Genomic DNA, 72,089 nt, shown 5'->3' with positions numbered 1-72,089 from the left:
GGATATAACTCGCAATACCAATTTCGCCACCCTTGAGGTGGTGTGAAGAAAAAAAAAATCTGTTTTTAGAAGCGGTTTGCATAACAGAGCTATGCAAATTGCAGTTTCTGTTAAAAACAAAATGCGAGTTGAAGGCTTTTATAACAAACCGATCTGATTGACAGAGCCGGAGTGAAACCACTTCTATAAAGGCCTATTAGACAAGGATTGAGTGTGCGAGAATGGCTTACAGAATGGCAAAGCATGTCAATTCACTTCTAAAGGGCACTTTAGAAGCGGATTGCCACACTACGAGAATAGCCCCCCTGGCTACAAAGCTATGGCCGTTTGATGTAATATAGTAATAGATAGCATAGAATAATGCAGATTAATAAAATAGATGATTGGCTTTGTGTCCTTGAAGTCTTAAAAGTATGTGAGGGTGAATCTGTATGTAGTGGACTCACTTTTGTTTGATACCAGGATTCTGCTTCAGTTCTGCTGCTGTTAGCAATGGCCTCATATTGAGCTTTCACCTCAGCAATGATGCCGTCCAGATCCAGGTCTCGGCTGTTATCCATGGAAACAACGACTGAGGTGTCAGAGATCTGAGACTGAAGCTGAGATATTTCCTGCAGGATAATGAAAAACAGTTTGCTTTTTCATCAACAGGGGCTTCATCATATATTTCACTTTATTAATAAATATGATACAATACACTATACACAATAACTTCAAAGATTAAAATATAGTTAGATCACACAGAAAGAAAATATCAGGTATACAAATAGTGCAAACATTTTTTGTTATAGCATTCTATAAGAGGAACTGATTGAGCATCTGGCAACTGTAGATTCCTAAATATTCCGACAGAGTTTCTCCTGTTTACATTCTGTGATTTTATTCAATAAATTGTACAGTAATACTAGAAAGGTACTAAACAAAACATTTTATAATATTGCAGACCAGCGCTTCTAGATATTTTAGAAAATAGAGACAAAATATGTTTGTTCTTTACCATGTCAAACACAGCTCGCAAGAAGTTGATCTCATCAGTCAAGGAGTCCACCTTTGTTTGCAGTTCAGTTTTATTCATAAAAGCAGCATCAACATCCTGAAAGGAGGTTCAAAATACATTAGTTTATGTTGTCTTGTTCACAGGAAAGGCAACAGTGCACCTGACTTCAATGTACATATTTATTACATGTTTGCTTGTAACTAGAGATGGGCACATTTTTTGGCAGATTTGGATCCACATCGTATCGGCCAGTTCCTTTGGTCTGCGAATTTCAGCAGATCAATCTCAAAAAGGGCAATTTGAGTTTTGTGGATTTCTTATGATTATTTCCAATACACTCCGCGGATTCCGCAAGCCATTGATGAATTTGTAGAATCCGATCCACGGATTCAGCAATACTTTGGCAGATTTTTAAGAATGCGTCAAAAACAAGTTGCTGAATCCGCCGATTGGATGCTACAAAAAAATCCGCAGGTTTTATCCGATGGCGGTTCTTGATGCATCCGTGTGGATTAAAACCAAATCCGTTTGCTGATTTTACACTGTGAAACAAATTTTTGGGGAGGGAGAAAATGCGAGAAAATCAGCAAAACGGATTTGTCCAGATTCTCCCATCTCTACTTGTAACATTGTTACACCATGTGCATAAATTACCTTCTTTAGTGTGACAAATTCATTCTCTGCAGCTGTACGCTTGTGGAGCTCCTCTTCATACCTATGAAATTAGATATTAATAAGATTCATTGCAAATTGGAATTTGTTTATATTTTGGTTGAGCAGAGACTTGAAAGATGAGATTTAGAATAATATTTAGAATAATTGAAAGAACAGCATACTATAATAATCCTAAGTGACATACTTTCTCTTGAATTCTTCTACTAGATCCTCCATATTCTTCCTGTCTCCATCGATGCGTGCTTTCTCACTTCCCAGGCAATCAAGCTGTCTCCTCAGGTTGTTGATGAAAACTTCAAAGAGAGGTTCAATGTGAGATTTAGCAATTTTTTGTTCTTGCAATAAAGCCCACTTGGTCTCAAGCATCTTATTCTGTTGCTCCAAAAATCGCACCTAAACCAAGAGAATAAAAAAAGATTACATCGTAACAAACTATTGTAATAAACATTATTTTGTCCAGATTTTTCTATTTTAAGAGATATTATCAAAAAAAATGTTTTTTAATCATTAACGCAATGATAATTTTCATGGGTACTTTAATTGGGTACTTTTTTCAGATATAATAATTTTTTGACATCTAACATTGCACAGTACTTTTTATAATAAAAGGACTTAATGTCTTAGGATAAAATGTTGCTTATATTTCTCCTTAGAGAGATTAATATCAAAATACTATTATTGTAAAGTTTTTTTTTGCTCTTACAACACTTGGTACTAAGTTTTAGAACTTGGTTATTAAGATTTTTTTATGAACCTTAAAAAAGTGTTTTCCCTCTCCACAAATATATAAAGTTCAGCCTATGCATCTTACCTTGTCAATAAAGGAGGCAAATTTGTTATTTAGAGTCTTTATTTGCTCTTTCTCCTCTTTCCTTATTCTCTGGATATTAGAATCAATCTCCAAGTTTAGTGGGGCCAAGAGACTTTGGTTGACAGTGACAGCTGTGATGCCTCCAGGACAAAATCCTCCCGTAAAATCATGCCCAGCTCCACCGATGCCAGATCCAATACCAGATCCTCTATGTCCACTTATTCCTGGTCGACAACTTCCAACTGAAATCTTACTTCCTCTTGAACCAACGTTAAAAGCACTTCTACTACTAAAGTTTGGTTGTACATTGTGGCTGACACCAACCCCCCTTCTTGAAGAGACAGAGCTTACACTGTATCTGCTCACATTCTTGGGTAAACTTGCTGAAGATGAGCTAAAATTTTTGAACCCTGAGCAACTGCGACTGGATTGGTGAGACATGGTGCTTAGTTAAGAGCAAGATAATTAGAGGACACAATTATGATGGAGCAGACTGCAGAGCAAGCTCAAGTACTGTTAGTCCCTCTGAATTCAAAGCAGAAACGTTCTCCTTTTATATTGAGAGAAATGGGATTGGCAATAGTAATGAAAAAAGACCCGGTCATTGCTTTTTATGAGCTTAAAGTGCAGGCATTGCAATTCATTCTTCCTACGGTACTTTCACAGAAACCAGTACAGCAACACACCCACAAAGTTACAAAATGTTAGATGTATTTGCAGCTGGTTATTTTCCCACTAATAAAACAACATCTTAAATTTTTAGTATAGGTTATGAGGAATAATTAAAAAGATCATTTAAACATTTCATCATTCTGCTAATCATAAATTATGAAATGTGTTAGCTCGCTATATAATTTTCAAGTTTTCTGTTTTGCTTCCATAGTTTTATATTCAGTTGCTAAACACTCTATAAAACTCCTTTTATATTTAGGTGCTGATTTGGATTTTATTTTACTACTCTTTGGCTCTTTTTATTGGAGATATCATCTTCACTTTTGAGGGAATATTAGTTATCTCATATTGTTAAGTAGAAACCGGAGAGGATATGAATAGGGGGCAGTTGAAGTGTGTTGATAAAAGAATAATAATAGGTTATTGTACAAAGTCCTTGCCTTTTAATTTTTTCTGCACGGGGCACAGGAAGTTTGTGACTATCCAACGATCACACTGAATAAGAATTAATATCCGAGGATGGAACATGCAAATTGGTATAATACAAAAAACTCTACAATCCAAAAAGTGTAGTGTGAACACTTGGAGGATAATCCATAAAGCAGTGAAATTTTTATTAAATAACAGGATTAAATTAATTTACAGAACATTTATATGTAAATAGGCACTCACATATTTAAAACTGAGAAAGCATTTTGAAGACTGCTTCATCAGTCCAGAGCAATGGCATAACTATTGCCCGGGATTCCAGGGCACGTCCTGGGGTCCCCATCTCGGGAGGGTCCCGAAGGGAGCCAGGACTCTCCTCCTGACTCAATGAATTGCCTGAAGTGGTTACAGAGGCCCTGCGTTCTACCCCACAGAAATAAAACTAATTGCCAAGAGAGAGAGAGTGGGGCCTCGGAAACAGAGCAGCCCTCCTTCATCCACGTCTCAGCGTCATGTGACACAGTGTCGTCATTTGACACAGTGTCGTCATGGCGATGCAATGTCAAATGGCGACACATTGCCATAACTATGTGTCGACACCTAATGTAGCAGCATCATGACGTCATGATGTCACGACATTGCCTGGGGGCCCCTTATGGTGTAGTTATGCCACTGGTCCAGAGAGCACCAATTGTCCATTTGCCAGGTAACATTTGATGAATCTACTCCATACTTTCCCATGGACTGGAGTAGACACAGTTTATAAAATGCAAGCTAGGTTACAGTGTTCTTTTGCTATCTCTATGTCCTCCCCCTCTCTGTGTTGCCCACTCTTTCTCTTACCCCCCAATCTCTCTCTCTCTCTCTCTTTCCCCTACTTCTTTGTTCTCCCCAATCTCTCTCTCTCTCTCTTTCTCCCCTCTCCCTCATCTCCCCACTTTCTATCTTCCCACCTCTCTATGGGCTCTATGCACAAAGCGCCGAAAAGTTTTTTATCGGCAAAAAATGCCTTTGGTATGCAGTAAGCGCCGATAATTTGGCCAAATCGGCATTTTTTGTCCCCGATAAAAAATTATCGGCATGCGGCTGCCGATAAGCCACTTTTCGGCACCTTTCGGCACTTTTTTAAATCGGCTGTATTCTTGAAGCCCCAATCCTGTTTCGGTGCTGATCGGAGCTGATCAGCAGTCCCGAAAAACCATTTTTTCGGCAAATCGTCCCGCCAACTCAAAGTTGCCGGGTCGGTACGGAGAAGCATCGGCAAGGGCGACACTTAGAAAAATTCTGTCCTTTTTCCTGTCTGTGATTGATGCCGGGATTCTCCGGAGCTGATACCAGCACCAGAGCCCCCCGGCATGCATCCGATACCGCTACGGTTATGAAGGGGTTAGTCGTCCCGCTAACCACCCCCAAGCCCTAAACAACCCCCGTTGGGGCTAATACCCCCTTCACCCACACCCGCTACCCACAATAACTAAAAAATCACACAACAGCCCCACACTAAATAAATAAATATATCTAAATTAATAAATAAATAATAAAAATTAAATAAATATATATAAATAGTACCCCAACAACCCCTATAACCCCTAACATACACATATATGCACATCAATGATACTATAGGCCGGCGGGGGCCCTCGGGTGTTACCCGCAGGCCTGCAGTTCCAACTATGTGCCCCCCCCAAATTAATGTCAAAAAACATACATACTTCTAAATAAATAACCCCCCCCCCCCCTGAACACATACAGTAGCTTAATGGGCACAATTACTATTATCCACAAATGGTTAATAGTGAATGTGCCCATTTTAAATACATAAACATCAATCAATACATTACATACATATAGCACTCACCCATGTCCGGCTGCCACGATGAAGGCCATCCTCATCTTCATCCTGCCCATGCCCCTCCGGTGCTGCAAAACAGACACATGAATGAAAACATTCAATGTAATGTCCCCTAACCCCTTAATCACCATAGTGGTTAATAACCGCTGCAGTCATTAAGGGGTTAACCCACCCTCACCCACCACTCTGGAGGACTACATACCCTTCCACACTAACCCCCCACCACGTGAGGCCTAACCACCCTCACCCACTACCCAGCCGGGAGGCCTACCCACATACCCTTGGGGCCAATACCCCATTCCCCACCCCCAGTACCCACAATAAAAACAATACACTGCCCCACAATAAGCATCATTCTATTTATTAAATACATTACCCACCCCCTGTGCCCCCCCATAAATACATGATTTATCCTTTTACATACAGGGTTCATACCCCAGCCCCACGCGAGTCCCCGGCGGGCTGGCGGGGCACCCGACAGACCTACAGGGTACCAGCAATTTGATTCACACAGGTTCTGGATGCCTGTTGGTGGGTCCCGCCAAGCGCCATGGCCCCCAGGTGGTCTCCTTGGGTCACCGTGGGCCACAATTGGGTCCCCACGGTAGGCCCGCGGATGTCTTGGAGCCCCGGTTCGGACCCACAGGTGTCTGCGGGGCCTCGGTGGTTCTCACGGGGGTCTAGGCAACTCACGGGTGCTCACTATGGGTCCACGGTGCCCCCACGGATGTGGGACCACCGCTTCATCCCCGCAGGTGTCACCCATGGAACCACCAGCCTGGTACCCGTGAGATACCCGAGGAGACCGCAGGTGGTCTCCAGAGGTCTCACGCAGAACCAAGAAACCAACCCTGAATGTAAAAAAAATAAACCTGGCCTATACATTCAATACATCACTCCCCCCCCCCCCAACAACTACAGAACAATAATGTGCAAAATAACTATTATCCAGATAGAGATAATATTTTATTTGCCCATTAGTAAACACATTAACTAGCATATTAAAATAAATAAAGTACTACTGACCTCATCAATAAGAAGCCCCCGTCGCCAGCAACATCCTTGTCTTTCGTTGCCCACAAAATACATAGCCAATATAAAGCCAATACATTGCAATTACATTCAGATATCAATTAACCCCTTAAATACCTTATCAGATAATAACCGCAAAGGTAATTAAGGGGTTAAGCCACACTGGCCCGATACCCTACCCTTCACCCATTCATTTGTGCAGTGGCTTCATCATGCAACTATATATATATATATATACAGATATATATATATATATATATATATATATATATATATATATATATATATATATATATACAGATATATATATATATATATATATATATATATATATATATATATATATATATATATATATATATATATATATATATATATATATATATATATATATATATATATAGAATCCAATGCACAGCCGGCACACCATATGCAAGTAAATAAGTTTTGGTGCTTATCCCATAAAGCAATAACAGACCATACGATGCACCACCTTGAGAAAGGTCCCACTGGGGGACCGAAACGTCGGTTTTTGTGTCTTCTATCAAATATAGAACATTTTTGATTTACTTACCTGTGTGCTGTCCCTTGATGTCGTGTTGCAACCGGGATCGTATGGTCTATATATATATATATATTATTTTTTGCCTTGACAGAGCATTTGGGTCTTTCTGCTTTACTCTATTTGTTTATTTTGGTAGGATATTTTAGAGTGCTATTTAAGGGGATTGTCTTTGTACTTTTTCTTTGTGTGTTTTATATATTTGAATCTCTCCCCCAGCACCATCAGGTTACCCTTATTTATTTTCTTCTGCCTTTTTGGGTTTATATACTTTTCATGTACCCAATCAGTCAGTGTGACTTTGGGGTCTGATTTAACTACCTATATATATTGTAGAGCAACATACTTTTTTGTGTGTTTGATATATATATATATATATATATATATATATATATATATATATATATATATATATATATATATATATATATATATACACACACACACACACATGATGAACAATATACAAATAAATGTAGAAGGATTATCAAAAACATGCTGTACTACAAATACCACTTCTCCATACAGACACACTACAATAAAATCAATTTCCTTTAATAATCCAATCTGATCTTCCAATCAAAATCCTCAAATGCCAATCAAAAACCTCAAATGACAAATCAAAACATTGCATTTACATTGTATATATGATGTATACAATCTATGCACCATATACATTCTGCAAATGAATGTTAACAATAACATATTCCAAACATATACCATGTGACAGAGGCTGGGGGGAGAACGGATGTGATGTCATTGAAAGCCTGTCACATGGTACTAGAGCCAATCAGAGTAGGGATAGACTTCCCGTGACCATGTGACAGGCTTTCAATGACGTCACAGCCGTTCTCCCCCAAGCCTCTATCACATGGTATAATAGAGCCAATCAGAGTTGGGATGGAGTTCCCATGCTCTGATTGGCTACCGTACCATGTGAGGACGGCCATGTTTCTTTTAATGACGTCATCTTAAAGGCAATTGAAGCAAAGCCATTCTTGATTGGTTGTGCTTTCATTGCCTTTAAGTGACGTCATCATTTTATTTTTTTCTCGGCCAAAACACATGGTTTTCACGGCCCAATCAGGGCCGTGGGAACATGACGAAAATGTGACGTCATAGGCCTTTAAAAGCCTATGTTGTCTCATTTTGAAGCAAGACGCCGAGGAGGAAGGACCTCCTACAGAAGAAGAAGGCCAGGGCATGGTCGTAGAAGACAAGAAGACCCCGGAAGAGAGCCGCAGATAGAAGAAAGAAGAATACAGATAAAGATTGATTACAAATAGAAGACCCGTGGATTGTTTTGGATTTTTATTTTAATGTTTATTATTTTATGGTTTGTTATTTTATGGGTTCCTGTGCCTGGTGGATTGGTTCGAGAGTAAGCTGTTCAACTGGAGTCGGTGAGTGGATCAAGTAATGGTAAGTGAACTAAAGAAATGTATTTTATTTAACTTGTTAATTTTTTAAAAAGCTTTTTTAACATGTGTATTTATTTATTTTTGGTATATCATTTCTTGCCACTGTATGTATGTATGTATGTATGTATGTATGTATGTATGTCTAGATCGATATATACATACAGGGTAAGAAATTATGTTGTTTTAAAAGCTTGATTTGCTGTGTTTTAAATTATTTTGGCTATGCTGTTATGCATAAATGTGTGTATAATGTATTTTAAAATTAAATAGATGTAATTGTTGCTATTGTATGGTGTACTTTAGGTCAGGGTGAGGCTTGCTTTTGTATATTGTATTCTTGTTGGTACTTATATTTTTTCACAGGATAACTTGTTCTGTTCAACGCTTGAATTAGTTAATTGTTTAATTGTTAGGGATGGAATGTAAATTGTTTAGGGATGTAATTAATGAATGCTAATTGATTTATGTTGACTGGATTGGTTTAAATAGTATACTTGTTTGGATGTATTGGTATTTTGTTTGGAATATGTTATTGTTAACATTCATTTGCAGAATGTATATGGTGAATAGATTGTATGCATCAAATATACAATGTAAATGCAATGTTTTGATTGGCATTTGAGGTTTTTGATTGGCATTTGAGGATTTTGATTGGAAGATCAGATTGGATTATTAAAGGAAATTGATTTTATTGTAGTGTGTCTGTATGGAGAAGTGGTATTTGTAGTACAGCATGTTTTTGATAACCCTTCTACATTTAGTTGTATATTGGTTCATCATGTGTGTATATTGTTTTAAACGCCTGTGACGGAAGACGCGCTTAATAACACATTTATATTTCGTGGGTCCTGATTGAGCAGAACAGGTTGAGCAAAATAAACTGAGATTTATTCCCTTTATAGGCAAACTCACGACAACTGCAGAATAAACTTAATAATTACACTCACGGGTAGAGAAACAGAGGATAATGTCCAGAAAGGTGCAAAACACCAGGAGATTGTCTTTTAATATGTAGTCCTTTTGCAAGGGCACAAATTGCCAGCCCCAATCCTTCTGTGAATGTGCAAAGTCTTTTCTGGTTTTTGGGATTCGGTCTGGATACCCAGGGCTAACGCAATCCTGAAGCAGGGCTAGTTTCCTTGTTGCGATGTTTTTTAACCCCTTGCGTTCTGGAATCGTAGCCGCTGTACTTAGGTCTTATCTGGGTATGCACCTTAACCCTGGCTGTGCTCAAAGCTGTGACCATGCAGCAAGCTTAAGTCTATAGGGAACCATGTTAAAAATGGTTTTTGAGGCAAAACGTGACACTGTGTGCTCATTTGCATGTCATTTCCCAGAATCCCTTGCTACAGTGGAAGTGCTGTATGCTGGGTGATAATGAGGAAAGGCGGGGTTGCAGACCTGCCTAAGACATGCAGATGAGCATACAGTTGTATTTGCATATTTGCTTTCCTGTGGAGGGTTTTTGTCACTTTTTTTACTCACCATAACTTAACTCAGTATTATGGTATAGCCTATCCCATAGCCTCTTTGCATACCCAGTTAAAATCAACCCCACACTGATGAGACCCAATAAGGTCGAAACAGCTGTCTGTGGGTGGTTTTCTGGGTATGCACCTTAACCCTGGCTGTGCTCAAAGCTGTGACCATGCAGCAAGCTTAAGCCTATAGGGAACCATGTTAAAAATGGTTTTTGATGTATTTTCTCAAACCAGGGGGAGCATGTAGGGAAAAAACAACAAAGAAAAAAACACACTATGTGCAGACAATAGTGTTCAAGGGTGGAATAATATGATGCTTGGCCCCTATGTGCTGCCTACTCACAGAATGTCAGTAGGATAAATACAGTGGCGGGATATGTGGAGTCTGGTGGGTCTCACTGGACATGAGCAGGAAGCAGCTAGGACTGGGATATCAGTTGCAGATGTACATGGAAAGATAAAGACAGACCTCCATGGTGCAGAACAATGGTATAAGGATAAACTTTATGAAGTGATAAAAATGTGCACTCACAATGTTTAAAATCAATACAAGCGTTTTGTCACTATAAGGGTGGTTGCCGCAGCTCACCGCACCGCCGACGTCCCGGATAGGCTTTTCCACAGGCTCCTCGTGGCTTCCTCTACACCGTATCAGTGTGGGGATCTCCTCCAGTGGTGTCTCCGACGCGACACGTCACTTCCGGTGGGCACGATCAGCTCCGTCGCGTCACTTCCGGTTCGGCAGCAGATAGACAGCTCGCAGCACAAATCCTCTCACTTCCTGGGCGGGTCCACTCTACGCGTTTCGCCAATGACGAAGCCATCCATTTCATTGGCGAAACGCGTAGAGTGGACCCGCCCAGGAAGTGAGAGGATTGGTGCTGCGAGCTGTCTATCTGCTGCCGAGCCGGAAGTGATGCGACGGAGCTGATCGTGCCCACCAGAAGTGAGCAGGCGGCCATTTTAGAACAGACACAGTTGACCGTGGAAGAGCTCATAAGAGAGGGGCGAGAGGCAGCAGAGACCCTCCTCCTCGATGACAACCTTGGGCAAACCATGGATCTGGTAGTCCAGCTGTGCGAGGAGATCAGCAAGACCACCCACGCCAGCGAGAATGGTAACTAGTATCACTGCATGTCTGTCCAACCCTTTATCCCCAAACTAATGGCGTCTTTTAACATTTTCTCCATTAACGTAAGGAGAATAGGAGAGCGGATGAGACGTGCCAGAGTACTAACATTCCTTTCTTTAAAGAAATGTGATGTGTATATGCTACAGGAATGTGCCTTACCTTTTTCTCGGTCCTACAGGCACCTGAGCGGGCAGTGGTCTCACGGCCCCTCCTACTGGTCTGGGGGGAACAGGTGCAGGAACGCGGGTGTAGCCATTTTGATCCGGGGGGGATGTTTCACTGTTGATTCTGTCCATGAACTCGTCTGCGGCAGACTACTGGTCGTAGACGGTTCATGGGCAGGGGAGCCGATTAGGCTCATCAATGTGTACGCCGCCCCCCGGAGAAATGAGCGCTTGGAACTTTTCCAGCACCTTCGCCCTTGGATCGCAACCTCCAGGGCAGTGGTGATGGGTGGGGATTTCAACTGCACGATTGAGGTGGGGGGGCGCGTGCCCCGCAGCAAATCAGCAAAGATAGATGTGACGTCCAGGCTACTCACGGCGATGAATGGGGAGGCATCCCTGAAGGATGCAGTGGGATCTATGGGAGCAGGTGCCGCAAACTACTCTTGGTGCCACCCAAATGGTTCCGTGCGTTCTCGGATTGACTTCCTGTTCACCACCAAGCAGGTACAGCACAGACAGCACTCCATGGTCGCAGTACATTTCTCTGACCACAGAGCCATTCATCTCCAGGGGCGCCTGGGAGGAGGTTTCCCCCCAGGGCCAGGATCCTGGAAGCTGAACTGCGCACTGCTGGAAAGGGAGGAGATCATGGAGGAGCTGAAAACAGCATACACAGCATGGAAAGAAGAAAAGGCCTGTTTCCCCAGCACTGCAGAGTGGTGGGAATTCACGAAGATAAGGATCCGCTGCTTCCTGCAGGCAAAGGGCAGACGCCTGGCGTGTGAGAGGAAGGGGGAGTTCGAGGGCCTGCAGCGCAAGCTGCAGTCCATGCATGACCTCAAACGCTGCGGATGGAACGTGGATGATGACCTGGAGTAAACCAAGGAGAGCCTACAAAAGCACTTTGAGGAGGAATCCAGACGAATCATCTTTCGTTCCAAGGTGGAGAACCTTGAGAGGGGGGAGAAATGCAATGCCTTCTTCTTCAAGAAACTCCACTCTGCCCACACACCCCTGAGGGAGCTGCGAGACAAAGATGGCAACGTGCAGCAGGGGAAGGAGGAAGTCATGGGAGTCGTGAAAGATTTCTATGAAGACCTCTACTCCCCAAAAGCATCAGACCGAGACCAGACTGACAAATTCCTGTCAGGGATTACAAACACCATCGACCCGGCAGGAAAAGCAGCCATGAACGCCCCCCTGACGCTGGAGGAGCTCCACGCTGCAACCAAATCCTTTAAGACGGGTAGGACGCCGGGTGGAGATGGTATCCCAGCTGAGTTATACACGAAGCTGTGGGACCTGATCGGCCCGGACCTGTCCGAGCTTTACAGGGAAATGGAAGCAGAAGGTAGGATGCCCCCAACACTGAGGGAAGGAATGCTGACGCTCTTGTACAAATGGAAGGGGGAGAGGTGCGACCTCAAGAACTGGCGTCCCATCTCGCTCCTGAACGCGGACTACAAGATCCTAGCAAAAGTCCTAGCGGCAAGACTGAAGAAGGTCATCAGCCAGATCATCCACGCAGACCAGACGTGCGGCATCCCCGGACGCAGGATCGCAGACAGCCTCGCCCTAATCAGAGACCCAGTCCACTACATCAAAGACCGTCGTGTACACGCGGCCCTGGTCACCCTTGATCAGGAGAAGGCCTTTGACCGTGTCTCCCATGATTTCATGGGCAGGGTGCTGCGTAAGTATGGGATGGGGGAGATGTTCTGTTCTTATGTTAACCTGATGTACCTTACAGGGGTACTGGTGTAACTCGGGAAGCAGGTGTCCCTGGTCCACAAAGCAATGCGGTTCAGCTCAGGGGCCCCCCTGCTCACAGTACACTATTATTTAAAATACTTTCATGCTGCTTCGTTACAGTAGCACATAGCCGCAAAGGTAAGGAACGAGTGTTTATTTATATATGTGTTTTACTCATAGTGTAGATGTGCAGAGGGTCTCCGGAGCTGAACCGCTTTGGTTTTAGGTCCGGGGACCCCCTGCTCCCCGAGATACAGGCCCCTTTATGGGGTGCCGGTATCCATCTGCTTTGTTTACATTCCGCAGTCACGTGATCAGGACCTTTAAATGCAGAGGGATACCGGCACCTCATAAAGGGGCCTGTATCTCGGGAAGCAGGGGGTCCCCGGACCTGAAACAAATGCGGTTCAGCTCCGGAGACCCCCTGCACATGTACACTATCAGTAAAAGATGTTTTGATATGTTTTTATTTTGCCGATTTTTGCGCAGAGAGACCGGCGGGTCTCTCTCTGCTGCAAACACATATCGGCTGGGGACGGCCTATCGGCAGGTTATCGGGAGCCAGGTTTATTTATCGCTGGCTCATCGGCGTTTGCTGTCGCAGAGATTCGGCAGGGATCGGCATGGATTCGGCCCTTACTGAATACCGCGAGGGCAAATCGCCAAAATCATGCCTATCGGCAACACTTGCCGAAAAGATTTTTTCGGCGCTTAGTGCATGAGGCCCTATGTCTCTGTTTCCCCTCTCTCTTCCCTCCTTTCTTTCTATCCCCCTTCTTTCTATTGTGCCCCTCTCTGTGTGCCCCTCTTTCTTTGCTGACAACACCACTCCTGCTCACACTCACTCTCTCTCTCTCTCTCTCTCTCAATCTCTCTCACACTCCATCTTTCTCTCTCCCCTCTCTATCTTTCCTTCCCCACTTTGTCTATTCCCCACTCTCTCTCTTTTCCCCCTCTCTCCACTTTTACCCTCTCTCTCTGTTCCCCTCTCTGTTCTCCTCTCGATGTATCTTTCCTCCCCATCTCCCTCTCTCTTATCCCCCTCTCTCACTCTATTTCCCCCCTCTCTTTCTTTCCAATCACTCACTTCCCCCCAACTCCCTTTGCTACCACCTTTTTCTCTTCCCCCATTCTCTCTCTTTTCCTCCCTTCCTCGTCTCTCTCTTCCCCGTATTCTCTCTTTCTTTCCAATCACTCTCTCTCTTCCCCCCAACTCCCTTTCCAATCACTCTCTCTCTCGTCCGCCCAACTCCTTTTCCTACCACTTTTCTCTTCCCCATTCTCTTTCTTTCCCCTCTCTATTTCCTCCTCCTCTCTCTATCTCATCCCTTTATGTTCTGTCTTTCATGTCTAACTCTCTGTTCCCCCCTCTTTTCCCCACACTCTCTCTGCTCCCCTATCTCTTTTTTATCTCTTCCACTCAATTTTTAACCTCTCTCTTCCACCCTCTCTGTTTCCCCAATCTCTCTCCCCCCCTCTCTCTCTGTTCTCCACTCTCTCTCTTTCAACCCTCTCTCTTTCCCTCTCTCTCCTCTTCCCCGTTTCTAACTTTCCCCATTCACTCTCTCTTTCCAGCTCTTCTCTTTCTCCATCCTCCGTTCCCCCCTCTCTCTTTCCCTCCCTCTCTTTATTTCTCCCCACTTTATCTGTTCCCCCTCTAGTGACATCATCAGGGAAGCGTCCATCCACTTCCGGCACGGTGGGAAAGAGAGATGCTGAGCCTGCACTGTTTTGAGCCGGGCGATGGAGTACGTTGCGGACGGCATTGTGTAACTATTTGGTTAGGCACGATAAATTGTAAGTGTATCCTGCTTTCTTTTTCATTTATTTATAGTAAAGTTTGTGGCAAAATTGCACCATTGTTATTTTATTCCCTTCTGGGTATATCCGTGGTGGAATTACATATTGAATCTCAGCACCGAGAGAACGTGGAGTTCAGCCTCCCAGAAGGACTCAAGCACCACGTGGGGTTTGTGGAGAAAAGCCTTGGGAGGAAAAGCACAGATTATATCCACTGAATGTATCCAAGATCATCTTGAGGATCCTGCTGCAGCAGTTTTTCTCATGGGACCACAGCTGTTTTGGACTTTTGGGCCACTACCCTCTCCAATTTATCCTGTTTGGACATTGTTTTTGGACTGGCATGCGGTATTTCATTTTATTCTAAGCGCCGGGGAATATAGTATTTTTTCTATCTATTTATTTTTTACCAAGTGCACTAGAGAGCACTTGTATGCTTCATCCTCTTGGCAGCTAACATTATTTGATTTCTCTGCACATACTGAAGGGTATCATTTAATCAATTTCATGTTTTGGCCACTTATTTGGTCATTATTATGTATTATACATAAACACTTACTTATCACAGTGAGGTAGTTTGTTTAGTTAGGTCACAGCGCTAATTATTTGTGCATTAGTTTATTATTGTTTGTCACAATGGTTCTTGAACCGGAGGTACATAATTATCTAGGGTCATACCCGTAGGCTGTATAACACCCGATCTAATCTCCGCTTCTCTCTTCCTCATGGTCTTAGCAGCCTCCTCGGGGCTAAACACTCCTTCAGCCCACCAATCATCTACAATGGTTGCTGTCTCTAACAAGAACCTCGTGCGGTCCATAAAGGGCACGTACTCCCTGAATCTAGGATGCCACAACGGTAAGAACCGGCTAGCATTACTACTGCAGACCCAGTGTTTGATGTGGTGCTTGAAATCCCTGAAACATCATAAACAACAGACATTGCATAATGACTGAACCCACTGTTGACACTACACACATCATCTTCTATACATTTGTCATCTATTAACATCTCATTCCCACAAAACCAGTCCAACCAATCCGAAAAGGGAATAAGAATCTTAGAGGCCCGCAGGATCTGCAGGCTCCTCTTTTTAGAGTACTGTTCTCGTGCGGCCCGATCAGCTTCTCCAGGCGGGGAAATGTGTCTTTCTTGAAATCATTTATCTTACATTTTCATGTGAAAATTTGTATAAAGAACTTTTCTACAGATGTGATCAGCAGTTTCACTGTAGTTTTACTGTCTCTGTAGGTCTCCCATCATACCACTTAGATTGTAAGCTTTTCGGGGCAGGGGTTTCCTTTTCTTATTGTCTGATTTTGCTGCACTTATTATATTATTATAACTCCCCGTACTGTATTCTTTGTGAAGTGCTGAGTACACTTTTGGCACCATATAAATAAAGTCATACAATACTTTTCTACAGATGTGATCAGCAGTTTCACAGTAGAATGGAAACACTATAGTTACTAATGTTGTAAAACTATTTAACTTGTGAACATGTTAAACGTGTGGAATAGGCCGTACAAGAAGACAACAAATACTGTTTTGAGAATCATTGCAGTTTATTGAAGAATTATAAGAAAGTCCATATATTTTTAGATCGAAAAAACAAACAAAGTTAAGCGACATCTAAATAGCATGATCTGCTTTATAGAAGCAGTGAACAGTTCAGCCAACTTGACGAACACATAAGAAATGAATATATTTTCGTGTATACATTATATAAGGTTGTATATTCAAACGAGTTATGCAGAAATGTGCTCTTTAGTTGAACAATATCTAGATTTCTTTAGCCTATTTCTAGATGGATGGAATTGTTTGTATTGGTGACAGTTATGAATTTGTACATCTAAAAGTGTTATCTGCCATGGTGTAGCCAAGCAAAAGAAATCCAGAAATATTGCAGTAAAATACAAAGATAAGAAGCCTGCTTGTTAGCCCAACATTTTAACTGCTAATAACAGAGCATATATGTTTTATTATTTGGACCAAAGGGATAAATCCAAATGGTTGTCATGGGGTTTGATGCTGCTGTCATGTATGGGGAATTTAAAATCTCCTGGTGCTTTGTAAGCTTTGTGAGGTTTTTGATACAATGTTTACACTTGAGCTGCTGGCACTTTCGGTGCTGGAATTTCCTCCTCCCATACTGTATCCTCCGCCAATAGCTTGTCCAGCACCATACACAGAACCACATCCATATCCAGAGCCAGTGCTGCCCCCATAGGTGGAGCTCACAACAGCTGTTAAAAAACATCAAATGATTAGATTCAATTGAAAGTTAACATACAGTACTATATTCAGAAAACACACAGGTGACAGCTAACAAAATCATACTTACAAATGTTTACAGCTCCCACACCATCGCCTGCCAACCTGCAGCAAAGAAAAAAATTGTTGACTGTGGCAAATCCTTCTTTTAATAAAGTCATAAAGTCAATCTTTAGAACATTTAAAGGTTAATGGCATATCTTAGGTTACATTGACACACATATTTTTCTTGTTTTTTTATATGGTTTAGATAGGAGGTAGCCCACCTGCTCTCCTCTCCCTCCAGCAATTTCCTGTATGTGGCAATCTCAATATCCAGAGCCAGCTTCACATTCATGAGCTCCTGGTATTCACGGAGCTGGCGAGCCATGTCCTGCTTGGCCTTGTGAAGAGCATCCTCCAGCTCAGTCAACTTTTGCTTGGCATCCTTTAGTGCCAGCTCTCCACGTTCCTCAGCCTCAGCGATAGCAGCCTGCAGTTTGGCAATCTGCATGTAAGAAAGAAGGGGTTAGACTTTGTAAATGTGTTGGGGCTTTGTTTTTTTATAGTACTGTACCTCAACTAACATATTATACACATAATTGTAATAGACTTAATATAAAGAAGCAACACAAAAAGATGCCTCAATCCTTCAAATTTTGTTTTAAATATATGTTTTTTGCAACATAACGTGTCAATACTACTTTACAAGCAATTTGCTTAATGTTTGTTTCCTGGAAGTTTGTCTTTACAGTATGAAATGGTTCTCAGACCATGTGACAGTGTACTAAGCTCTTAGCTTCAGGCAAGAATATATATGTCTGTTACTTTTTTTTTTTTTTTTAAATCCTTAAAGCCACACTTATAAACCTACTTGTTTTTTCACATTGTCGATTTCAGAGCGCAGTCTGTTAATCATACGATTAAGCTCAGAGATCTCGGTCTTTGTATTCCTAAGATCATCCCCGTGTCTCCCAACACAACTCTCCAGCTCTTCATACTGCAGAGAAACACAACAAAGAGTTTTTACACTTCATTATATTCGAAAAGACTAAAGATTGAACATTCTCAAACGTTTTCCCCTGGGCCACCCTGCCTGATCTATCCCCATGCTCGTTTTCCCCCGCCCCCCTCTTACCTTGTCTCAGACATCAAATGACGCAGCGTAGTCATGTAACGTCACATTTCTTTACATCACGTGACCCTGCAGCATAATTTCACGCCATGTCGGAGACAAGTTAAGAGAACTTACAGAGGCCTTACACAGTCCTCCTGGATTTAATTTAGATGCCTTGAGGAAGAGTGCTGGGCCTCTGTAAGTTTGCGCACCCCTGTCCATGACAGTAGAAAATGCTGAACATACAAAAAGAGACTGAGTTAATTCATACCCATTCTTTATTGTCTTAGTAGACTGCAATAGTATTGACTAGCTGAAAGTCCCTAAAAATTGATAGTTGAATGGTAAATTCAAAATATTATTGGCAATGTGTGGACAGTGTGTTTTATAAATAAACCATGGAGTTATTTATAGGGTTCCTGCCAGGATGAAGGCAAAGTTCACTCATATTGGTTATCAGAAAATGCTGACAAAAGAGACAGTTGTCCAGTTTCCTTAACATTAAGCATTAAGTAATGAATTAATGAATCCCACTAATTTTAAAGAAGGAAAATATATAACTTAATCCATCTCGAGTCTCTAAATTATTGTCCTCCTTACTACTGTACATGCATTGTATTAACTGAATACTCACTTTAGATTGATACCAGGACTCAGCTTCTGCCCGGCTTTTGTTGGCGATATCCTCATACTGAGTCTTCACAGCAGCGATGATTCCATCCAAGTCCAAATCTCTGTTGTTGTCCATGGATAGTACGACTGAAGTGTCTGAGATCTGTGCCTGCAACTGGGCCAGTTCCTAAAAAATATAAAAACTCTCAGTCATCCCAAATACATCAGAGGTCCTCTTTCTATATCTCCTTTTAATTCCTTGACTAAGATGGTGACTTAATAGTCAAGCCTCAACCAGGACTATGGAATCGAAATGCAATCCTTTTGCTCATAGCAAGCAGTCAGACTAGCCTCTGGCTTTATAATCAAAATTAGTCTTTAAAATATTTCTAAGATGGTTATCACTGAGCTTGTATTGTTCTACCTTGTACAGAAGAAGTGTGTGCACAAGTGGTAATATACGTAACAAAAATAACTGATGCAACTACCCCTCTCGCTCTTGCTTAAAACATTGAACTATGCTTGTTTTAGTATATTATATATTATTTTATTTCCAACTTTACTTAGAAGCATGGATTGCATATATCAGTATAATTACCGCTTCATAGAGAGCTCTTAGGAAGTTAATCTCATCTGTCAGAGAATCCACCTTGGCCTCCAGTTCCACCTTGTTCATGTATGTAGCATCCACATCCTAAAGTAAAATAGCATGATACATATATACATATATACAACATTAGAAGTACAACAGCACATTTTAGAAACATCACAACATTGGGAAGATGTTAAAACAGAAAAGACTGATATGATATGTGTCTTACTTATATGATTGTTACGCACCTTTTTGAGCACCACAAATTCATTCTCTGCAGCTGTACGCTTGCTAATTTCATCTTCATACCTGTTGGGAAAAATTATAAATACAAGTAGTTCTTTGTAATCAGCAGCAAGTCAAAAGTCTACCTTGCAGAGATGTAGGCAGTACCCATATAAAATAGGTAACTAATATTTTCACTCTAGATTTTAATTGACCTCATAAGAATATGAAAAACATGTTGGGGGTGAGTCTAAAGGTTTTATATGAACAATAAAAACCATTGCAATACAATTAAAAAAAACATAATTTCGTGTACCGCTACAAAAGAGCTGCTTATTTAATTACCAAGAATATTAAAAGTTATTTATATGAAAGTCATTAAAGTCCACTGGGAACCTGTTTCATCAACTAACGCTAAAACCAAGTAACATACAGTATGGAAAGAGTGACTGTGGAGCAAGAATGTTGAATTTTGAGCAAGATTATTTGAATGAACATTTTCTTAGCACTGTTTGCTAAAAAAATATAAAGTGCAAGTATGTCACATTGCTTATCCTTCGGTGCAGTCTTTGATGGGGAGTTAAATATACTGTCTAAACAATTTTTTAAGTTGTGTACATGATAAGTGTAAAATAAACTTTTCTCACTTACTTGTGCTTGAAATCTTCTACAGCATCCTGCATTTGTCTTAGTTCTGAATCCAAACGAGACTTATCACTTCCTAGGCAGTCTAGCTGTCTGCGCAGTGAATTAATGTAGGCTTCAAAGAGGGGTTCAATGTTATTTTTAACAGTTTTTAACCCCTGCTCTTGCAAGAGGCTCCATTTAGTCTCCAGCACTTTGTTCTGTTGCTCTAGGAATCGTACCTGTAAGGCAACAGACATTAAACTATGAAAATATTCATAATGTCAACAAAGTTAATGCTGTTAAGAGGACCAATGAGGCAGAGTGAAATGAGGTGTCCTACAGCAAAGGTATATATATATATATATATATATATATATATATATATATATAAACATATGATACCGTTCGCACGGTAATCAGCAGACAGCACTCAGGTTTGTGAAAAATAAACATATATTGTAGAAAAAATGACACAAATCACCAACGTTTCGGACCCACACCCTGAGGAAGGGCCCGTTTGTGGGTCCAAAACGTTGGTGAATTGTGCCATTATTTCTACAATATATGTTTATTTTTCACAAACCTGAGTGCTGTCTGCTGATTCCCGTGCGAACGGTATCGTATGTTTATCTACTTATTATGGGACATGTACCTACATAAATGAGCTATATTGGAGTGACGGCTGTTCATCTTTATATATATATATATATCATATGAACCAGCCCAAAGACCAGTAAAGAGACAGCAACCAACGAGGGATAATCCAAAATAATCTGTATTGAGATAAACAGATACACGAAAGCCAACGTTTCGGTCTCAAAGGGAGACCTTCCTCAGGGCCGTGCGGGCCCTGAAGAAGGTCTCTCTGTGAGACCGAAACGTTGGCTTTTGTGTATCTGTTTATCTCAATACAGATTATTTTGGATTATCCCTCGTTGGTTGCTGTCTCTTTACTGGTCTTTGGGCTGGTTCGTATGTTATGTGGATTCCTATGGGACTAGCAACTGCCTTTTGCCTTGCATTAGAGTGCTGACTGCTTGCTTTATATATATATATATATATATATATATATATATATATATATATATATATGTAAATATATAAATATATATATAATATAAAGCAGAAAATAGCCGTGTTAGTCCAGTGCAGAATAAATGAGTTCTTCAGTATTAAGTGATACCTTTTTTAAAACCCACAGACAGACTGTTTCGAATTTAATGGGTCTCCTCAGTGTGGGGGTGGTTATAATGGGTTTGCAAAATGAAGCTGGGATAGGTTTCACCACATAGTAAAGTTATGGTGGGTAAAAAAAGTGACAAAAACCCTCCACAGTAATACATATAGCAAATGGAAATATTTATATATATATATATATATATATATATATATATATATATATATATATATATATATATAAACCACACAAGAAAGACTAAGACAATCCCCAAAAATAGCACTCTAAAATATACCACATAAATAATGACAAAGTGTATAACAATGAGACCCGGATACCCTGCCAAGGTAGAAAATGAACAAGATTTTATTAAAGAGCAGCAAGATACACTAACTTAAAAACATTGGCACACTAAAGGCAGCACAAAAATAAGCAGGCTGTGACTCTCTAAGACAATACAGATAATCAATAATGCTGAAGAATTAACCAAGAACTAAAATGTGTCTAAATAACAAGTCTAATAATTACACAAAATGACACAAAAAAGCTAAATGGGACACAAAAACCCCTTACCAATTTATATATAGTGTGAGCAACATCCTTTTTGTGTGTTTGTCATATATATATATATATATATATATATATATATATATATATATATATATATATATATATATATATATATATATATATATATATATACTGTATATATATATATATATATATATATATATATATATATATATATATATATATATATATATATATATGTAGCAACTGTCAATATTACTGTATGTTCATTTGCATGTCTTAGACAGGTCTGCAACCCTGTCTTTCCCCATTGTCACCCAGCATACAGCGCTTCCACTGCAGCAAGGGATTCTGGGAAATGACATGCAAATGAGCACTCAGTGCAACCTTTTGTCTCAAGCTCGTATTACACAAGCCAATCCTCAAGCCAATGCATGCTGTTTTAAACACAGCTTTTAGACAGAGGCTGGGATGAGATGCAAAGCCATTAAACCCACTCACAGACATGTTTCAACCTTGATGGGTATCATCAGTGTGTGGTTGGTATTAATGGCAAAGCAGGTTTGAGACTAGACTAGTAGTATATATATATATATATATATATATATATATATATATATATACACACGTGTGTGCGTGTCCATATATATATTTGAATGCAGTGAGCTAAACAAATTAATTTACTTACCTTGTCAATGAAGGAGGCAAATTTGTTGTTGAGGGTCTTAATTTGTTCTTTTTCTTCTTTACGTACTTTCTGAATTGATGGATCAAATTCCAGGTTGAGAGGAGCTAAAAGGCTCTGATTAATAGTAACCGCTTGAATGCCACCAGGTGGACACACTGGAAACACGGCACCACCAGTATAACCGTTATTATCACCAAATCCATAACTTACTCCTCCACCAAAGCCTGACTCACAACTAGCTCCTCCACCAATACCATACCCAGCACTAGATCCATAACGGGACTGGGAACCTCTACCGATGGAAATTCTTTTATTTCCTCCTAAATTGTGGAGACTTCTGCTTCCAAAGCCAGCTTGACTAACACGGCCATCGCTGCTGCCAGAGCGAGTTACAGAGGACGAGCTGAAGCTGCATCGGTTTGCTCCTTGTGTGACAGCAGAAGCAGCACTGAAGCCTTTCTTGCTTCCTCCAACGGAGTATGTTGATTGGCGAGAAATAGACATGGTCCTTCTGGAGCTGCAAAAAATGTGATGCTGATGCTGAGCACAGAATAAAGGCAGACTGAATCTCTCAGAGATGGAATTCCCCCTTTTATCTGTCTCTGTATGTGGGTTTGGTCGCAGGGAAGTGTATGCATAATTTTACCTCAACAATGGGCTTGGCATGCCTTCCAGCAATCTTAACATTGAACTCATCTGATTAAACACACCTCTAAATGTCTGAGGTACAAAAAAAGACAATTTCAGGCATTGTAGCAGAAATATCTGGCCCTTTCTAGCCTCGGTGTAAAGCTGACAGCTCATTTCTGTTTTTAAGTTTGTCAGTTTTAATTTTGTTAAAGTGATACAATTTGTTGGCGTATTATAATTAAGAGAGGCTTAGTCAACATCAATAGAAATGCATTCACAGCAAAAAATCTGATGTGTTATATACATTATACTGTATATATATATATATATATATATATATATATATATATATATATATATATATATATATATATATATATAGTACTTGAGAGAAAGAGAGAACACATAAAATTTACTTTTAAAGATGCTAATTTTCTGTGTTATATAACAGAGAATAGTTTCACATAAAGTAAGGAATTGTAAGACATTAGAAATAACACAAATATATGTATATGTGTATAGATAGATAGATAGATAGATAGATAGATAGATAGATAGATAGATAGATAGATGATAGACAGACAGACAGACAGACAGACAGACAGACAGACAGACAGACAGACAGACAGACAGACAGACAGACAGACAGACAGACAGACAGACAGACAGATAGATAGATAGATAGATAGATAGATAGATAGATAGACATAATTGTATATACCTTATATACCAATTTATTTACTGAACTGAGGGAAATAAAGCTAATTGTTTAAGGCCTGTTTGATACTGCTTGTTCATACAATTGTTATAACATTTTAAGTAATCAAAGCAGTCATATAGGCGTTCTAAATTCTTAAATTCCTTGTATTCCTTATTTGCCATTGTACAACTTGGGAGGCAGTAACCTGGCACTGAGAGTACTGTATAGTTTCATAGTTTCATAGTTTCATAGTAGATAAGGTTGAAAAAAGACATATGTCCATCAAGTCCAACCTATGCAAAATTTAAGACAACAGATACTTTATCCTATATCTATTCTTACTTATTGATCCAGAGAAAGGCAAACAAAGAAACCTCAGTGTCATATCATCCAAAGAAATCTCATAAGGGGAAAAATAAATTCCTTCTTGACTCCAAATAATGGCGATCGGATTATTCCCTGGATCAACATCCTTCCAATGTTTACTTATTTGGTATATCCCTGTATACTTTTCATTTCTAAAAAGATGTCCAACCTTTTTTGAACAAATCTATTGTATCTGCCATCACAGTCTCCCTGGGTAATGAATTCCTTATTTTAACTGCCCTTACTGTAAAGAACCCTTTCCTTTGTTGCTGGTGAATTCTCCTTTCCTCCAACCTAAAGGGATGCCCCGAGTCCTTTGTACTGCCCTTGAGATGAATAGTTCATTTGAAAGATCCTTGTACTGTCCCCAAATATATTTGTATATAGTTATCATATCCCCTCTTAGACGCCGCTTTTCTAATTTAAATAAATCTAATTTAGCTAGCCTCTCCTCATACGATAGATTGTCCATCCCCTTTATTAATTTGGTGGCTCTTCTCTGCATTCTCTCTTGTTCCAGAATGTCTTAGGAGTGGTGCCCAAAATTGTACTCCATATTCAAGGTGTGGTCTTACTAATACTTTGTAAAGTGGCATAATTATGTTTACTTCCCTTCCATCCATTACCCGTTTAATGCAAGATAAGATCGTGTTTGCCTTTGCAGCCACTGCATGACTTTGTACACTATTGCTAAGCCTGCTGTCTACAAGCACTCCTAAATCCTCCTCATCAAGGATTCCCCAAATGTATCCCCATTTAATGTGTAAGTCGCCAGTTTATTCTTGCATCCCAAATGCAAAACGTTACATTTATCTGTAATAAACCTCATCTGCCATTTACCTGCCCACGTTTCCAGTCTCTCCAAGTCCTTCTGAAGAGAAATTACATCCTGCTCTGATTCTACGTTACACAATTTAGTATCTTCAGCAAAGATGGAGACTTTGCTCTCGATTCCAACCTCAAGGTCATTAATAAACAAGTTAAATAGCAGGGGTCGCAGTCCCGATCCTTGAGCTACTCCACTCACGACTTTAGCCCCACATGGAAAAGTTCAATTTATGACAACCCTCTGTTGTCTATCCTTCAACCAGTTTTCAATACAGGTGCATACATTATTAATGAGTCCAATTTACTTTATTTTGTACACCAACCTCTTGTGTGGAAACGTATCAAAAGCTTTTGCAAAATGGAAGTAGACCACATCAACTGCATTACCCTGTTCTAGATTCCTACCTACCTCTTCAAAGAAACAAATAAGGCTAATTTGGCATGATCTATCTTTCAGAAATCAATGCCGACTATAGGATGATTCACTAATCTCTTTTATGTGTTAATGCATTCGATTTGACAATAACTGCTATATATATATATATATATATATATATATTTCCATTTGCTATATATATATATATATATATATATATATATATATATATATATATATATTTATATATATATATATATATATATATATAAAAAATAAAGTAACAGCAGCGCTTTAAGATTTCAAGGATATGATCTTGTAAGGTAGTAGAATCAGAAACATAGCAGCAAGATCTTCAAGGGAAGAAACAAATTTATCTGTATTCTCTTCCTGCATGGCTCACTTTCTCACATCCATATGCACTTTCCCATGTTCACTTGTCCTTTTCTCCCTGTTTCTACCGTGTGTGTTGTTTTTTCCCCTGAATATGTTACATAATCCTGACGAAGTCGCCGCAGTGTGATGAAACGCGTAGAGCTGTGACGTCATCGCGTTCGTGTTGGTGTATTTGGAGTCCCTGGCTTCCCTGCACTCCGGCTTGCGGTAATTTCAAGTGCTAGCAACCAATGTATGAGGGAGCAAAGGACGTGCAGGCATTGGATGCCTTTTTATCTTGCTGCCAATTCGGGATAGGAGTTCATGGTGAACCTGGGCTGTTTACATCCACTCTGCAAACCTGGGACTCACCCTACCACCGCAGATATCCACAATAGAGATTTCTCTCCCACGAATGGTTCTGTTTAAAATCCTGTAAGTGCACATTCTTATGGGTTGCTGATCTTTTAAATAAATGTACCTTATTTTTTACTCATTTACGTGCTATGGAGCTTGCGCTTTTGTTTGTTTTTTTTCCATAGATTCCAAAAGTGGTTGGCTATACCACTCCCCTTAAAGCTGCAAAGATGCTCCCTGGATTTTCTATTGGGACTATATTTCTCTCTGGATTTTTTGGTTGAGTGGAACATTCATTTTGGATTTTTCCTTTTTTTTTTTCACTATCACGTTATGGTTTGTAGATATTATTAGGTTAAATTGTGGTAATTTTAATTTATTTTAATATTTTAAATATGTTATTAGAATTTATGATTTATTAGGGTTATTTCACATCCTCTTTAGCGCTACTTAATTTTTGTGTTGTCTTTGTTATATATAAAGCAGTAGGTACACAAAACTCAAGCAAAACACAGATGCTTATCCCATAAAAATAATGTAGAGATAATAATTACCAGAGTGGTATCCGATAATAAGAGACAGCACACTGAGGGTTAAATCAAAACGAAGTCTGTATTGTAGACAAGAGAGGTATTACAACCAACGTTTCTGTCACCGTAACGGGACCTTCCTCCGGGTCGCATTATATATATATCAAATGGAAATATTACTGTATGCTCATTTACAGTCTTAGACAGGTCTGGAACCCTGCCTTTCACTGTTATCAACCAGCACACAATGCTTCCACTGCAGCAAGGGATTCTGGGAAATGACATGCAAATGAGCACACAGTGCCACCTTTTGCTTCAAAACCATATAACATGGTCCCCTGTAAGCTTTTGCTTGCTGCATTTCACAGCTTTGAGCACAGCCTGGGTTAAGATGCATAGCCAGTAAACCCAGCCACAGACAGCCCTTTCAACCTTAATGGGCCTCATCAGTGTGGGGTTGGTTATACTGGCTTTGCAAAATGAAGCTTAGGATAGGTTTCACCACACTTAGTTAAGATATTGTGGGTAAAAAAAGTACCAGTCCATTTTTGTTTATTGTATAAGCACGATGGAGGTACTGGACCTGAGCACCTGTGAATTATAATTCTGAGAGAACTAGTGCAGTCCACCGAGCCCCACGGTTTAAGTGGACCCGAGTTCTCTACCACAACAATTAAACTTATTGCCTGGGGAGACTGTGGGGGCCTCCATAACTCATACCTTCTGTTCGTGGCATCTTGTCTCCTCCCGGCACCTCCCTCCATCATTATGGCTCTGTGACGTCAAATGGCGTAGCATTACCATGACAACAAGACATCACATGGCACCATGACATCACGTGGTATCCCGTTGTCATGGCATCATGACACAATTTGATGTCGCTGAGCCATAATGACAGCAACTTCCAGGGGGAGATGCCGGGAGGAGATTAAAATATACTTTGCATAGCCATTAGTATATTGCTCAGGCATGCTCCTTTTTCAGCACAGACATGTCTCCCTAATTTATTTGAAGGGACATTTGAGGGATATATATAGAACTTGTGATTGGTCTCACTTTCTTTTGCCCCTTTATTTGTACGAGCATCCTGTGTCATTGGAAATAGATTTGCAAGGATGTAGAAGATATTGGCCTTGCATTTCTGGCATATGGCATATGGTGCTGTATAAGAATAACAACCTATTGTGTTAAAATATATTTACTACTATAAATACAATTTTTTCAATGTTCTGCTGTTGTCCACACAAAGAACAGTTACTTTGATAAGTGCTGTGTGTATCGCTGCTGATTTTGAAGGGGTCATTTACAAAGTGACAGTTGCAGTGTAGTGAAAGGTTGTTACAAATGACTAACACACATTAAAAAAAAAACGCTGAGGTACAGTATTTGAAAAAAAAACACTAAAAATGAGCAATTAAATACTGTAAATATATACTTTACTAAGTACCTAAATATATGGGGTTGTGACTCAGATACAATTAGCTCCACACCTAGACATAAAATACATAAAGTACACGCAAACAAATAGCATCCAACAATAGAATTTATAACTGATATAAAACACTGTAATATAACACAGTCTGCAGAAAAGACTTCCAGAATAAATCAATAATGGAACCCAGACGTGTGATGCAAGTCAGTATCAGTGTCTGGAGTCCATTATTGATTTACTCTGGAGGACTATTGTGCTGGCCGGGTTATATTACACTGTTTTTATCAGCTATGCATTGTATTGTTGTTGTTATTTAATACTGGACATTTGTATTTGTGGGGATGATGTATGTATAGGTGTGGAGCTAATTGTGTCTGATTCCCAACCCCATATATTTAGGTAATTAGTAAAGTACACATTTATTGGATTAATTCTGTTGATTGGTACAGTGTATAATACATTTGATTGTTTTTCTACAATTGAGTGTTTTTTCAAATACCTCAGCAAATTTCTTTTTTAATTGTTGGGCTTTATTTAAAATGAAATATATTATATTCATTTTATTTTAAAATGAAGGAGAAATGGGAGTCCCCGAGACTGATATCAATGCTGTTCATCTATTAATAAAAATTACATTAAAGTAGCTTAATTACCATAGCTGCTAGCCACTACGGGAATTCATTATTTTTTATTGTTATTGGGGTTTTTATACAAGTGTACATGAGCAAGGGGTATCCTGGGCTGAGCCACATTGGTTTCAGCCTCGGGGATCCCCTACTTCATGAGATACAGGACCCGTTATGGGGTGCCGGTATCCCAGTGCAGGATTTAAATCCCCCGGTCACGTGACGCGGGAGATTTAAAATCACAGGGGATACCCGCACCCCATACCGGGGCCTGTGTCTCGGGAAGTAGGGGGTCCCCGAGGCTGAAACCAATTCGGTTCAGGTCAGGAGACCCCCTGCTCATGTACACTATTATTAAAATCAATTTTTTATTGCACGATCGCCTGTAAGAGCCGTGCTTGGAGACGCTGCGTCTCCATGCAGCTCTTACAGGCTGCATTTTTTTCTACCAGCTATCGCGCTATAGAATTTATAGCACGACAGCACTGATACAAAAACAGGTCGCACGATAGTGCATTTTTTTTTCGGCATTAAGAAATGCCCTTCATTTCTTAGTGAATCCCACTTTTGGCTTCATGTTTTAAAGCCTGATAAAAAAAATGCATTGTCGTATGCAAAAGCACTGATTTTATCACTGATTGGGGAATCAGCCCCTAGGTGAGCTTTTACCAAAAATATATATAAAGTGGAATCACTACCTCACTACATCACAATGTATGATTTTATTACAGACTTTGATACTTAGGGGGTGATTCACTAAGCTCTGATTTTTTGCGCTGATTTGTAAAAATTTTGGTCGGCCGCAAAAAGGTGAAGCCAAAGACGCGATTCACTAAGGCAGCTCAGCGCGTTTTGGCCCGGCCAAAAATATGCCATAATGCGCAAGCTGCTTTTTTCTCCCTGTTATCGCGCTTAAATGTCTATAGCGCGATAGCTGATAGAAAAAAAGCCGCCTGTAAGAACTGCATGGAGACGCTGTGTCTCAATGCACGGCTCTTACAGGCGATCGTACTGTACAAATATTAATTTTAATAATAGTGTAGATGAGCAGGGGGTCTCCTGAGCTGAACCGCATTGGTTTCATCCTCGGGGACCCCCTACTTCATGAGATTCAGGCCCCGGTATGGTGTGCCGGTATCCCCTGTGCTTTTAAAGCTCCCACGTCATGTGACTGAGGGATTTAAATCCTGCAGGGGGATACCGGCACCCCCTAATGGGGCCTGTATCTCATGAATTAGGGGGTTCCTGAGGCTGAAACCAATGCGGTACAGCTCCGGAGACTTTGTTTGTTTTTTGGGGGGGCACACCATTGGTACCGCTGGCCCGATGGGACCCCCGGACATCCGTGGGGACCCCTGAACTTATGCGCGGATCACCCGGGGACCCCCGCCTGGTCAGCCGGGGACACCCGCCAGCCTGTTGTATGGATGGTCTGCCTGAAAAAGGTAAACAAAGAAAATATTTCTAAGTCCAGCTTCTTTTGCGCCTGCCTTTAGCTGGTGCTTTTTTCCAGAGCGTTTTTAAAGCACGATTCACTTAGCGCTACTTAGTGAATCCCAAGTACTGTCAAAAATCGGCGCGTTTGCCTGATTGGGCGCATTTTGGAACGTTAACCCAAACCAATACTGCTGGCTAGATATAGAAACGCATTATGCCGGGACGCCTTCACTGCCAGCGTGCCTTTGGTCCCTGAGCAGGGAAGACATGCAGAATAGTAAATTCAAACTAGGTCCGATGAGACACACATGGGAGACCTGGACGAAATGCAAATTCAAATTCAAGCTCACAGTACCTCATTCTCAACTTACACCAATTCAAAAAAATCCAAAATTCCCACCTGGTTGTGAGCCCAGACAATTCGATCAATTCAAAACAAAAAACATTAGAGTGGTTGCCGACCACCTGAGTTTTGGGCAGTTCCTGAGTTTCCAAAGCATACAAACCAAATATGAAATAGTAGGGTTGAACGTCTTCAAGTACCTACAAATTCGACATTTTATTCAAACATTATCCCCAACGTTGGAATTTCCCCCTCTCACTGGTTTCGAGCGGCTCTGTAGAGAAACAGCCCACCAGAAAGGTCTTATAACACAAATTTATGCAGAACTGGAGAGGGCAATGGAAGCACCCACCCACGACTACATGCTACATTGGGCAGCAGAATTGAATATAGTTATAGACCGGGAGGATTGGGAAAGTATTTGGGAAACAGCCTCAGGAACTTCCATATGTACCACAATCAAAGAAAACATATATAAAATACTGTTTCGCTGGTATCTTACCCCAGTTAGAATAAATCAAATCTACCCCCTGGCTTCCGATCTATGTTGGAGAGGCTGCGGTCAAAAGGGGGACATGGCCCATATCTGGTGGACATGTCCGGAAATTCAGAAATACTGGGAAACCATACAAAACTTAATAAAAGAGGTCACAGACCTCATAATACCCATTGACCCTCTGACCTACCTGTTGGCCAAGCCCTTAGAGACATTGGACCGACCAACAGGAAAATTAGTCTCCTTCATCCTCACAGCGGCTAGGTGTGCGGTGGCTGCCTCCTGGAAGAAAGTGTCTCCCGCATCTAAACAAACAGTAAAAAAAAGGATACAAGAGGTGATGGAAATGGAGAAATTGTCAGCCTTTTTGAAAAGGTCCACTGCCTCTTTCTACAGAACATGGGACTCATGGTTAACCCAAACGACACTCCAACACTAAAACACCTCAAAGGAATAAGAGTGGAGAAGGGATAGAACAGGGACCCCAGAAATGGAAACTGAGAAGGAGGGAAGCCACGGCCCCCCCACCCCACCCCCATCCCCATCCCCTCTTTTCCTTTTTCTGTTTCTACACTCACGCTGCCCCTGTGGACCAAAGAGGGTCTGGGGAGCGTTGAGGCTTTTCCCCGACAAACGCCAACAAAATGAAAAATTCTGTATTAGGCCAAAATATTTGCTGTATCTGTAATTATGTGAAATGTACTAACGCCTAATAAAAAACTTTGAAACAAAAAAAGAAAGAAGGGGATGAGAGGATGAGAGTGGGTGGGAAGGTGAAAAAGGGGTGAAGATGAGGGAGGTGGGGAGAGGAAGGGGAGGTTAGAGGAGGAGGGTGTGAAAAGAGGCATTAGGAAGGGTGAGATGAGAAAGGGGCGATGGTAGAGGTTAGAGGAGGAGGGGGTGAGGGGATGATGATGTGTGTTCTGAGCAGGAGAGGCAGGGGAGGAGGATGTGATGAGAGGATGAGGAAGGGGTTGAGAAGATTATGAGATGTTTTGAGGATGAGGATGGAGGGTGAGAGGGTGAGGATGTTCAGAAAGATGTGGATGGCGAGGGTAAGATCAGGGGACTAAGAGGAGATGGGGAGGAAAAGTTTGAGAGAATGAGGGTGTGAGAGAATGAGGTGGGGTTGTGAGTATGAAGTGTGGTTAGAGGAAGAAGACTTGAGAGTATGAAGAGGGGGTAAGTATTAGCTAGGTTAGATGATGAGGGAGGTGAGAGGAAGAGGAATTGGGTTGAGAGGATGAGGAGGGGAGTGAAAGGACTAAGGGTGGTGAGATAATGATGCGTGGCTCGAGACTGAGCGGGATGTGAGAGAATGAGCAGAGTGTGAAAGAATGAAGGGGTGAGAGGATGAGGGGGTTTCTAGAGGATGAAGGAGCAAAGAGAATGAGGAGAGGGTGAGACGGATGAGGAGGATCAGTGAGAAGATGTGAGAGGATGAGGAGTGGAGGTGAGAGGATGCAGAAGGGGTGAGAGAATGAGAGGAGGTAAGATGATGAGGAAGTAGGAGGGTGAAAAGTAAAGGGGGTGAGAGGAGGAGGTGAGGTGAGAGGAGATGGGGATGGAAGAGGAGGATGTGAGAGGTGGAGGAAGGGTGGGAGCAGATGGGCTGACAGAATGAGGAAGTGAGGTCAGAAGATGAGGAGGGGGTGAGAGGAGTAGAAAGGTTTTAGAGGAGGAAAGAGGGTGAGGAAGATGTTTGTGAGAGTAGGAGGAGGAGTGAGAGGAAGAAAGGGTGCCAGTATTCCAGTGACCATGTTTAAATTCTCCCCGTCATGGCCCGGGTGATCGGGAGATTTAACCAAAGCAAGCCGGCACCCCATAGCGGGGCCTGTAACTCTGAGATCCCCTGAAAGAATACTGTATTATTAGAGGTGCACAGGTAGAGTGACTGATTCCGTCTATGTCTTACTGCACATTTCTCACAGACAGGTGTAGCCAGGTATTATTCACACAGTGTGAGTCCCATTAAAATGGAAGGACCCCCGCTGTGTTAATCCAATGGGCCATTAAGTCTGGCCACTGGAAACTCGCAGCGTGGGACGGGTTTAAGTGCAGAATTCGCAAGAGGTTCAAAACCGGCAGTTGCACCTGTACAGTATATCACCCTTTGGTGTGACTTTTTTTTCTTCAGATGCATTGAAAACATTTAAGTTTAGTACAACTTTGGCTGTCTTCATTCCAAAATATGCTTATTTAACTGGCAACAGTAGCCTCTCTACAGTATTTAGTTTAGGTTAACTCTGAGCCACTATTTATTTGTTATATTATACAGATCTCAGTTATTTTCTGTCTCTCTTCGCATTTCCTCCCCCCCCCCTCTATTTTTATTCATAAGATAAGTTATGTGTCTATTTATGTTATTATATAACTTATTAAACATTAGGATTTAATTAATGTCATTTACATATACAGTGCATCGGTTATTATATCCTTTACTGTGAATACCTTGTGCTCCCTCATTATTAGAGGTACAGTATCTCTGGGACTATCCCTTCTTTGCTTGTTAATGTATCTGGATCATTAGCATGTAGGACATATATACTGTATTTCGGAGGTACAGTAACATTACCTGTAGGTGATTTTGGTGATGGGGTAATTGCATTTATTATTAAAATTGGCAATTTTGAAAACTTGCCTTACAAATAAAAATATGTTTGATATTGAACAGTTGTTGTATGGCTTACTTTGTGTTTTGGAGATTGTGAATGCTCGGAGGCTTCTGACCCACTGACTCTAAGAGCAACATGTTAAAAATGCTTATGTTGGCTTCAATTTGTTTTCTTCACAGAGGCAGTCTGCCGGGCACTTTAGAAAAAAAAAATCTTCTTTTATATTTTTTTTATACTGTACAATATTCAGCCATTGATTACCTTTATTGAAAACGTTTTACCTAAGCTGCCAATCGATTCCTTCTCATGTGATCAAACAGCAAAGCTCCTGCTTCCCAGGGTTCACTAAATGGCTGCCTTTAAGATTAAATCAATCCTTCACAGTGTAACTCAGCAGGTACAATGTATTTTTATATTACTAAGGTAACATTGTCTATTTTTAAAGTTTGCAGCTCAAACTGCTGGAAATATTGGCAACAAATATTCACAAACAGAAAAGTGTTGCAAATATGTTGCACTGCTGGGGAAATGTGCTAAAACATGCAATAGAAATCAAAGTATGATCAGTATATTAAAACTCAGTAAAAATGGCATGGAGTTGAATTAAAAAAATATAGAAAGTGTTATCTAATTCTACAGAACTGATTTATTTGAAAAAGAAAAACACATGTAGGATATTGCACAGATTGCTCCTTTAGAATTAAACCCCTATAGCAGGGGAGCGCAACCTTTCCCCCTGTGCTCCCCTGCCAGCTGTCCTGCTCTCCACACGCCCCCTCCCTCCTCCTTACCATGGTTCCTGGCATCTGGGCGTCATTACTGAAATACTAACAGTGCCATGCGCTACAGCAGGGAGACAGTCAGAGTTTAGGGAGGTTAATGCATGGCTAAGAAAGTGGTGCAGGAAGGAGGGCTTTTGGTTTTTATAGCACTGGGACTCCTTTTCTTAGAGGTGCCATCTATATTCTAGCGACAGATTGCACCTTAATAAAGAGGGATCTTCTGTGCTAGGGGGGAGAATGTTAAAAAGGTTGGAGGAGATTTTAAACTAGGATGGAGGGGGGAGGAGAACTAAACAAATAATGAACTAAATAGAATAGAGGAGGATACAAGGGGTTATGGAGGTAGAAATGTCAAAACCAATGTGGCTAAATAAACAGGTAGGGAGGAAATGGACAAGAAGAGGAAGGCATTTAGATTCTTTAAGTCAGACGGGACGTATACATTGTATCAGAATTAAAAGGAATGTAACAAAAATGGCAAAAGGGCAATCAAATTAGCAAAAATGGATAATGAAAAAAGGATTGCAATAGAAAGTAAGGTCAACCCTAAAATGTTCTTTAAGTACCTTAATAACAAAAAATGAGAAGAGAAAATATAGGACCCTTTCAATCTGAGATGGGTAATCAGATTATTGAGATAAGGGAAAAGCAGTGGTATTAAACAAATTATTTGCCTCTGTGTTTACCAGGGAAGAATCAATTTAAATAGAAGTGCCACAGGAGGAAGCCACAACCTCCATATTAATGAACAATTGGTTAACTGAGGAAGAAGTTCATAAGTGGCTTGAAAAAATTAAAGTAAATAAAGCACCTGGCCCCGATGGCATACATCCAAGAGTTCTCAAGGCGTTAAGTTCAGTAATAGCCAAACCGTTATATTTAATATTCAAGGACTCCATTTCCACAGACACAGTACCACAAGTTTGGCATACAGCAGATGTGGTGCCTATTTTAAAAAGGGAGCTAGATCACAACAGGGAAATTACAGACCTGTAAGCCTGACTTCAATAGTGGGGAAACATCTTGAAGGTTTAATATGGGATGATATTCAGGAATACCTAATGGAAAACAAAATGATTAGTAATAGTCAGCAAGGATTTGTGAAGGATAGATCATGCCAAACTAACCTTATTTGTTTATTTGAGTAGGTAAGTAGAAATTTAGACCAGGGTAACGCAGTTGATGTGGTCAACATAGATTTTGCAAAGGCTTTTGATATGGTTTCACAAAAGAGGTTGGTGTAGAAAATAATGAAAATTAGACTCAGTAATAATATATGCGCCTGGATTGAAAACTGGTTAAAGAACAGACAACAGAGGGTTGTCATAAATGGAACTTTTTCAGGTTGGGCTAAAGTTGTGTGTGGAGTACCTCAGGGATTGGTACTGCTTTTTAACTTGTTTATTAATGACTTTGAGGTTGGCATCGAGAGCAACGTCTCCATCTTTGCTGATGATACTAAATTGTGTAAGGTAGTAGAATCAGAGCAGGATGTAATTTCTCTTCAGAAGGACTTGGAGAGACTGGAAACGTGGGCAAGTAAATGGCAGATGAGGTTTAATACAGATAAATGTAAGGTTATGCATTTGGGATGCAAGAATAAAAAGGCGACTTACAAATTAAATGGGGATAATTTGGGGGAATCCTTGATGGAGAAGGATTTAGGAGTGCTTGTAGACAGCAGGCTTAACAATAGCGCCCAAAGTCATGCAGTAGCTGCAAAGGCAAACCAGATCTTATCTTGCATTAAAAGGGCAAAAGATGGAAGGGAAGTAAACAAAGCATTAGTAAGACCACACCTTGAATATACAATTTTGGTCATCAATCCTAAGAAAAGACATTATGGAACTAGAGAGAATGCAGAGAAGAGCCACCAAATTAATAAAGGGGATGGACAATCTATTGTATGAGGAGAGGCTAGCTAAATTAGATTTATTTACATTAGATAAGAGGCATCTAAGAGGGGATATGATAACTATATACAAATATGTTCGGGAACAAAACAAGGAGCTTTCAAAAGAACTATTCATCCCACGGGCAGTACAAAGGACTCGGGGTCATCCCTTAAGGTTGGAGGAATGGAGATTTCACCAACAACAAAGGAAAGGGTTCTTTACAGTAAGGGCAGTTAAAATATGGAATTCATTAGTCATGGAGACTGTGATGGCAGATATAATAGATTTGTTCAAAAAAAAGTTGGACATCTTTTTAGAAAGGAAAGGTATACAGGGATACACAAAATAAGTACACATGGGAAGGATGTGATCCAGGGAATAATCCGATCGCCATTATTTGGAGTCAGGAAGGAATTTATTTTTCCCCGTATGAGATTTCTTTGGATGATATGACACTGGGGCCAGGAAGGAATTTATTTTTCCCCTTATGAGATATCATTGGATGATATGTCACTGGGATTTTTTGTTTGCCTTCCGCTATATCAATAAGTAAGTATAGATATAGGATAAAGTAGCACACACGCATCCCCCCCTTACCCCGCCACCCCTTCAACCACCTTCGGGGAACCCTGGCACGTGCGCCACGCGTGCACGCACCCTGGCACGCGTGACCGCGCAACAGAGACGCGCGCCACGCGGCGGGGAAAAAACGCGCCTGCACGCGGTTTTAAATTACCCGCGGTGGTGGCCGCTTTAGACTCAGGGCGGCCGCCACTGTATTGCCGTAGTAAATATATTCTTTTGATTTCATTCTCCTTGTTTATCTATTTGAGCATATCAAGGGATTGAGGGATCTCTTTGGGTTCCCTGCACCTCTCCGTTGTTTTGCTAATCTTTGTGGGTATGCTGATTCTCACCACTATATTTGTATAATAGTTATTACAGAAACATGATAAATATATGAACGCAGAGTCATTAATGCATTATTAACAGCCACGTTAATTCCCAGAAAAATACATGTTTCTCACTTTGAGCATATTACTCCCATCCTGCGCGATCTGCACTGACCAAGTGATCTTCCGTGTTCAGTTCAAGTTGGCCGTTATAGCCTTTAAAATCTTACAAGACCAAAGGGGCTCCTGTTTGGATCACATTTCTTGGATCATTTTGTGCTCTTGACTCTTCCCCATGTGAACCTACCTCCGGTATATAAATAAGCATAAGTGAATTTAGGTTGAGCGGTGGGTCATTTTTGTTGTTGTGTAGACTATTTTTTGGACTGTGACAAGAAGGATAACCATTTTGAAAATTACTTAACAGTGGTGGGCAGGATTGAGCCGGTTGGCTTGAACTTTCTGTCAGGATCGCCGATAGGCTCCGCCCCCAGCACGCATCACGCAGTGATACCTCTGGTGCTCGCGGACCGCTATCTGTGCGTGCGCACCAACGCGATGCTCCATCCATGGAGGCGCGCTCCCGCCGCATCACCACAGCGCCTACTCTCAATAACAACTCGCCCGCCCTGCGCTGCTCCCTCATGCATGCACACGCCGCGTGGCAACGAAGACTGGTAGCATCAGCTGTGTTACACCTGCAGCCAATCCAGCACCATCCTATCGGCTGGTGGCTTATGTGTGAGGTCATCATCTGCTGGTTCCTATTGGTCTTCCCTGTCTATTTATGTCTGCACATTGCTGAGCATAAACCCTTGTTTACCCGTGCTTGCTACTTCCTGGATCTTACCTGTTTCTGTGCCTTGCCTGACTGTGTTGTAACCCCTGCTCGTACCTGGACCTGTCCCTTCTGTATCCCTGGACATCGGCTTGCTATTGGACCCCCGCTCTCTCCTCTCCTTGACCATGGCTTACGGATACTGACGACTCTTCTCTGTCTAACCCCAGACCACGGCAAGTACCACGACTTACCCGAGCTCTCCTACCCTGATCCGGCTACATGACTCTGACTCTGCACTCCGGACCTAGCTCTGTGGTTGTAGGGCGGTGGTTATATACATCCCCACCTCAGCCCCGTGGTCTAGTCCTGTTTGTGGTGAGCACACGTGACATTATGCTCAGCCAAACAAACATGGACCCCGCTGGGGTGGGTCGATGACTGTATGAATATGAAGGTCTGTTCAAACAAGTGGAGGATCACTTATACAAAAGGATCAGCAAATGAACCAGGTAAAACACTACCTGTATCTCCGACTTCTGAACCAACCCCTAATCGCTATGCTGGCGAACCTCTAAGTTGTCGGGGGTTCCTGAACCAATGTTCCATTCCCTTTGAACTACTACTACCTTCCCATTTCCCCCCTCAACATTCCAAGGTGGCATATCTCGATTCCCTGTTGACAGACAACGCCTTGGCATGGGCATCACATATCTGGGAGCAACGTCCAGACCAACCGTCCGATATTACTTGCTTCACTTCGGAGTTCCGAAGAGTCTTCGACATTCCTGGTTGCAAGGAAACATCAGCTTCTGGCCTTCTTAACATCTCTCAGGGGGACGGCACAGTAGCTCGTTATGCACTCGAGTTCCGTACTATAGCCAACGAGAGTCTGGAATAACAAAGCTCTCGCAGCGGTGTTCTGGAAAGGATAATCGGAGGTCTTTAAAGACGAGTTGTCCGCCCAGGAATGCCCCACAAGTCTCGAGGATCTAGTGGCCTTATGCATCCACATGGATATACGTCTCCAGGAGAGAAGGATGGAGAGGGATAAGCACCAACCAGGTACACACTCTTTCTTGTCTCATCCGCAAGGACCCATGGCTCCTGCTCCTAATACCCAGGACAAATCCATGCAGTTAGCAGATACCCTCTTTTCGACAGAGGAGAGGCAGCACCGACGTCGCGCAGGCTTATGTCTATTCTGCGGTAACACCCGACATCTGGTGGCCACTTGTCCGATCAAACTCGGGAAATGCCACTGCCCACTGGGAGACAGGAGGATCACACTGTGTACCTTATCTTCACTTCCTCCTCAACTTGTATTGTATTGTATGTCTTTATTTATATAGCGTCTTTTATGTACATAGCGCTTCACAGTAGTAATACATGTGATAATCAAATAAATAACAGATAATATAAATAACAGATCATGGGAATGAATGCTTTAGACATAAAAGTAACATTAAAAAAGAGGAGTCCCTGCCCTGAGGAGCTTACAGTCTAATTGGAAGGTAGGTAGAACGTACAGAGACAGTAGGAGGGAGTTCTGGTAAGTGCGTCTGCAGGGGGCCAAGCTTATGTACTGCTGCGGCACAGTTTATTCGAGCATTTGCCCGTTCTGTGCCGCAGCAGTAGCCTGGCGCGCGCCCGAGTGTGACGGGCGCACGCCGAAGCAGCGGAAGAGCGCCCTCCGATCGGGGCGCTCTCCCTACCGCTGCCGGGTCCGCCGGGTCCCCCGGAACCCCCTGCCGCTGTCCCGCGATCGCGGGACACCAGGGCTCCCTCGGGGAGCCCCTGGACACGCGTGCAGGGGGCGCACGCTCCCGATGACGCGTGACCGCGCGTCTATGACGCGCGGCACGCCGAGGGGCGGCCACTAGCAAGCCGGGAGATTTCCCGGCTTGCGGTACCGACCACACTTCAATAAAGTGTGTCGGTAGTGTATCATGTGTTCAGAATATCCACATTGCTATTCATATGCTTCTTTAAGCAAGTTTGTCTTAAGGTGGGTCTTAAAGGTGGATAGAGAGGGTGCAAGTCGGGTACTGAGGGGAAGGGCATTCCAGAGGTGTGGGGCAGTCAGTGAAAAAGGTTTAAGGCGGGAGAGGGCTTTAGATACAAAGGGGTTAGAAGGAAGATATCTTTGAGAAGAACGCAGAGTCTGGATGGTGCATAACGAGAAATTAGGGCTGAGATGTAAGGAGGGGCAGAAGAGTGTAAAGCTTTAAAAGTGAGGAGAAGAATGGAGTGTGAGATGCGGGATTTGATCGGAAGCAAGGAGAGGGATTTCATGAGGGGAGATGCTGAGACAGATCTAGGAAAGAGTAGAGTGATTCTGGCAGCAGCATTTAGGATAGATTGTAGGGGAGACAGGTGAGAGGCAGGAAGTCCGGACAGCAGGAGGTTACAGTAATCAAGACGGGAGAGAATGAGGGCCTGAGTCAGAGTTTTAGCAGTCGAGCAACAGAGGAAAGGGCGTATCTTTGTTATTTTACGGAGGAAAAAGCGACAGGTTTTAGAAATGTTTTGAATGTGAGGGGCGAATGTGAGAGAGGAGTCGAGTGTGACCCCTAGGCAGCGTGCTTGGGCTACTGGGTGAATGATCGTAGTTCCAACAGTAATGTGGAAGGAGGTAGTAGGGCCAGGTTTGGGAGGAAGTATGAGGAGCTCTGTTTTAGCCATGTTGAGTTTAAGGCGACGGAGGGCCATCCAAGATGATATAGCAGAGAGACATTAAGAAACTTTGGTTTGTACAGCAGGTGTAAGGTCGGGTGTTGAAAAGTATATTTGTGTGTCGTCAGCATAGAGGTGATAATTAAACCCAAAAGATGTTATTAGGTCACCTAGAGAGAGTGTGTACAGAGAAAAGAGAAGAGGTCCCAGGACAGAGCCCTGGGGTACCCCCACAGAGAGATCAATAGAGGAGGAGGAGGAGGTGTTAGCAGAAGAGACACTGAAAGTACGATGGGAGAGGTAGGATGAGATCCAGGATAGAGCTTTGTTCCGAATACCAAGAGTATGGAGAATGTGAAGGAGAAGAGGGTGGTCCACGATGTCAAATGCTGCACAGAGGTCGAGTAATATGAGCAGAGTGTAATGACCTCTGTCTTTGGCAGCATGGAGGTCGTCAGTTATTTTAGTGAGGGCTGTTTCCGTAGAGTGAGAAGTGCGGTAGCCAGATTGTAGAGGGTCTAGGAGAGAATAGGTGTTGAGAAAATGGAGCAAGCGAGAGAATACAAGATGTTCAAGGAGTTTAGAGGCAAAAGGCAGGAGGGAGACAGGTCGATAGTTAGAAAGACAGGTAGGGTCAAGCTTGGTGTTTTTGAGTAATGGTATGACAGTTGCATGTTTGAAGGAGGATGGAAAGGTTCCAGAGCAGAGGGAGGAGTTAAAAATGTGTGTGAGCGTAGGGATTATAGTAGTAGCAAGAGGTTTTAGGAGATGGGAGGGAATGGGGTCAAGTGGGCAAGTGGTAGAGGGAGAAGAGGTGATCAACAGCGACACATCCTCCTCTGAGACAGTGGAAAAAGAGTCAAGGAAGGCAGGAGGAGAGTTAGGAACAGGTGTAGGATGGGAGGAAGAAACAGAGGGGATGTTCTGCCGTATGGATTCCACCTTTTCCTTAAAATAGTCAGCAAAGTCCTGAGTGGAGATGGAGGAAGGAGAGGCAGCTGAGGGTGGTTTGAGTAGAGTATCAAAGACAGAGAACAGTCAGCGTGGGTTAGAATTGTGCATGTTGATTAGTGAAGAAAAGTATGCTTATTTAGCTTGTGAGAGGGCAGAGTTGAAACAGGATAGCATACATTTGTAGTGAAGGAAGTCTGCGAGAGTATGAGATTTCCTCCAGAGGCATTCAGAGGAACGAGTGGAGGAACGCAGTATGCGCGTGTGGGAATTTAGCCAGGGTCTAGGGTTAGAAGGGCGAGTGCGGCAGAGAGAAAGTGGGGCATGTAGGTCAAGAGAGGAGGACACGGCAGAGTTGTAGTTCCTGACCAGGTTGTCAGGGTCTGTAGCAGAGCTAAGAGAGGAGAGGGAGGAGCGTAAAGTGAACTCAAAGTCAGGTAAGTGAATAGAGCGCAGGTTTCTGCAGAACCGGGGGGTAGATGGAGGTGGAGATGGGGAGAAGCGAGATAGAGAGAATGAGATGAGGTGATGGTCAGAGAGAAGAAAAGGGGAAATGGAGAAATCAGAGAGAGAGAAGTTTTTTAGTGAAAACCAGGTCTAAGTAGTGGCCATCCTTGTGGGTGCTGGATGCAGCCCACTGTTGAAGGCCAAAAGAAGAGGTTAGAGAAAGAAAGCTGAAAGCCCAAGGGAGAGGGGGGTCGTCAATGTGGCAATTGAAGTCCCCAAGGAGAAGAACAGGGGAGTCCGAGGAGAGAAAGAAAGAGAGCCAGGATTCAAATTGAGAGAGAAAGGCAAAAGGGGGATGAGTTGAAGTTGGTGTGCGATAGATGACCACCACATGGACAGGGAGAGGAGAGAAGATCTGGACAGTGTGAACCTCAAAGGAGGGAAAAGCAAGAGAGGGGGAATAAGAAGGGTTCGGTAACTGCAGAGAGAGGAGAGCAGGAGCCCCATGCCTCCACCCCTGCCATCGGTGCACGGAGTGTGGGAGAAGGTAAGGCCACTGTAGGAGAGGGCAGCTTCCAGAGGCAGGTCTCAGTTATAGCAAAGAGAAGCAGAGAGTGAGAGAGAAAGAAGTCATACACATAGAGGAACTTGTTAGAAAGGGAGCGAGCATTCCAAAGGGCACAGGAGAAAAGGAGAGAGGAGGGTGGGTGGCAGGGATTGGGTATGAGGTTGGAGGGGTTAACACCAGAAGGAGCAGAAGTTGCATGTGGGAGTCGAGGACGAGAGCACGTAGAAATAAGGCAGGGACCAGGATTGGGAGAAATATCCCCAGAAGCAAGGAGGAGAAGCATGGAATGAAGGAGAATGTGTGAGGATGATTTGTAGGGGTGTGTTTTAGTGCAATGTGTATAGCTGTGAGGTGTCAGAGGACACAGGTGAGAAAGGAGTTCATGTGAACTGAGAAGTGGGGAAGAAAGGAGAGATGGAGATATCTGAATAGAGTTAGAGACATAAGGAGACTGGTGGAAGGAAGTGCATAATTTCGTTAAGTGTTGAGATGTGAAGTCTGTGATAGATGATATCCTCCTTTCCAACGTAGATCAAATGCAGGAATCGGAAGCAGTATGTGTTGTCCACTTTTCCACTTCTTTTGAACTTCCTTTTTAAACTTCATAACTATTTCAAACATATCTACTAACAAGCATATCTGCTTTAGAGCATGGCTGCAGGCTGCAGGCAGCTAAGGCTGCTATGAGTTTACTTATATACCTTTACAAAGTCACCTAGCTGGCACAACAAACTTAATTAGCACATGTGAGGGACATTAAAGCAAATGGTTTTCTAAGATGGGGTGTTGTCTTGCACAAGTGTGAAAGCTGAATTGAATTATGATACTGTAGCAGGGGGATGATTTACAGACAGACAAATTGGAATATGTTTTTACCTAAAGAGAACTAAATACACAGCAGGGGAGGATATCAGGACAGAGACAAATTGGAATATGGTTTTACTTAAATAGAACTAAATACACAGCAGGGGAGGATATCAGGAAAGAGACAAATTGGAATATGTTTTTACCTGAGGAAAGAGAAGAGATGAGATGAGATCATTGATCTATTGTCTTCCTTTTTAAACTTCATAACTACTTCAAACATATCTTCTTAAAAGCATATCTGCTTCAGAGCATGGCTGCAGGCTAACTTCCTACCAGGATCTACGTCCCTATCACTATATCTGGGGATGGTTTCTGAGTCTCTACTCAGGCTTTTATAAACTCGGATCAGGAGGGAACTTCATTGATCATGGGTTTGCGGAGAGACATTATATACCCTTAATATACAAGGAGCGCCTCATAGGACTCGAAGCAATAGACGGCCGACCACTGCAACCTTCCTTCATCTCCTTGCAGACGAAACCCATCTCCCTACTGGCTGGGAAGGACCATTCCGAATGCATACAGTTGGACGCCATCCATACCCCGTCAGTAGAGGTCATTTTGGGTCTTCCCTGGCTTCGGTTGCACAATCCACGAATCGATTGGACAGAGACTTCACCAATACACTGGAGTCAAACATGTCAGAGGTGGTGTCTAATTCCCCCCAAGGCCTTAACATGGATATCGGTACCTGAACAGGGTAAAGTACAAAGCCCGGAACTGTATAAAACATTTCGGGATGTCTTTGAAAAAGTTCAGGCCGAGGAACTTCTACCGCATCGGCCGTATGACTGTCCCATGTGTTGTTGCCCGGTGCCATTCCGCCTAGAGGTTGCTCCTATCCACTGTCTCTGCCTGAGACTAAAGCTATGAGACAGTACATTAAGGAAAATCTCCAGAGAGGCTTTATTCGGAAATCTTCCTCACCTGCTGGCGCAGGCTTCTTTTTCGTAAAAAAAGAAAGATGGATCACTTCGCCCTTGTATAGACTATCCCAAAAACAGCTGTGAGGGAGATTAGTGGCCCCTCCCCTCCAAAGGTTTAAGCTCACCCCTCCCCACTTGCCAAGTTGGCAGGTCAGTTTCATTTTGCTGGGTTACGACAGATCCAATGTTTAATAATACTTCCTGTTATTATACTGGTAAATGAGAATTTTAACTCAGCGAGTATTAGGACCTGCTAACGGTCATGCCTTGACTAGTAGGCTTAAGAAGCGTTGGCCAAAGGTTTGAACTACATTACCCTTTTTCAAGATACTATATTGGTATTGCACTGTATATTTTTGTCACATTGGAAGTAGCTATGGGCATCTTTGTTTGTATTTTGTTGTATACATTTAGCCACGCCCACTAGCACTCCTTTTGTATATATATATATATATATATATAGATATATATATATATAGATATATATCTATATATATATATAGATATATATATCTATCTATATATATATAGATATAGATATATATATATATATATATATATATATATATATATATATCTATATCTATATATATATAGATAGATATCTATATATATATATATATTGTGGTAATGTTTGGGGTTTCTCAGAGTTTGTTGGGTATCTGTGTGCTATTTAGGTAGCTCTGATATTCACATCGCGTTTGCAAATTGCAGATTTCATTATTGCAAACTGAAGGGTGGCGACATCAGAATCTCAATGTGTATGTGAAGAAAAATGTTTTGTTGCTACATCCCTGAATTCATTTCAGCTCCAGAGACCTCCAGCTTCAATCCTATGTAAAAAAAAAAAAAAAAAAAATTTCAGGCGACCTTCATTACCTAAGAGACTAACCGCTAAGGTAATGAAGTGATTAAAAAGCATTAACTTGTTTGTTGGTGGTTGAGGGGGTGGGTAAAGTTTATAGTTGCCACAGGGTGGGTGTTTAGGTCTGCCAGGAGGGTTGCAGGATGGTTTAACCCTTCCTTTCTTTAGCAATTGTAACCACTAATGAAAGGGAGTAGTTAATCCCTCCCAGGAGGCCTAACCACCCACCCTGGGGCAACTATAACCTTCACCCACCCTTCTACCACTAACAAACTGAGTAGTGGAGGTTAACCACTTCACTACCTTAGTGGTTAGCCGCTAAGATAATATCGCCCTGTTTTAATTTTATTTTAAATTACATCTTATTGAAGCAGGAGGTCTCCAAATCTTAACCGCATTCATTTTAGATCCGGGACACCCTGCTTCCAAAGGTAGAGGCCCCAGGAGGGGTTGCTGGTTACTCCTTCAAGTGTCAATGTCACGGCCATGTTTCGCGGGACATTTAAAATTGCAGAAGAGCAGCGGGTCCCCGGACCTGAAATTAATGCGGTTCAGTTCTATGTAAAGAGTGGTGAAAGGAGATGCAGGTTTCTCTACGCAGCTCGTATTGGCCGGAGGGAAATTGCACGGTAATATCTCTGATAAAGCAACTGCAAACTTGATCGATATTACATTTTTGTACCAAACGATATCTGGAAAATGATAAATATTATTGATTACCTTTATTTCACAAATTTCATGCTGTGCGGTAGGAACATGCCAAACCGATCAATATTACAATATTACAGAAGCTTTCTGAATAGGCCCCTATAACTGATATTTTTTACTAGAAAACATGTTGATGTTATTATTTTATTTCACTTCTATTATATATAGTGTTATATTACTTATGCAATAGCAACAAGTGACTGCTGCTGTTGATGTTTTGCTTGTCCTTCTGCGCAATGGACAGAACACTAGGTGTACTGCAGAAGAGAGAAAATGATATAGAAACTGAATTTTAGACCTGTTTAGTTTATCACATTGATTATTCGAAAATTGACAGTACAAACTGTTGTGTAATTGTAATAATTATTATCGGGATTATTTTTCATAGTAATATCAATAATAATAATAATTGCTCTTATATATTGACATTGATATACTACTACAATCACAGGAACATGTGCTGCATGGGGACCAGACTAGGCAGGCACTGGCAGAGCCAATATTTATTTATTTATTTATTTATAAAATGTTTTACCTGGAAGTAATACATTGAGAGGTACCTCTCGTTTTTAAGTATGTCCTGGGCATAGAGTTAAAATGACAAATATTAAATGGTTACAAATACAGTTACATAAGTGAACAGGTTATATATTATATACAAGACAATGCATGCACAGTTAAAGATAATATATATATTATTGGTGTATATAACAGTTACAGACCAGATTAAAATGTGAGACAGCTTTGGTTTTGAAAGAACTGAAACTGGTTGTGGATGTGAGAGTCTCTGGTAGGTTGGGGTGCACAGTGGGAGAAGGTGGAATGGCCGGATACTTTGTTGAGCCTTGGGACCATGAACAGTCTTTTGGAGTCAGATCTCAGATGATAAGTGCTGCATGTGATAGGGGTGAGGAGCTTGTTCAGGTAGACCATTTGCTTACCCAGAAAGTATTTGAAGGCAAGATAGGAAAGGTGAACGAGTGATGATCAATCTAGTTCTTTGAGCATTTCGCAGTGATGTGTGTTGTAGTTGCATTGGAGAACAAAACGGCATATTGAAGTGTAGAGAGTGTCAAGTTTACTAAGGTGAATGTACCGTCAATCACAAATGTTTAAATACCTGGTTGCTTTTAATGGTTGAGCCAATTTTCTTAAGTAAATAAGCTACACTTTTTGATACAAGAGTGTTTTTTTATTTGTGTCACTAAGCATTAAAACCATGATCTTCACGCCAATAGTGTACAATTAGAGATGATAAAAAAATCAAGCTGGAGTACAACACTGGATATATTATCCCAGACTGTTCTTTCCAAAAATGGTTAGTTACAATTAATAAACTGTTCAGGGACTTTAATCTTAATAATTATTCTTGGGGTGATTTTTTTACAGTAATATCAATAATAATAATATGGGAAGTGATGCTGGTTCTATTTTTCTTATCTAAATTAGAGGACTTTTTAGTAGGGAAGTACCACAAAGAGGTGGGAAAGGGTTTGAAGAGGGGCCTTAGTGATCCAACCGTAGCCCCCTTTCATTGTATATTTTCTTATATTGTCTCACATTTTCTGGTGATTGTTATTTGTGCTCATAATCTCATAGTATTTGGGATTCTTGCTGGATGGCCATTACTGGTTCTCTTTTCCTGGTTGCACAGACCAGGTATTAAATTCTCTCTTGCTGTTTATCTTATGGTGTCCTATTGCTGTATATATTTCTTGTCTAGTTTTCTTAGAAGTTCTAATAGAGTATTGAGACACAGTCTATACAATATTCCTATTGTGGTGTGACATCACATTGATTGGACGCAATAAGAGATTTTGTTCTATGTGTAGCACCGTGCTAAGAATTTCCCTTAGCCCTGCATGTCAGCCCTGGTAGCTGCAGGCAGTGCAGGAGTTAAGTCCTCACCAGGCTTTGACTTGAGTTAGTCACAATATGTTACTATATTGTTGCACTTTCATGGCACATGTCTGGCACTGTGTTCTGTCTAGAAGTTGCTAGTTGGTCACATGCATATGTGGTGATACTTTTGCTAAAGTTATTGTGCCCAGATACTTGGACAGAGTGTTTGGTCTTAACCCTGACTATATAAGGTTGGGTTCCTCTATTTTGAATTCAGGCCCCAGGGAGGATCCCAATAACATCAGGGAAGACCACCATAACATTAGGAAGATCCTGTAAGATCGAAAAGGATTCCAGTGAGTTCTCCAGGCTCTCCTAGCCTGTAAAGCAGGCAATCACTTTTAATGTTTTCAGCATAAGGATTGTATCCCAGTGCTAGGGGCTCCCTAGAAAAGGTGCTGATAAGTTGCTACATTGCTGTATGGAGTAGTTTTTTGCTACACTGCTGTATGGAGTAGTTACATCTGCAGGGCCAAGAAGGGACCTGGGATGGACTGCCAGTGATTTATGGACAAGGTCTGGAGCTGCTACTTGGCAGGGCAATAGGCTCTATGAGAGAGTTGAGCCACTATGTGACTCGCAAGTGAGAGACTGATTAGTATTATTTCTGTATGCCGAAATCCTGTCCAGTTGATGCCTATGTTGCTGTTCAAATAACCAGTTAAATGTTCCTGGCAACCTGTCCAGTTTATTATATTCCTCATCAAAAGCGGTGAATCCATCAACCCGGGGATGAAAAACGGTCCTGTTGAGGTATCAGGTAAACTGACTGAGCATCTACATCCTATTTGCAGGCACACAACCTGTTTAAAGCGACAGAGACTAATAACCAACACTCCTTTTCACTGTACACCCTATAGCTGATGCTGGGCTGGGGTAGGGGTGTTACATATGTACTGTATCTCTGCTTCTGAGTAATTTATTTCCATTGAGAGTACTGTGGGTAACATTATACTAGATTATTTTCATGACAATTATGGGAGATTTCTTCACCCATATGCACCTTATGAAAAAACTCAGACATTACTTTATGTGGTGCTGTCTGATCTTATATATTTTTCTGTAGATATAGTCTCCAGACCAGTACTCACACAATATACAGCACTAGAGGGCAAATCCAAAGAGCTCAGGTAAATCAGGCCAAATAACGTGACATTACCTAAATAGGTAAAGGATGCTATTTTCCCAGAGTTTAACAGATAACCAAAAAATTAAATATATGCAAAGCCAATGGCCATTAGTTATCTGATTAGCAGAAGCTTAATGTCATATTAAGTTAGAACTGCCTTGCGTTGGCTTCAAATAACATGATATTAAGCCTGTCTTACCCAAATGCAGCATTACTCCCACCAAGACCCTGAATAGGTGTTTAATTACAATTAAAAAGGAGAAGACAGGAGAGAGAAATAACAATGTAAATAACAGAATGATAGTTAAATTATAGCTAACTGTGGTCTTACACATATGCAAACCCTGTAAAATACTTATATAAGGGTCTACATGTGGGTAACGACAAGTTTAGCTATGATTTAACTAACATAACATGAAATCCCTGTGTATATGCGTGGTTAGAGGGAGCACCTTTTTAGAATACAATTAACACTCACATCCTTAATAGTAACACAAGGGCCTGTTCTGGCTATAAACAGCACTTAATGCAGCATTAGTGAGCTTTGAAAATACCCGTTAGCATTTAACAAGACGTTTACTTATGCTGCATCTCGTTAAGTCAATAACAGAGCTTTGTAGATCTAGTCCTAGGTGAGAGATTACCATTGATCTATAAAGTGGCATCACTACAGATACCTCCTTTTTCTCCAGCCAATACAATATATGATTTCATTACAGGCTCTGATACTAAGGATAAGAGATAACATTGAGAACTTTTTTCATCCTCATGTATAAGATTTTAATGAGATATTACTAAAATGTGTCTTTCTTTTAATTATTTATCTTACATTTTAAGTGAAAACTTGTACAAGGCCCTTTTCTACAGATGTGTTCAGCAGTTTCACTGTAGAATGGAAACACTATAGTTACTAATGTTGTAAAACTATTTAACTTGTGAACACGTTAAACGTGTGGAATAGGCCGTAAAAGAAGACAACAAATTCTGTTTTGAGAATGATTGCAGTTTATTGAAGAATTATAAGAATGTCAATACATTTTTAGATAGAAACAACAAAGTTAAGCGACAGCTAAATACTGTAGCATGGTCTGCTTTATAGAAGCAGTGAACAGTTCAGCCAACTTGACGAACACATAAGAAATTAATATATTTTCCTGCAAACATTGTATACATTATATCAGGTTGTATATTCAAACGAATTATGCAGAAATGTGCTCTTTAGTTGAACAATATCTAGATTTCTTTAGCCTATTTCTATATGGGTTGAATTGTTTGTATTGGTGACAGTTATGAATTTGTACATCTAAAAGTGATATCTGCCATGGTGTAGCCAAGCAAAAGAAATCCAGAAATATTGCAGTAAAATACAAAGATAAGAAGCCTGCTTGTTAACCCAACATTTTAACTGCTAATAACAGAGCATATATGTTTTATTATTTGGACCAAAGGGATAAATCCAAATTGTTGTCATGGGGTTTGATGCTGCTGTCATGTATGGGGAATTTAAAATCTCCTGGTGCTTTGTGAGCTTTGTGAGGTTTTTGATACAATTTGTACACTTGAGCTGCTGGCACTTCCGGAGCTGGAATTTCCTCCTCCCATGCTGTATCCTCCGCCAATAGCTTGTCCAGCACCATACACAGAACCACATCCATATCCAGAGCCAGTGCTGCCGCCATAGGTAGAACTCACAACAGCTGTTAAAAAACATCAAATGATTAGATTCAATTGAAAGTTAACATACTGTACAGAAAAAACACACAGATGACAGCTAACAAAATCATACTTACAGATGTTTACAGCTCCCACACCATCGCCTGCCAACCTGCAGCAAAGAAAAAAATTGTTGAGTGTGGCACAACCTTCTTTTTAATAAAGTCAATCTTTAGAACATTCATAGGTTAATGGCATATCTTAGGTTACATTAATATCCATATTTTCCTTGATTTTTATGTGGTTTAGATAGGAGGTAGCCCACCTGCACTCCTCTCCTTCCAGCAATTTCCTGTATGTGGCAATCTCAATATCCAGAGCCAGCTTCACATTCATGAGCTCCTGGTATTCACGGAGCTGGCGAGCCATGTCCTGCTTGGCATTATGAAGAGCATCCTCCAGCTCAGATAACTTTTGCTTGGCATCCTTTAGTGCCAGCTCTCCACGTTCCTCAGCCTCTGCGATAGCAGAATGCAGTTTGGCAATCTGCATGTAAGAAAGAAGGGGTTAGACATTGTTAATGTGTGGGTTTTGTTTTATAGTACCTCAACTAACATATTATACACATAATTGTAATAGACTTAATATAAAGAAGCGACAACAAAAAAAGATGCCTCGATCCTTTTATGGTCTTCAATTTTGTTTTAAATATGTGTTTTTTGCAACATAATGTGTCAATACAACTGTAAAAGCAATTTGCTTAATATTTGTTTCCTGGAAGTTAGTCTTTACAGTATGAAATGGTTCTCAGACCATGTGACAGTGTACTAAGCTCTTAGCTTCAGGGAAGAATATTTATGTCTGTCACTTTTATATTTTTCAAATCCTTAAAGCCACATTATTAAACCTACTTGTTTCTTCACATTGTCGATTTCAGAGCGCAGTCTGTTAATCATACGATTAAGCTCAGAGATCTTGGTCTTTGTATTCCTCAGATCATCACCGTGTCTCCCAGCACAACTCTCCAACTCCTCATACTGCAGAGAAACACAACAAAGAGCATTTACACTTCATAATTTTTTAAAAGAGTAAAGATAGAACATTCTCATTACTCCCTGGCCTTCAGTATTCTAGAGAGTAGAAAATGCTGAACATATGAAAAAAAAACTGAGCTCATTCATAAACATGCTTCATCGTCTTAGTAGACTGCAAAAGTATTTAGTTGCTGAACATCTCAAATGTGATAGTTAAATGGTAAATTCAAAATATTATTGGCACACATAATGTGTGTAGCGTATGTTTTATAAATAAACCATGGAGTTACTTCAATGGATCATGCCAGGCTGAAGGCAAAGTTACTGTAACTCATAGACAGAAAATGCTGACAAAAGTTGTCCAGTTTCATATACAGTAACTTACTCCATCCGTGTCTCTAAATCATAGAATTTAAGGATAACAGAGTTATTGTAATTAAAGTATCTTCTTGAGAGTTCTTATTGTTTAAATGTACCTAATGGGTTTTACTTATTTTGCAAGTGTTAAAAGCATCAGATATTTAAAGTAATTCCTCTGTTTAGTTTGTGATCTATATACAATAATAGTCCTCCTTACTACATGAATTGTATTAACTGAATACTCACTTTAGATTGATACCAGGTCTCAGCTTCTGCCCGGCTTTTGTTGGCGATATCCTCATACTGAGCCTTCACTGCAGCGATGATACCATCCAAGTCCAGATCTCTGTTGTTGTCCATGGATAGTACGACTGAAGTGTCTGAGATCTGTGCCTGCATCTGGGCCAGTTCCTAAAAAATATAAAAACTCTCAGTCATCCCAAATACATCAGAGATCCTCTTTCTATATCTCCTTTCAATTCCTTGACTAAGATGGTGACTTACTAATCAAGCCTCAACCAGGACTATGGGATCGAAATTAAATCCTTTTGATCATAGCAAGCAGTGAGACTAGCCTCTGGCTTTATAATCAAAATGAGTCTTTAAATTATTTCTAAGCTGGTTATCACTGAGTTTGTATTGTTCTACCTTGTTCAAAAGAAGTGTATGCACAAGTGGTACTATACATACCCAAAATAACTGATGCAACTACCCCTCTCGAAAAATTGAACTATGCTTGTTTTATTATGTTATATATTATATTATTTACAACTTTACTTAGAAGCATGGATTGCATATATCAGTATAGTTACCGCTTCATAGAGAGCTCTTAGGAAGTTGATCTCATTTGTCAGAGAATCCACCTTGGCCTCCAGTTCCACCTTGTTCATGTATGTAGCATCCACATCCTAAAGTAAAATAGCATGATACATATATACATATATACAACATTAGAAGTACAACTGCAACATTTAGAAACATCACAACATTGGGAAGATTTTAAAACAGAAGAGATTGATACAATGTGTTTCTTGCTGATGTGATTGATTACGCACCTTTTTGAGCACCACAAATTCATTCTCTGCAGCTGTACGCTTGTTAATTTCATCTTCATACCTGTTGGAAAAAAGTTGCATTTGTTGTGAATTCATAAAATTATAAATACAAGTAGTTATTTGTAATCAGCAGCGTCAAAACTCTTCCTAGCAGAGATGTAGGCAGTACTAATATAAAATAGGTAACTAATATTTTCACTCTAGTTTTTAATTAATCTTTTAAGAATATGAAATATATGTTGAGGTTGGGGCTAAAGGTTTAATATGGACAAAACAAACCATTACAATGCAATAATTAAAATAAAATGTAATTTCAAGATCCGCAAAAACTGAGCTGCTAATTTAATTATCAAGAACATTAAAAATAATTTATATGAAATTCATTAATGTCCACAAGGAACCTGTTTAATCAACTAACTCTAAAACCAAGTTACATACGGTATGGCAAGAGTGACAGTGGAGCAAGAATGTTGAATTTTGAGCAAGATTATTTGAACAAACATTCTCTTAGCACTGTTTGCTAAGAACATATAAAGCGCAAGTATGTCACATTGCTTTGCCTTCGGTGCAGTTTTTGACGGGGAGTTAAATATACTGTCTAAACTATTTTTAAGGTGTGTACATGATAAGTGTAAAATTAACTTTTCACACTTACTTGTGCTTGAAATCTTCTACAGCATCCTGCATTTGTCTTAGTTCTGAATCCAAACGAGACTTATCACTTCCTAGGCAGTCTAGCTGTCTGCGCAGTGAATTAATGTAGGCTTCAAAGAGGGGTTCAATGTTATTTTTAACAGTTTTTAACCCCTGCTCTTGCAAAAGGCTCCATTTAGTCTCCAGCACTTTGTTCTGTTGCTCTAGGAATCGTACCTGTAAGGCAACAGACATTAAACTATGAAAATATTCATAATGTCAACAAAGTTAATGCTGTGATGAGGACATTTGAGATATAGTGAAATGAGGTAGCCTACAGCAAAACTGTGTGTATGTATGTATATATATATATATATATATATATATATATATATATATATATATTTTTTTTTATGCAGTGAACTAAACAAGTGCATTTTCTTACCTTGTCAATGAAGGAGGCAAATTTGTTGTTGAGGGTCTTAATTTGTTCTCTTTCTTCTTTACGTACTTTCTGAATTGATGGGTCAAATTCCAGGTTGAGAGGAGCTAAAAGGCTCTGATTAATAGTAACTGCTTGGATGCCACCAGGTGGGCACACTGGAAACCCAGCACCACCAGCATATCCAGAACTTACTCCTCCACCAATACCATACCCAGCACTAGATCCGTAACGGGACTGGGAACCTCCACCGATGGAATTTCTTTTATTTCCTCCTAAATTGTGGAGACTTCTGCTTCCAAAGACAGCTTGGCTAACACGGCCACCACCTCCGCTGCCAGAGCGAGTTACAGAGGACGAGCTGAAGCTGCATTGGTTTGTTCCTTGTGCGACAGCAGAAGCAGCACTGAAGCCTTTCTTGCTTCCTCCAACTGAGTATGTTGATTGGCGAGAAATAGACATGGTCCTTCTGGAGCTGCAACAAATGTGATGCTGATGCTGAGCACAGAACAAAGGCAGAATGAATCTCTCAGAGATGGAATTCCCCCTTTTATCTGTCTCTGTATGTGGGTTTGGTCGCAGGGAAGTGTATGCATCATCTTACCTCAACAATGGGCTTGGCACGCCTTCCAGCAATCTTAACATTGAACTCATCTGATTAAACACACCTCTAAATATATGAGGTACAAAAAATTGCAATCTCAGTCATTGTAGCAGAAACCTCTGGGCCTTTCTAGCCTCGGTGTAAAGCTGACTGCTCACTTATGTTTTTAAGTTTGTTCGTTTTAATTTTGTGAAAGTGATACAATTTGATGTTATAATGTAATTAAGAGTGGCTTAGTCAACATCAATAGAAATGCAGTCACTTTATAAAATCTGATGTGATATATATATTACATAGTACATGAAAGAGATAGGCAAATTCAATTTACTTTTAAAAATGCTTTAATGTTTTATAACATTTTAAGAAATTAAAGCGTTCATATAGGTGTACTAAATTCGTATATTCCTTATTTGCCATTGTCCAACTTGGGAGGCAGTAACCTGGCACTGAGAGCATGATTCACTAAGCCCTTCTTGGGTTAATGTTCCCTATTTGGCATTAACTGCATTGGTTTTATAGTGGAGGAGTACCTGGTAGATCACTGAGAAGTCTTTCATCAAACAGTGGATCAACAAGGGCTGAAAATTATTATGATGAAGATATTAATTTATATATATATATAAGCACTTTGGTAAGATCATATCCTTGAAATGTTAAAGCGCTGCTGTTACTTTATAATACATATATTTTTTGGGACGTCCAGTCCATTTTTGGATTTTGGAAAATCTTGACCTTTCTTGTACGCTCAGCTATAGAAGGTACTGGGGCCGCGGCCTTAGGCTAAGGCCTGCATGCCCACCATGCATCCTGGCATCTACAGTGTGTTACAAGCTTTTATAGGCGTGGGGATCTTGGCCAAAACGGGTTGGGTGGGCACGGCCATGATGGGGACAGAGGACCTGCCCTTTTACATTAGAGCTCTCCCAGGTCATGGCAGTATACACACACTGAACCCCCCCCTCCCTCACCCCTGCAGCAACGGATTGCAATGCTAAGCTTGCAGCACAACAAGTGACAGATGAGCTTTCATTGGGAGACACGAAGACTGTATCATTTAGCTCCTACAGAAAGGAGCCAAGGAAAGCAATACATGACGACTCCTAAACAATACTACAGTGGGAACGCAGCACCGCCACGCTATGCCAACGGGAGTGCGCCAGGGAGTGCGGGAATCAGTCAGGCAACATCCCCTGTTACGGGCATGTAATAAGGGGCCGTTAACTCCCATTTCTGCTGGCTATAGAAGTTCTGAAGCCACATCACATCTGTTTAGTGTCAAGGCTGCAGGTTTGTGTGTGGAGCAGAGAACCCATCCCAGCATCTGATTGGCTCCCTGGCGCACCATGTGATGCATAGCTGCATAGGAACACCATCCTGCTGTAGCCCGTGCTGGTTGACGCGTCACAGTACGCAGTGAGCCGGGGAGCGAGAAGCCACTCGGTACTGCCAGGTGGAAGGTAAGGGGCTGGTGGGAGGTGCATACATGTACGGCCTGCAGCCGGGACCTAGCCTTAAGGTGAGGGAGTGAATGAGTGAGTGAAGGGGAGGAGAGAGCGATATTTTGTTTGGGGGGGGTAGAGTTGGATATTCCATTGGGGGGTGGGGGAGAGGGATTCTGTTTTAGGGGGGGGACAGATTCTGTTCTGTAGGGGGATTCTGTTTTTTTGGGGGGTTCGCTGTGGGGTCAGCACAGATTCTGTTGTGTGGGGGGAGACAGATTCTGTTTTATAGGGGACAGATTCTGTTTTGTGGGGGGACAGATTCTGTTTTGTGGGGGGATTCCCTTTTTGTGTCTGTGAGTGTGTTTGTCTGAGTGTGTGTGTCTGTGAAAGAGTGTCAGTGTAAGAAAGTAAGTGTGTGTCAGTGTAAGAGTGTGTGTGTGTGTGTGTCAGAGTCAGTGCAAGAGTGTGTGTGTGTGAGTGTCAGTGTAACAGTTGGTGTGTGCCAGTGTGTGAATGTGTCGGTGTCAATGGAAGTGTGTATGTGTGTTTCAGTGGCAGAGTTTGTGTGTTTAAATGGGAGTGTGTGTGTGTACGTGAGAGGGGGAGTGTCTGTGTGTGTAAATGAGAGGGGGAGTGTGTGTGCGTAAGTAGAGGGGGCATGAGTGTGTGTGTGTGTAAGGGGCGGGGGGATAGATACGGGGTGGGAGACCAGGGGCGAGGGTTGCGGTTCTCCAGAATTTCAAAATCGAATTCCCTAACTGTGTGAGTGAATACAGATTTTAACACTGAAAACTATTTTGTTATCCCAAATAATTGCATATATGTAGGAAATTACAGTTCAGTCCTGCTGCCGGTGTGAAAAAAGTTTTTTCGGACCCCCTTGTGCAATATGGTAAAGGTATACTCTGGCGCATGGAGATGGCATCAAATTAAACAGCGTGGTACAACTACCCAAATAATGAACCGAGGTCTTAAACAACAAGCATGGGGTAGAAGTTCCAATTTGTGTGGGCCACAGGGGGTGCAATATTATGTGTGCTGCAGGGGGGAGGACGAAATATTTAAAGGCGGCAAAAAGGTATGGGCCTAAGGGCGGCAAAATTGTAAATCCGCAACTGTGTGTAGCGTTGCTTATTTTGAGGGGGTCATTTACAAAGTGACAGCTGCAGTGTAGTGAAAGGTTGTTACAAATGACTAACAAAAGTTTAAAAAAAAATGCTGAGGTACAGTATTTGAAGAAAACACTCAAAATTAGCAATATTTGGGGTTGTGACTCAGATACAATTAGCTCCACACCTACACATAAAGTACAATCAAACAATTAACATCCAAAATAGAATTTATAGCTGATATAAAACACTGTAATATAACACAGTCTGCAGAAAAGACCTCCAGAATAAATCAATAATGGAACCCAGACGTGTGATGTAAATCAGTATAAGTGTCTGGAGTCCATTATTGATTTACTCTGGAGGACTATTGTGCTGGCCGGGTTATATTACAGTGTTTTTATCAGCTATGCATTGTATTGTTGGTGTTATTTTTTATTGGACATTTGTATTTGTGGGGATTATGTATATCTAGGTGTGGAGCTAATTGTTTCTGAGTTCCAACCCCATATATTTAGGTAATTAGTAAAGTACACATTTATTGGATTAATTCTGTTGAGTGGTACAGTGTATAATACATTTTTATTTCTACTTTTGAATGCTTTTTTCAAATACATCAGCACATTTTAAGACCAAATCCGCCCCCATCACCAAAATCCATCTGTATGTTGGTCACTGAAAAACATGTGCAGGTGAATCCAAATCCGCCATTGGATACAAACTTAACGGATTTTTAAGAACACAATCTGCGGATTTCACAATCCATGCATGGATTTAAAAAAATCTACACATCTACAAATCCACAAATCCATGGCGAGAGAGAAAGATATTCCCAGATTAATACAAAAACTTCTGGCCTCGGTGAGCTTTGTGTCCTCTTCAATCTCAGCAGTGCTGGAGAGCTCAGGAATTAATCTCTGTGCCATGCCCTGCAATTTATTTCAGGATAATGCAACACAGAGGGAAATAAAGTTTTTTTGCAGATATTTTTTCTGAAGTTCCATCTGCTTACAAATAAATGCATCATTAAATCTATTTACTAAATGTAATGGCAGTGCTAGCAATCTCTATTGAGGAATCACTTGCATTTCTAAACAGATGAAATTGTGGGAGAGGGGGATTGTAATAATTTTCTGAAACAGGAATAATGGAGTATCTAATATCTCTCTATAAGGACCTTCAAAGTGGGGTGCTTCCTGGAGATTGAAGGGGATTTAATTTAATATACATCTGGGAAACAAAGAAGTGGGGAAGATATCCTTACATAGCTCTTCTTTGATAGGGTAGATTCACTGTCTAACTAATAGGCAAGGGAAAGATATGCACTGCCAACAGCGTGCTACAGGTAAAGGGTCAGGCAGCCAGGGAACAAGTAGGAGTCACTTCTTGGCTTGCTTCCCCTTTCTTGCTGGGCCAACACTTGCCCTCTTTCTCCAGTTAACTAGCTCCATCTCAGGAAAAGCTCTGGGAAGTCTTCCACTGTTCTGTCAATATATTTTCTAGTAGACACCAGGCTCAGAAATCTGAGAGGCAGAGATGCTGTGACAAACAGGACGAGTTGGAAATGTCTGGGATTTCAGGTAACAATACTCATACAGTATATGTACAGTAACCAGGGCAGCCAACAGAAATCATGGGGCCCAGGACAAATGAAAGGAGCAGGGGCCCCCCTGCCCCCCAAACCCATAGCGCACCTACCACGCAATTATATAATGGAATCTGTTTATTTTTATATTTTCAACAAAAGACAGGTGACTGCCTGCCTGGGTGGGTGACTGACTGCCTGGGTGGGTGGGTGGGTGACTGACTGCCTGGGTGGGTGACTGACTGCCTGTGTTGGTGGGTGACTGCCTGCCTGGGTGGTGACTGACTGCCTGGGTTGGTTGGTGACTGCCTGCCTGGGTGACTGCCTGCCTGGGTGGGTGACTGACTGTCTGGGTGGGTGACTGACTGCCTGGGTGGGTCAGTGACTGACTGCCTGGGTTGGTGACTGCCTGCCTGGGTGCACCTGCCTGGGTCGGTGACTGACTGCCTGGGTGGGTGACTGACTGCCTGGGTCAGTGACTGACTGCCTGGGTTGGTGACTGCCTGCCTGGGTGCACCTGCCTGGGTTGGTGACTGACTGCCTGGGTGGGTGACTGACTGCCTGGGTGGGTGACTGACTGCCTGGGTGGGTGACTGACTGCCTGGGTGGGTGACTGACTGCCTGGGTGGGTGACTGACTGCTTGGGTGGGTGACTGCCTGCCTGGGTTGGTGACTTCCTGCCTGGGTGGGTGATTGCCTGCCTGGGTGGGTGACTGCCTGCCTGGGTGGGTCAGTGACTGACCGACTGGGTGGGTGGGTGACTGACCGCCTGGGTAGGTGACTGACTGCCTGGGTTGGTGACTGACTGCCTGGGTGGGCCGGTGACTGACCGACTGGGTGGGTGGGTGACTGATTGCCTGGGTGGATGACTGACTGGGTGGGTGGGTGACTGACTGCCTGGGCGGGTGGTTGACTGACTGACTGCCTGGGTGGGTGACTTACTGCCAGGGTGGGTGACTGACTGAGTGACTGACTGCCTGGGCGGGTGAGTGACTGACTGACTTCCTGGGTGGGTGGATGACTGCCCTTTGACTGACTGTCTGGGTGGGTCGGTGACTGACCAACTGGGTGGATGGATGACTGACTGCCTGGGTGGGTGGTGTTCTCTCCCAACAGTTTTAGGGCATAGAACACCCTATCCTTTTTAGCAGTTGTAACTTGTTCCCAAGAGAGGTGAAATACTCGGTCCTCGATAAACAATGCCTGTCAGTAAAATGGGCAATTGAGGCATTTAGACATTACCTAGAGGGAGTACATTTCACCCTAGTGATGAATCACGCTCTTCTAGTCTGGTTAAACTTGATGAAAGATTCAAACTCTATGTTAAGCAGATGGTATATGACCCACTCAACCCTTCTTATTTGTGATGCTGCGTAGGCCAGGCAAGGAAAATGCCAATGCTGACAAATGTCTCGAGAAGAAGTGGAGGATCGGCTCAGCCATGTGTTGACGAGCCATAACTAACTAACAGGGGAGGAATGTGACATGGTAGATTCCCTGTTTAACTATTAGGCAAACTGCTGAACCCCGCAGTGACAGGGTTAAATTAATGAGGCTGTTCTCAGTTTGATCATTACACTTCTTTAATAGCCTTGCTCTCCTCTCAGTCTCAGGTCTATGTGAACCAGAAGCACACACATCCTGGGCCACTAAGAGGAAAGAAGAAAACCCGGTAACAATGTCTGTTTGCTGGCATGTTCTCTGACTGTACTCTCTGTGAGACCGCTGGACTTGCAAACCCACAATGTACCATCTATAAGTCTATTTTATACATACTTATTATGTGTAGAATTGTATCTACGTTTTTCAACCTTGGTCTCATTTAATCAAGTCCATCCTTATTCCAGTGATCTACATTAAATGTTATATTTTACCCTCTAGTACTGTACTTACACTTATTCTTTAGTTTATTTATTTATTAATCAAATGTTTTACCAGTAAGTAATACATTGAGAGTTACCTCTCGTTTTCAAGTATGTCTTGGGCATAGTTAATATGACAAATAATACATGGTTACAAATACAGTTACATAAATGAACAGGGTATACATTATATACAGTTACAGACCAGATTCAAATGTGAGACAGCCTTAGTTTTGAAAGAACTTAAACTGGTGGTGGATGTGAGAGTCTCCGTAGGTTGTTCCAGTTTTTGGGTGCACGGTAAGAGAAGGAGGAGCGGCCGGATACTTTGTTGAGCCTTGGGATCATGAACAGTCTTTTGGAGTCAGATCTCAGGTGATAAGTGCTGCATGTGATAGGGGTGAGGAGCTTGTTCAGATAGGTGGGCAGCTTGCCCAGAAAGAATTTGAAGGCAAGACAGGAAAGGTGAACGAGTGATGACCAATCTAGTTCTTTGAGCATTTCGCAGTGATGCGGGTTGTAGTTGCATTGGAGAACAAAATGACAAATTGAATTGTAGAGGGTGTCAAGTTTGCCATGGTGGATTTGGGGTGCCGTGCCATATACTATGTCTCCATAGTCGATAATTGGCTTTAGCATCTGCTGTGCAATACGCTTTCTGACCAGCAGGCTTAGGGAGGATTTGTTCCTGTAAAGTACACCTAGTTTGGCATAGGTTTTGGATGTCAGGGTATTAATGTGCATTCCGAATGTTAAGTGGGAGTCAAACCATATGCCCAGGTATTTAAAACTAGTAACAGGAGTTAGGGTGGTGGTAGCATTGGTTCTGATCTGGAGCTCAGTCACTGGAAGCTTTAAAAATGTAGTCTTGGTCCCAAATACCATTGTTACAGTCTTGTCGGTGTTTAAAAACAGTTTGTTTTGGGAAATCCAGTTTTCGAGTCTCAAAAATTTAGACTGAAGTATGTGTTCAAGGTCAGAGAGGCTATGGCTCTGTGCATATAGGATTGCGTCATCTGCATACATGTGTATTGAGGCTTCCTTACAAGCTGTGGGAAGATCATTGATGAACACTGAGAAGAGTAGGGGCCCCAGAACTACGGATTGAGGGATCTCTTTGGGTTCCCTGCACCTCTCCGTTGTTTTGCTAATCTTTGTGGGCATGCTGATTCTCACCACTATTTTTGCATAATAGTTATTACAGAAACATGATAAATATATGAACGCAGAGTCATTAATGCATTATTAACAGCCACGTTAATTCCCAGAAAAATACATGTTTCTCACTTTGAGCATATTACTCCCATCCTGCGCGATCTGCACTGACCAAGTGATCTTCCGTGTTCAGTTCAAGTTGGCCGTTATATCCTTTAAAATCTTACAAGACCAAGGGGGCTCCTGTTTGGATCACATTTCTTGGATCATTTTGTGCTCTTGACTCTTCCCCATGTGAACCTACCTCCGGTATATAAATAAGCATAAGTGAATTTAGGTTGAGCGGTGGGTCATTTTTTTGTTGTGTAGTCTATTTTTTGGACTGTGACAAGAAGGATAACCATTTTGAAAATTACTTAACAGTGGTGGGCATGTTGTTGGCGCTCCAAGCAATAACAGGCATAGCAGTAGCTGTTGTTGGAGTCAGAGGTAGTTGTGGTAGGCCTGTCTTTTAGTTATTTTTTCAATAGAACTGACAGTTTGATTAACATTCTCAATATTACGGTCAAACAAATTATTCATCTTGTTTCAGAAGTACTAGCTAAGGATTGAGCCGGTTGGCTTGAACTTTCTGTCAGGATCGCTGATAGGCTCCGCCCCCAGCACGCATCACGCGGTGGTACCTCTGGTGCTCGCGGACCGCTATCTGTGCGTGCGCACCAACGCGATGCTCCCGACGCATCACCACAGCTCCTACTCTCTCTAACAACGTGCCCGCCCTGCGCCGCTCCCTCATGCATGCACACGCCGTGTGGCAACGAAGACTGGTAGCATCAGCTGTGTTACACCTGCAGCCAAACCAGCACCATCCTATCGGCTGGTGGCTTGTGTGTGAGGTCATCATCTGCTGTTTCCTATTGGTCTTCCCTGTCTATTTATGTCTTGTCTGCCTTTCTGCACATTGCTGAGCATAAACCCTTGTTTACCCATGCTTGCTACTTCCTGGATCTTACCTGTTTCTGTGCCTTGCCTGACCGTGTTGTAACCCCTGCTCGTACCTGGACCTGTCTCTTCTGTATCCCTGGTCATCGGCTTGCTATTGGACCCCCGCTCTCTCCTCTCCTTGACCACGGCTTACAGATACTGACGACTCTTCTCTGTCTAACCCCAGACCACGGCAAGTACCACGACTTACCCGAACTCTCCTACCCTGATCCGGCTTCACGACTCTGACTCTGCACTCCGGACCTAGCTCCGTGGTTGTAGGGTGGTGGTTATGTACATCCCCACCTCAGCCCCGCGGTCTAGTCCTGTTTGTGGTGAGCACACGTGACATTATGCTCAGCCAAACAAACATGGACCCCGCTGGGGTGGGTCGATAACTGTATGAATATGAGCATCTGTTCAAACAACTGGAGGGATCACTTATACAAAAGGATCAGCAAATGAACCAGCTAAAACACTACCTGTATCTCCGACTTCTGAACCAACCCTTAATCGCTATGCTGGTGAACCTCTAGGTTGTCAGGGGTTCCTGAACCAATGTTCCATTCCCTTTGAACTACTACTACCTTCCCATTTCCCCTCTCAACATTCCAAGGTGGCATATCTCGATTCCCTGTTGACAGACAACGCCTTTGCATGGGCATCACATATCTGGGAGCAACGTCCAGACCAACCGTCTGATATTACTTGCTTCACTTCAGAGTTCCGAAGAGTCTTCGACACGCCTGGTTGCAAGGAAACAGCAGCTTCTGGCCTTCTTAACATCTCTCAGGGGCTCGTTACGCACTCGAGTTCCGTACTATAGCCAACGAGACTGTCTGGAATAACGAAGCTCTCGCAGCGGTGTTCTGGAAAGGATTATCGGAGGTCTTTAAAGACGAGTTGTCCACCCAGGAATGCCCCACAAGTCTCGAGGATCTCGTGGCCTTATGCATCCACATGGATATACGTCTCCAGGACAGAAGGATGGAGAGGGATAAGCATCAACCAGGTACACACTCTTTCTTGTCTCATCTGCAAGGACCCATGGCTCCTGCTCCATCTACCCAGGACAAATCCATGCAGTTAGCAGATACCCTCTTTTCAACAGAGGAGAGGCAGCACCGACGTCGCGCAGGCTTATGTCTATTCTGCGGTAACACCGGACATCTGGTGGCCACTTGTCCGATCAAACTCAGGAAACGCCACTGCCCACTAAGAGACAGGAGGATCACACTGTGTACCTTATCTTCACTTCCTCCTCAACTTGTATTGTATTGTATGTCTTTATTTATATAGCGCCATTAATGTACATAGCGCATCACAGTAGTAATACATTTGATAATCAAATCAATAACAGATAATATAAATAACAGATCATGGGAATAAGTGCTTTAGACATAAAAGTAACATTAAGGAAGAGGAGTCCCTGCCCTGAGGAGCTTACGGTCTAATTGGTAGGTAGGGAGAACATACAGAGACAGTAGGAGGGAGTTCTGGTAAGTGCGTCTGCAGGGGGCCAAGCTTATGTATCATGTGTTCAGAATTTCCACAGTGCTATTCATATGCTTCTTTAAGCAAGTGTGTCTTAAGGTGGGTCTAAAGGTGGATAGAGAGGGTGCATGTCGGGTACTGAAGGGAAGGGCATTCCAGAGGTGTGGGGCAGTCAGTGAAAAAGGTTTAAGGCGGGAGAGGGCTTTAGATACAAAGGGGGTAGAAAGAAGATATCCTTGAGAAGAACGCAAGAGTCTGGATGGTGCATAACGAGAAATTAGGGCTGAGATGTAAGGAGGGGCAGAAGAGTGTAAAGCTTTAAAAGTGAGAAGAAGAATAGAGTGTGAGATGCGGGATTTGATCGGAAGCCAGGAGAGGGATTTCATGAGGGGAGATGCTGAGACAGATCTATTAAAGAGTAGAGTGATTCAGGCAGCAGCATTTAGGATAGATTGTAGGGGAGACAGGTGAGAGGCAGGAAGGCCAGACAGCAGGAGGTTACAGTAATCAAGACGGGAGAGGATGAGGGCCTGAGTCAGAGTTTTAGCAGTCGAGCAACAGAGGAAAGGGCGTATCTTAGTTATATTGCGGAGGAAAAAGCGACAGGTTTTAGAAATGTTTTGAATGTGAGGGGCAAATGTGAGAGAGGAGTCGAGTGTGACCCCTAGGCAACGTGCTTGGGCTACTGGGTGAATGATTGTAGTTCCAACAGTAATGGCGATGGAGGTAGTAGGGCCAGGTTTGGGAGGAAGTATGAGGAGCTCTGTTTTAGCCATGTTGAATTTAAGGCGACGAGGGCCATCCAGGATGATATAGCAGAGAGACATTAAGAAACTTTGGTTTGTACAGCAGGTGTAAGGTCGGGTGTTGAAAAGTATATTTGTGTGTCGTCAGCATAAAGGTGATAATTAAACCCAAAAGATGTTATTAGGTCACCTAGAGAGAGTGCGTACAGAGAAAAGAGAAGAGGTCCCAGGACAGAGCTCTGGGGTACCCCCACAAAGAGATCAATAGAGGAGGAGGAGGTGTTAGCAGAAGAGACACTGAAAGTATGATGGGAGAGGTAAGATGAGATCCAGGATAGAGCTTTGTTCCGAATACCAAGAGTATGGAGAATGTGAAGGAAGAAGAGGGTGGTCCACGGTGTCAAATGCTGCAGAGAGGTCGAGTAATATGAGCAGAGTGTAATGACCTCTGTCTTTGGCAGCATGGAGGTCGTCAGTTATTTTAGTGAGGGCTGTTTCCATGGAGTGAGCAATGCGGAAGCCAGATTGTAGAGGGTCTAGGAGAGAATAGGTGTTGAGAAAATGGAGCAAGCGAGAGAATACAAGACGTTCAAGGAGTTTAGAGGCAAAAGGCAGGAGGGAGACAGGTCGATAGTTAGAAAGACAGGTAGGGTCAAGCGTGCTGTTTTTGAGTAATGGTATGACAATTGCATGTTTGAAGGAGGATGGAAAGGTTCCAGAGCAGAGGGAGGAGTTAAAAATGTGTGTGAGCGTAGGAATTATAGACGTAGCAAGAGGTTTTAGGAGATGGGAGGGAATGGGGTCAAGCGGGCAAGTGGTAGAGGGAGAAGAGGCGATCAACAGCGACACATCCTCCTCTGAGACAGTGGAAAAAGAGTTAAGGAAGGCAGGAGGAGAGTTAGGAAGAGGTGTAGGATGGGAGGAAGACACAGAGGGGATGTTCTGCCGTATGGATTCCACCTTTTCCTTAAAATAGTCAGCAAAGTCCTGAGCGGAAATGATGGAAGGAGAGGCAGCTGAGGGTGGTTTGAGTAGAGTATCAAAGACAGAGAAGAGTCTGCGTGGGTTAGACTTGTGCTTTTTGATAAGTGAAGAATAGTAGGCTTGTTTAGCTTGTGAGAGGGCAGAGTTGAAACAAGATAGCATAAATTTGTAGTGAAGGAAGTCTGCGAGAGTATGATTTCCTCCACAGGCATTCAGAAGAACGAGTGGAGGAACGCAGCATGCGCGTGTGGGAATTTAGCCAGGGTCTAGGGTTAGAAGGGCGAGTGCGGCAGAGAGAAAGCGGGGCATGTAGTTCAAGAGAGGAGGACACGGCAGAGTTGTAGTTCCTGACCAGGTTGTCAGGGTCTGTAGCAGAGCTAAGAGAGGAGAGGGAGGAGCATAAAGTGGACTCAAAGTCAGGTAAGTGAATAGAGCGCAGGTTTCTGCAGAACCGGGGGGTAGATGGAGGTGGAGAAGGGGAGAAGCGAGATAGAGAGAATGAGATGAGGTGATGGTCAGAGAGAAGAAAAGGGGAAATGGAGAAATCAGAGAGAGAGAAGTTTTTAGTGAAAACCAGGTCTAAGTAGTGGCCTTCCTTGTGGGTGCTGGCTGCAGTCCTCTGTTGAAGGCCAAAAGAAGAGGTTATAGAAAGAAAGAGGGAAGCCCAAGGGAGAGAGGGGTCATCAATGTGGCAATTGAAGTCCCCAAGGAGAAGAACAGGGGAGTCTGAGGAGAGAAAGAAAAAGAGCCAGGATTCAAAGTGAGAGAGAAAGGCAGAAGGGGGATGAGTAGAGGTAGGTGGGCGATAGATGACCGCCACATGGACAGGGAGAGGAGAGAAGATCTGGACAGTGTGAACCTCAAAGGAGGGAAAAGCAAGAGAGGGGGGAATAAGAAGGGTTCGGTAAGGGCAGAGAGAGGAGAGCAGGAGCCCCACGCCTCCACCCCTGCCATCGGTGCACGGAGTGTGGGAGAAGGTAAGGCCACCATAGGAGAGGGCAGCTTCCAGAGCCAGGTCTCAGTTATAGCATAGAGAAGCAGAGAGTGAGAGAAAAAGAAGTCATGCACATAGAGGAACTTGTTAGAAAGGGAGCGAGCATTCCAATGGGCACAGGAGAAAGGGAGAGAGAAGAGAGGGTGGCAGGGGTTGGGTATGAGGTTGGAGGGGTTAACACCAGAAGGAGTAGAAGTTGCATGTGGGAGGTGAGGATGAGAGCAAGTAGAAATAAGGCAGGGACCAGGATTGGGAGAGATATCCCCAGAAGCAAGGAGGAGAAGCATGGAAAGAAAGAGAATGTGTGAGAATGATTTGTAGGGGTGTGTTTTAGTGCAGGGTGTATAGCTGTGAGGTGTCAGAGGACACAGGTAAGAAAGGAGTTCATGTGAACTGAGAAGTGGGGAAGAAAGGAGAGATGGAGATATCTGAATAGGGTCAGAGACATAAGGAGACTGGTGAAAGGAAGTGCATAATTTGAAAATGAGTGAGGTTACAGCAAATACAAAAAATAAAGGCGGCATCACAGCAATCGTTAAGTGTTGAGATGTGAAGTCTGTGATAGATGATATCCTCTTTTCCAACGTAGATCAAATGCAGGAATCGGAAGCAGTATGTGTTGTCCACTTTTCCACTTCTTTTTGAACTTTCTTTTTAAACTTCATAACTACTTCAAACATATCTACTTAAAAGCATATCTGCTTCAGAGCATGGCTGCAGGCTAACTTCCTACCAGGATCTACGTCCCTATTACTATATCTGGGGATGGTTTCTGAGTCTCTACTCAGGCTTTTATAAACTCCGGATCAGGAGGGAACTTCATTGATCATGGGTTTGTGGAGTGTCATTATATACCCTTATCATACAACGAGCACCCCATAGGACTCAAAGCTATAGACGCCGACCACTGCAACCTTCCTTCATCTCCTTGCAGACTAAACCCATCTCCCTACTGGCCGGGAAGGACCACTCCGAATGCATACAGTTGGACGCCATCCATACCCCGTCAGTAGATGTAATTTTGGGTCTTCCCTGGCTTCGATTGCACAATCCACGAATCTATTGGACAGAGACTTCACCAATACACTGGAGTCAAAAATGTCAGAGGAGGTGTCAATTCCCCCCAAGGCCTTAACATGGATAGCGGTACCTGAACAGGGTAAAGTACAACTCCCGGAACTGTATAAAGAATTTCGGGATGTCTTTGAAAAAGTTCAGGCCGAGGAACTTCTACCGCATCGGCCGTATGACTGTCCCATCTATTTGTTGCCCGGTGCCATTCCGCCTAGAGGTTGCTCCTATCCACTGTCTCTGCCTAAGACTAAAGCTATGAGACAGTACATTCAGGAGAATCTCCAGAGAGGCTTTATTCGGAAATCTTGCTCACCTGCTGGCGCAGGCTTCTTTTTCGGAAAAAAAGAAAGATGGATCACTTCGCCCTTGTATAGACTATCCCAAAAAAAGCTGTGAGGGAGATTAGTGGCCCCTCCTCTCCAAAGGTTTAAGCTCACCCCTCCCCACTTGCCAAGTTGGCAGGTTAGTTTCATTTTGCTGGGTTACGACAGATCCAATGTTTAATTATACTTCCTGTTATTATACTGGTAAATAAGAATTTTAACTTAGCCAGTATTAGGACCTGCTAACGGTCATGCCTTGACTAGAAGGCTTAAGAAGCTTTGGCCAAAGGTTTGAACTACATTACCCTTTTTCAAGATACTACTGTATATAGGTATTGCACTGTGTATTTTTGTCACATTGGAAGTAGCTTTGGGCATCTTTGTTTGTTTTTTGTTGTATACATTTAGCTACGCCCACTAGCACTCCTTTTGACACTTATACACACACACACACACACACACACACACACACACACACACACATATATATATATATATATATATATATATATATATATATATATATAGTGGTAATGTTTGGGGTTTCTCAGAGCTTGTTGGGTATCTGTGTGCTATTCAGGTATCTCTGATATTCACATCGCGTTTGCAAATTGCAGATTTCATTATTGCAAACTGAAGGGTGGCGACATCAGAATTTCAATGTGTATATGAAGAAAAATGTTTTGTTGCTACATCCCTGAATTCATTTCAGCTCCAGAGACCTCCAGCTTCAATCCTATGTAAAAAAAAAAAAAATATTTCAGGCGACCTTCATTACCTAAGATACTATCCGCTAAGGTAATGAAGTGAGGGTTTTTTGGTAACTCCTTCAAGTGTCAATGTACCTGTCATGTGACGCGGGACATTTAAAATTGCAGAAGAGCAGCGGGTCCCCGGACCTGAAATTAATGCGGTTCAGTTCTATGTAAAGAGTGGTGAAAGGAGATGCAGGTTTCTCTACGCAGCTCGTACAGTATTGGCCGGAGGGAAATTGCACGGTAATATCTCTGATAAAGCAACTGCAAACTTGATCGATATTACATTTTTGTACCAAACGATATCTGGAAATTGCTAAATATTATTGATTACCTTTATTTCACAAATTTCATGCTGTGCGGTAGGAACATGCCAAACCGATCAATATTACAATATTACAGAAGCTTTCTGAATAGGCCCTTATAACTGATATTTTTTACTAGAAAACATGTTGATGTTATTATTTTATTTCACTTCTATTATATAGAGTGTTATATTACTTATGCAATAGTAACAAGTGACTGCTGCTGTTGATGTTTTGCTTGTCCTTCTGCGCAATGGACAGAACACTAGGTGTACTGCAGAAGAGAGAAAATGATATAGAAACTAAATTTTGGACCTGTTTAGTTTATCACATTGATTATTCGAAAATTGACAGTACAAACTGTTGTGTAATTGTAATAATTATTATCGGGATTATTTTTCATAGTAATATCAATAATAATAATAATTGCTGTTATATATTGACATTGATATACTATTACAATCACAGGAACAGGTGCTGCATGGGGACCAGACTAGGCAGGCACTGGCAGAGCCAATATTTATTTATTTATTTATTTATTTATTTATTTATAAAATGTTTTACCAGGAAGTAATACATTGAGAGGTACCTCTCATTTTTAAGTATGTCCTGGGCATAGAGTTAAAATGACAAATATTAAATGGTTACAAATACAGTTACATAAGTGAACAGGTTATACATTATATACAAGACAATGCATGCACAGTTAAAGATAATATATATATTATTGGTGTATATAACAGTTACAGACCAGATTAAAATGTGAGACAGCTTTGGTTTTGAAAGAACTGAAACTGGTTGTGGATGTGAGAGTCTCTGGTAGGTTGGGGGCACAGTGGGAGAAGGTGGAATGGCCGGATACTTTGTTGAGCCTTGGGACCATGAACAGTCTTTTGGAGTCAGATCTCAGATGATAAGTGCTGCATGTGGTAGGGTTGAGGAGCTTGTTCAGGTAGACCATTTGCTTACCCAGAAAGTATTTGAAGGCAAGATAGGAAAGGTGAACGAGTGATGATCAATCTAGTTCTTTGAGCATTTCGCAGTGATGTGTGTTGTAGTTGCATTGGAGAACAAAACGGCATATTGAAGTGTAGAGAGTGTCAAGTTTACTAAGGTGAATGTACCGTCAATCACAAATGTTTAAATACCTGGTTGTTTTTAATGGTTGAGCCAATTTTCTTAAGTAAATAAGCTACACTTTTTGATACAAGAGTGTTTTTTTATTTGTGTCACTAAGCATTTAAACCATGCTCTTCACGCCAATAGTGTACAATTAGAGATGATAAAAAAAATCAAGCTGGAGTACAACACTGGATATATAATCCCAAACTGTTCTTTCCAAAAATGGTTAGTTACAATTAATAAACTGTTCAGGAACTTTAATCTTAATAATTATTCTTGGGGTGATTTTTTTTACAGTAATATCAATAATAATACAACTTCTGCTACATATATCAAGATAATAATCACGTAAGCATGTGCAGCATTAGGGCCAGAGAGCCCACTTCACTGAATGTCCATTAAATCACAGTAGGTTAATGCAAAAACTATTATTAAGTAAATATTTTTTTAATCTTTAAATTGTAATAGTAAAGCAACCCACATCTAAACCCTGCAACAAATGGTTTCATCTTAATGCTGCACTTCTATTTATACTTTTCCTCAGCTCCTCCTTCTCATTCATAGATGGTGGATTACAGGTTTTAGTTTAAATTATTAGTCCATCGTGAGGATTGCCAGTGATTCAAATGTTTTTTTTTTTTGGAAAGTGCGGATTGAGGCCTTTTTGAGAGTGATCCACCAAAATCCCCTAGCCAAAGGAACCGGCCAATCCGAAGTGGATCTTAATTCATTAAAAAAAATTGCCCATATAGTTTGAAGTTCCATTTGCTTGTAAATAAATGTAGCATTCAATGAAATATGTGTACTAAATATAATGGTAGTACTAGCAATATTTATTGAGAAATTACTTGCATATCTGAACCATATAGCTATACGTACATAAATAAGCCTGCAGCTTGTGCAAAGAAGGGTTACAAAAATGGTGCATGATTTTTCATCAGAAAGCTTATCAGGAAAAACTAAAGGGCCTTATTAATTGCAGCATGGGAACGAAGAGCAGAGAGGGGATATGATTGAAAGTGTAACAGTCACTATATGTATAGAAATATAGAATTTGATGGCAGAATATAACTTCTTGGCACAGTTAAGGGCGTATTCAGGTAGCTTCGATAAGATCACTGCTATATAGAAGGGTTGGCATGTTCCTACCGATCGGTATGACATTTGTGTTAAAACGGTGTTCAGAAAGATTTATTAAAGTCAAATGCCATTTGGTACAAAAATGTTTGGGGTTCAGGTACAGAGAACCCTTGCTTTAATAACATAATATT

The 72,089-nt window shown here is 41.8% G+C and overlaps 3 protein-coding genes across 3 annotated transcripts in view; all 3 read right to left on the bottom strand.

Moving 5' to 3' along the window:
- Window positions 1-3,030, bottom strand: part of LOC142490072 (keratin, type II cytoskeletal cochleal-like) — a 6,987-nt gene extending 3,957 nt beyond the window's left edge. Inside the window, exons 1-5 of the mRNA XM_075591864.1 lie at window positions 2,484-3,030; window positions 1,857-2,065; window positions 1,652-1,712; window positions 998-1,093; window positions 447-611 (exon numbers count right to left, since the gene is read on the bottom strand). Of these exons, the coding sequence (XP_075447979.1) occupies window positions 447-611; window positions 998-1,093; window positions 1,652-1,712; window positions 1,857-2,065; window positions 2,484-2,924 (972 nt within the window). The 5' untranslated portion in view covers window positions 2,925-3,030. The remainder of the gene's footprint in view (window positions 1-446; window positions 612-997; window positions 1,094-1,651; window positions 1,713-1,856; window positions 2,066-2,483) is intronic.
- A 13,299-nt stretch (window positions 3,031-16,329) lies between these two features.
- Window positions 16,330-31,384, bottom strand: LOC142490071 (keratin, type II cytoskeletal cochleal-like). Its single transcript, XM_075591863.1, has 10 exons — window positions 31,292-31,384; window positions 22,606-23,122; window positions 20,234-20,448; window positions 19,606-19,666; window positions 19,364-19,459; window positions 18,788-18,952; window positions 17,911-18,036; window positions 17,324-17,544; window positions 17,128-17,162; window positions 16,330-17,029 (listed from the first exon to the last, which is right to left on the bottom strand). The coding sequence occupies exons 1-10, from the start codon at window positions 31,348-31,350 to the stop codon at window positions 16,836-16,838; spliced, it is 1,689 nt and encodes a 562-aa protein (XP_075447978.1). The 5' UTR covers window positions 31,351-31,384; the 3' UTR covers window positions 16,330-16,835.
- Window positions 31,385-50,085: 18,701 nt separating this feature from the next.
- On the bottom strand, window positions 50,086-54,808 carry LOC142490070 (keratin, type II cytoskeletal 6A-like). The gene is made up of 9 exons (XM_075591862.1): window positions 54,284-54,808; window positions 53,861-54,075; window positions 53,206-53,266; window positions 52,963-53,058; window positions 52,397-52,561; window positions 51,668-51,793; window positions 51,082-51,302; window positions 50,894-50,928; window positions 50,086-50,800 (listed from the first exon to the last, which is right to left on the bottom strand). The coding sequence occupies exons 1-9, from the start codon at window positions 54,740-54,742 to the stop codon at window positions 50,607-50,609; spliced, it is 1,572 nt and encodes a 523-aa protein (XP_075447977.1). The 5' UTR covers window positions 54,743-54,808; the 3' UTR covers window positions 50,086-50,606.
- Between the last annotated feature and the right edge of the window lie 17,281 nt (window positions 54,809-72,089).

The sequence above is a fragment of the Ascaphus truei genome, chromosome 3 (genome assembly GCF_040206685.1).
Source record: "Ascaphus truei isolate aAscTru1 chromosome 3, aAscTru1.hap1, whole genome shotgun sequence".
Taxonomy (NCBI): Eukaryota; Metazoa; Chordata; class Amphibia; order Anura; family Ascaphidae; genus Ascaphus; species Ascaphus truei.
The sequence above is the reverse complement of the archived record's forward strand: the minus strand, read 5'-3'. Positions and strand labels throughout refer to the sequence as shown.

Coding starts and splice junctions, on each gene's coding strand:
- LOC142490070 (XM_075591862.1), bottom strand. CDS start 54,742: ATGTCTATTTCTCGCCAATCAACATACTCAGTTGGAGGAAGCAAGAAA. Junction 53,267..53,860: donor GTAGAAGATTTCAAGCACAA/GTAAGTGTGAAA, acceptor TTTTTCCAACAG/GTATGAAGATGAAATTAACA. Junction 50,801..50,893: donor TGTGGGAGCTGTAAACATCT/GTAAGTATGATT, acceptor GTTTTTTAACAG/CTGTTGTGAGTTCTACCTAT.
- LOC142490071 (XM_075591863.1), bottom strand. CDS start 31,350: ATGAAGGAGACTAATTTTCCTGTTGGTCGGTCCAATGTCTCTAAGGGC. Junction 23,123..31,291: donor TCTAAGGGCTTGGCCAACAG/GTAGGTCAGAGG, acceptor CATTTTTTGCAG/CTCCAGAAGGACCATGTCTA. Junction 19,460..19,605: donor AATTTGTGGTGCTCAAAAAG/GTGCGTAACAAT, acceptor ATTTTACTTTAG/GATGTGGATGCTACATACAT.